Raw genomic sequence first — 59,257 nt, 5'->3', positions numbered from 1 at the left:
CTGTGCAGAGCTAAGGGCAAGAACACGGGCCCTGCAGACGGGACCCAGGGCCAGCCCGTGGGGGTCACAAGGAGCAAGACCAGTGCCCAGTAGAGCCCAGATCCTTGACAGAGCAGGGTAACTGTTGACCAGCTGGGCCTCTGCCTCAGGCCCCAGCTGGGGAGCCTTATCCAACACAGGTGGGTGAGGGGACAGGTGCCCCATGGCCAGTGGGGGGACAGGTACCCTGCGGGCCCCAGCAGCCAAAGCTGCTAGGGAAATGAGGACAGAGTGCAAGGAGCGGAGGGCAGGACATGCTGGGTGACAGGAACTCCAGAAACCAAAGCTCAGAGGCATGGAAAACACATCAGATGCCTGACCTGCTGGAGCAGAGGGATGGGGCTGGGGAGAAGAGGCAAGCAGAGGGCGTAGGGCAAGTCACGCGACTGAGCTCTTAGCAGCCTAGTGGAGAGACCAGACACCACAGCTGGTGGAACTGGATGGCTGGGGGTCAAGTCCTGTCTCTTCCTCTTCCCAGCTGTACCACTTCAGGCAAGTGATTTAACCTCTCTGAACTCTGGTCCCTCAACTAGGGATGACAACAGTACCTGCCTCACAGGCTTGTGGTAAGGACTGAGTTACACAGTACGCAGCACAGAGAGCAGCTCACTGACATGCAGCACAAGGTAAACCTCTACAAAGGTTACAGTTATGGAGAGCAATGCAGTCTGAACATCAGCCAGTGTTTCCCAGATTGCTTCCCATGGGATCCTCAACTAAAAGGTACTTCCATCAAAAGATTCTTACAGCCCCATTTGGAAAACGTCTCTTCTCATATCCACATCAAGCTCTGACAAGTCCACAGTGAGAAAAACAAACAAAACAAAACAAAACCCCTAACTTTATTTAGCTCAGTGTTTCCCAAACCTAGTGGATCATGGAAACCTCGGCATACCTTGGGGGACAGTGCTACACAGCCCCCCAATCTGGAAAGTGCTGTGTGGGAGGGCAGTAGGAGGGTCCATGAAAGTGGAGGAAAGCATCTCCAGGAGAAGCCATGTGGCAGGGGTTAAGCCACAGCTTAAGAGGGGAAGCTTAAGAGGAGAAGGGAAGGGGGCGGCTGAAATGCCAGGGCCGAGGGCCCCGGAACAGAAGGGGAGTGCAAACAGGGGAGACCCAGGGCAGGGGGGACAGAGAAGACAGAGGAGGCAGAGGCGACTCTGAGCATTCACATTTGAGGAGGGAGGAAATGTGAGAGCAGAAAGGGGGTGAAGGGTGGGGGGCACCCATCATTCCGCCCAGTCCCTGGTCACCCTTTCCGATTTGTGCCTGAGGTGGTCTAAGCCCTGTGACTTCCCCCAGGAGAGAGGGGCCTGGAGAGAGAAGGGTGGCAGCAGCTGCTTCCTGGGAGAGAATAACGCCCAGAAGACACAGAGATGTGCTGTCCCCGCTACGCACAGATCGTGTGATTATAGAACCGACAGCAGTTGTCCAGGGCCTCTAGGCTGAACTCCGGGCTGGCGCTGAAAAGAAGCAGAATCTGTAGTCTGCGCTCCAGGCCTGGGCTCTGCTGACCACTAAAGGCTGAGCAACTTCAGGGAAGTTGCTCCATGTCTCTGGTCCTAACTTCTTCTAAGTTTGGTCCTCAGGCCCCGCTTCCTCTTCCGCTGGTTACATCAGCCACAGCCGTGACATTTCTAGCCCCTTGCTCTGGTACCAAAGGCCTCCCCCACCCCAGGCACTCGGGCCTCTGCGCCCCATCACTGTCGGTACCCCACACCTCGCCCAGGCACTCACCTCTGGAAGGCCTGGTGGCAGCACTGGTACACCTCAAAGCTGCTGCTGTTGAGGGTCGTGTTCAGGAGGGACACACAGTCCACCGCAGGGCCCCTGGGCATGTAGAGGATCCCTGTGCAGAGAAAGCAGCTAGTGGGCAGGGTCCAGCCCCTCACTATCCCCCGCAACCCCACCCAAGGACTGCCGGAGAGGTTGGGGCCCCAGTGCCTGGCCCTGGACTGAGTCCCGAGCCCACCAGGCCTGCACTCACCGGCCACACAGGCATTCACCAGAGACACACAGGCCCCCGTGCAGAGCGCCCGGAGCACGATCTGGGAGAAGTCGCTTTTCCGCTGGGGAGCCATGGAGGCTGCAGGAGGACAGGGGGGCTCAGGGCCAGGACTCCACAGGCCCCTCTTCCTTCTCTCTGCGTCTCTGGCTGCATCTGCTGACCCCCCTTCCTCTTCTGGGGGGCCAGAGGAACAGACGCTGTCCTCCTGAGGCTTGTTGAGTCTGAGTCCTCCTTGGCTTGATTAGGTAGTATTCCACACCTCCCCACGTGCCATCAGTGGCAGGTGTAGGGAAAGAACATTGAGTTTGGAGTCAGGCAGACCCGGGATTAAACACAGGTTCAGCCACTTATTAGGCTTCCCTGGTGGCTCAGATGGTAAAGAAATCTCCTGCCTGCAATGCAGGAAACCCAGGTTGTATCCCTGGGTCGGGAAGATCCCCTGGAGAAGGGAATGGCAACCCACTCCAGTATTCTTGCCAGGAGAATTCCATGGCAAGAGAAGCCTGACGGGTTGCAGTCCATGGGGTCACAAAGAGTTGGACACGACTGCACGACTAACAGTGACAGTTAACAGCCACTTAATAGCTGAGTGACTTGGGTCACATTTCACCTTTGCACGACTCAGTTTCCTTGTCAATAAAACGGGATGGTTGCACCACCAGGCAGGGGACTGTGAAGGGTGGAAAGGTTTTTTGTAAAAAGCTGATAGTTCTATAGAGCCTTCATTCCCAGGCCCCACTGAACCTGTCTGTCCACTGTGGGTATGGGAACCGGTAGGTCAAAGCTTCAGCCGGGCAGCCAACACCGTACCTCCAGACCCTCCCTAGGGCCCTGAGTCAAGTTTGCCCTACGAGGCCAAGGTGCTGACCTCCTGGGCCAACTGAGCAGCAGAGAGGTCATGAAATTCCAGGGCTGGGAGGAAATTCCACGACCTCCTTGTTCATACTCTGCCTTAGACCAAGAGGAGAACTGAGGCATACAGATCCCCAGGAAGTTGTAAGTATCTGAGAGCCAGAACTGGAGACCAACCCCCCTCAACACCCGCCCTTTATAGGAGGCCAGGGGGGCCCCTCTAGGACTCACTCAGGCCTCCCAGCATGATCCCAATGGAGCTGAAGTTGGCGAATCCACAGAGGGCATACGTTGTGAGGATTTCTGCTCTGACCTGAGAAGGCAGAAGATGAGAGGTGATGGGCTTCCCCCAGGGATGTGCTCAAACCACCCCAGGCACGCTAAGTCGCTTCAGTCATGTCCAACTCTTTGTGACCCATGGACTGTGGCACCCCCAGGCTCCTCTGTTCATGGAATCTCCCAGGCAAGAATACTGGAGTGGGTTGCCATGCCCTCCTCCAGGGGATCTTCCTGACCCAGGGTGGAACCTAAATTTCAGCTTCTCCATCAGGAATGTGGGAATAACAGTATCTGACTGAGAGGACTGTCATAGAGATCATGTCATGTATAGGAAGAACTAGGCATAGAGTAGGTATTTATTTCTTTTTCTATATTAATTTTGGATTTTATTTAATTTTTAACTTTTTGACCAGGCCACACAGCTTGTGTGATCTTAGTTCCCCAACCAGGGATTGAACCCGTGTCCCTGCATTGGAAGTATGGAGTCTTAACTGCTGCAACATCAGGGAAGTCCCTAGAGTAGGTATTTAAGCAACGTAACTCTCTTTCCCTTTTGCTCTGAACAGTTTTGTAATTTCCTAGAAGTACTAAGAGCCAAAATGGAACAATTTGGGGGAAAAAAAAAAAAAAGATAGGCTTAGACCCATACCTCACACCATATAAAAAATTTAATTCTAGATCATTAAAGCAGATAAATATTAACATTTTAAACATTAAATATTAGAAAATATAGGATAATAATATTATTGTTACAGAATAGCCTTATTGCTCTCATCCTGGAGAGGAGCAAACTTCTAGGAGTAGAAGTGACTGAAGAAGTTCACATAGCAAAAAGGCAGCTGTGTCCCAATTTGAACTCAGTTTGGTCTGACTCCCAAGAGTGCCCCATTTTAACTACTTCGTCGTACTGTTTCAGGAACCTAACCCTTACCAGGTTTCTGGAATGGAGGTAAGTCTCTAAATTTAGAAATAATATAAGAAATGCAAAGATTTGGTATAAATTTGTATTTTAAAAAAATTCCTGAATATGGAATGAACGGAAAGGAAAATAAAAAAGACCAGGAAAAATATATGTAGAAAATGTGGGACTTCCTTGGTGGTCCAGTGGTTAAGATTCCATGCTTCCAATGCAAGCAGTCCAAGTTTGATTCCTGATTGGGGGGCTAAGATCCTACATGATGCGTGGTGTGGCCAAAAAATTTTTTAAATAGAAAATGGAAAAAAGGTAATATCTTTATAACATACAGAGTTTTTATAAATCGATTTAAAAATATTAAGGTACTTGCATTCTTCTTACTCACCTACAATCACCCTCCAAACAGCAGCCCAAGTAATGCTAAAATGTCTGAAGTCAAATCTTCAGTAACTTCCAACTGCTCTTTGGCCTGGGCCACTCTGTTACAATTTCCACTTGTTCTAAGTGGACTTTTCTCACTTCTCCAAACCAGTGCTTTGGGCAACCTCAGAGCCTTTGCATGTACCTCTTTCTTTGCCTGGAATGCTAATCCCCATTTCTTCCGGCCTCTGCTCCTCCCTCCAAGTCTTGGTCTAAGTACCCATCTTAGGGGGGGCTTTTTTTTGGCCGCAATGTGGAATCTTAGTTCCCTGTCCGTGGATAGAACCTGAGCCCCCTTCAGTGGAAGTGAAGTGTCTTAATCACTGAACCACCAGGGAAGTCCCTAGGGAGGCCTTCCCTGTCCAGTCAGTCCTGTCTAGTCAAGGATAGACCCCCTCCGTGATTCCTCTTATTGTTTCCATCATAGAACTTACTGCAGATTGTGGTTTAAAATTTTTTATTCCTTTGTTTTCTTGTGTCTTTCACTAGATGTAAGTTCCATGTCACCAGGGACCATGTCTGTCTAATTCCCCTTTATATCCCTGGTACCCGGCAGAGGGCCTGGCACCTCAGAGGTCTCAACAAATACTTGCTGAAGGAATGAAGCTCGTTGAAAAAGATCCTGAAGGCACATGTGTATGTGTGTGCTCAATCACTTTAGTCATGTCTGACTCTGAGACCCCATGGACTGTAGCCTGTCAGGCTTCTCTGTCCATGGGATTTCCCAGGCAAGAATACTGAAATGGGTTGCCATTTCCTCCTCCAGGGGATCTTTCCAATCCAGGGATCAAAGCTGTGTCTCCTGAATTGCAGATGAATTTTTTACCGCTGAACCACCAGGGAAGACTGAAGGTACATACCGCCACTGTCTCTAGAGAAGACAGTGAAACTGGAGCTAAAATTAGGAGTGAGGGGAAACCTGAGCTTTTTACTCCATATAAACCTTCTTTAAAAAAAAGCTAAAGAGGACATTTCTTTATCATTAAAAAAAATAATTTAAAAGACAAGAAAAAATATTTTATGTTAAAAGTTCCTAGTAACCCAGGAAACACACATTAAAACAATGAGCTATTATTTGCCCACTAAAGTAGCAAGACTTCTTTTTTTAAAAGAGGCTGCTCTGCCCTGTTCAGTGTGTGGTGAAATCAATGCTCGCAGGCACATCTGGGGTAGTTTCAGTTGCTATAACCCTTTGCAAAAGTTACTGGCAGCACCCACACACGGATTCATGCCATATGATTCAGTCATCCCACATCTGGCAAAGCTCCCGAGGAAACCATCAGAGAAGAGGGAAAAGTTCAGTGCAAAAGCTACTCATTTCAGCATTGGGTATAAGAGCCAAACAGTGGAATTAGATATTATATTGTTTTGTTTATATTTATTATCATATAATTAGATATAATTGATTATATATTATAATAACTGTCATTTGGGGATGACGATATGATGGGTATTTTTTTTATTCTTAATCATGCTACATTGGCTGTTATTCTTTTAGAGAGTTTCATTTTAGAAAGCTTTTATAGTTTTTGTTTTTTTTTAACCCTTAACTGAACAAACCAACCCCTGAGCTGAATCGCATATATTGGAGATTAACGTGGTGAGGTCTTTCTGTTTTACTCTCTTAGCTCCTTATTGGAATCTCACACCCATTCCTTTGGAGTAGGGGTGGCAGGTATGATACAACAGAAGAGGCAAGATGTAGCAGCTGACCCAAGGCCACAGGATGGCAGCCTGTCTACAGCTGGAGTTCAGATATCTTCAAGAGATAGAGAAGTGAAGTGAAATAAGAGTCACTCACTCATGTCCGAGTCTTTGTGACCTCATGGACTATACAGTCCATGGAATTCTCCAGGCCAGAATACTGGAGTGGGTAGCCTTTCCCTTCTCCACAGGCTCTTCCCAACCCAGGGATAGAACCCAGGTCTTCTGTACTCAGGCGGATTCTTTACCAACTGAGCTATCAGGGAAGCCAAGAGATAGAGAGACCTTGAGAAAGATGGCCGTGAAGCCTGAAGCTGTCTTGTTGCCGAGTGCAACGGGATGTGGGAGGTTGAGGACCACCTCCGTGTGTCTCAGCCAGGCCTGCAGGGGGACAGCTGCATCATGCCCTGACGCAGTGAGGGGACGGGGACACTCACAGAGATCCACTGCTTTTTGGAGCCGACCCACTCCTCAGTGCCCGCAAGGCGGCGCTGCTTGTACTCGGAGAGCCCCTGATAGGCCACGAACTCGTTCAGAAACAGCTTCATCCCCAGCAGCTCCGCCACCACCGAGCAGTCCTCCCAGGCCACGCCCATCAGGAAGGCCACCGGCCGCAGGATGTAGGAGCAGATGAGCTGAGGTGCAAGGCAAGAGGAGCCGCTGGGACTGGGGTTGACCTGGGCTCTGTGGGTGTCCACCCACAGTCACCACTGGCCAGGACCACCCCCTCCACAGGTCAAGGGGGACTATACCTGGAAGCTGAGCCCCTGGATGTTCACCATGTTTCCCAGCCAGGAAAGGGCAGCGTTGATGAAGTCCAGCACAGCCAGAAAGGCAACCAGGTTGGCTGCGATGTTGGTCACGACCTTCACGGACAAGGCAGCCCCACTGCTAGCTGCTTCTAAGAGGTTTTGAGCATCTCTGTCAATGGGACCAAGAGATGTCATTATTGGCCTGTCCCCACAAGTTCAGGGCTCCCTGTACTACAGGCTCAAACTTGGACAGAGCATGTCAGAGCCAGGGCTCCTTGATTACACTCGAGACCAGAAAGATGCTGGTCCAAGCACTAGGATAAGACCCAGACTCCTAGCACACACGTCATCTAAGACAAACCACGAGTTGCGTGTGACTTAACAAGTACTTAGAAGGAGGCAGATCGGAATAGAGATGTGTTACAAATATACACACCAGGTTTCAGAGATTTAGTACCAGAAAATATGAAATACCTCTAAAATTAAAAAAAAGAATTTTTTAAAAAATTTATTTGGCTATCCCGAGTCTCAGTTGTGACACACAGGATCTTTACTGCAGCATTTGGGATCTTTAGTTGCATCATGAGGGGCCTAGTTCCCTCCATGCACGCATGCTCAGTCACTCAGTCATGTCCAACTCTTTGTGACCCCACACACCATAGCCCATCAGGCTCCTCCATCCAGGGAATTCTCCAGTCAAGAATACTAGAGTGGGTTGCTATTTCCTTCTCCAGGGGGTCTTCCCAACCTAGGGATCAAACCCGTGTCTTCTGCGTTGGGAGGCAGATTCTTTACCACTGAGCCCCCTGGGAAGCCCTTAGTTCCCTGACCAGGGATCAAACCCACACCCCCTGCAGTGGGAGCATGAAGCCTTAACCACTGGACCACCAGGGAAGTCCCTGAAATATTAATAATTTTTACATCAAATACACAGTAAAATGACAGTATTTTGGATATATTGAGTCAAAACATCTCACTAAAATCATCTTATTAAAAAATCACCATTTTACTTTTTAAAGATGATCACTGCTGCTGCTAAGTCACTTCAGTCGTGTCCGACTCTGTGACCCCATAGACAGCAGCCCACCAGGCTACCCCATCCCTGGGATTCTCCAGGCAAGAACAATGGAGTAGGTTGCCATTGCCTTCTCCAATAAAGAAGATCACTAGGAAGTGTTAATTATACATGTGACTCATGTAATATTCCTCTAGGGAAATGCTGCCCCAGACCTTCAGGAAATTATGAGGTTGGGGCTGCCCATTGTATCCACAAGTGCACTTGTCCAAAGTGTTGTCTTTCAATATTTTTTTAGGATTAAATGTTACACAAAGGTTGCTAAGACTGTGATGAAGAGACATTAGGAGGTGAGTGATGTCAAGGACAGCGCTCACTATGTCAATGTGATTGATGCTGGGGTGGTTTTCATGCCCTCCTCAGCACATATATACACACATACACACACACACCAGGCACATCCAGCTGGTCAGAGACTGGAAAATAAGATTCAAGACCTGGATCCTGCATTTTCCCAAGGTAAGCCATAGGTAGGGCCGTGGCTGAGAGGGGAGATGGGCTGGGCTTGGTGAAAGACAGTGGAGGGCAGAGAACACAGGGCCTGCTGCGGCCCTGACTCTGCTCCTGTCCCTGCCCACCCCAAAACATCCTTCTGCACAGGCCCTCTTGCTGCGCTCACCCGTAGGTCAGTTTCACGCCTTCCTTACTTCTGAACTTGGACTCCTCCACCTCTGGGTAGACCAGCTTGGAGAGAGCTAAAGCGCAAGGAGCAGCCATCACGGAGGCCGCAATCAAGGAGGCAGCATCGATCTGCAAGAGGGAGCACAGACAGGGTTACAGAGAGATGTCAGAGCAAACAATGGAGTCCAGGAAGTGCAGCCCCAGGGAAGCAGGGGAACACGGGACTCCACCCCACTGGTGTGTCACCATCGTCCGGCCTGCTGTCATTGATACTGATAATATTAATGCATTTTATGTGTAGAGGGTCACAGTCTGCACTCACAGCCTTATGGGCAGGACTTCAGGAAGTTAGGCAGGGCGAGTATTGTTATCCCACTTGACAGACAGGGAAACTGAGGCCCCCAAAGGGTTAAATATGACTTTCCCAAAATAAAGAAAGAGAAGGAATTAGACCTATTGTGTCTTTTGGCTCCAAGTTCAAGGTTCTTCCTTCTCTTCTAGGCTGTCTCTCTTTGACCACTGATCTGAGGGCTGCTTCATCACTGGCTGAGGGGCTTGTGATGATTTCAGACACAGCTCACAGAGCCCAAGAGTTGGAATTTATCCAAGATGTGACCTAATGTGACCTCAGAGTAAAGGGATGTCTTCCCTCTATAGGACCCCTCCTGTCACTTACTGTGACAGGTAACTCACCACTTCAAAACAACTCATTATCTCCACTCCTGTGGTCAGAGAACTGTTTCTAAGGAAATCTCCTCCTACAACAGCCACCCTTTTGGCCCTGGTTCTTGTCTCCTGGAGTCAGGCTATAGAAGCGATTTGCAGCAAGATGATGGAGCAACCAGAGCTCCTGGGAGTCTTCCTTCCTGAATTGTATCCTTACTGTGGTCTCAAACCCTTTGCTTCCTTCTTCTCTTCACAGAGATGGGACACTTTTTCTCCACTGTGTTATTTACCAAGTGGGAAAGTTAGAACCAACCCAAACACATAATAAGGGATTCCCAGGTGGCTCGGTGGCAGAGAATTCACCTGCCAATTAAAGAGACACAGAGGCTCAATCCCTGGGTTGGGAAGATCCCCTGGATCTTCAACCCGGGAAATGACAACCCACGCCGGTATTCTTGCCTGAGAAATCTCATGGACAAAGGAGCCTGGAGGGCTACAGTCCGTGGGGTCACGGAAAGTAGGACAGAACTGAGCACTGAGCACACAAACATATAACAATGAGGGAATAGCTAAGCATTGTCAAGCTGCCATCAAAAACAATGGTTACCAAAGCTTCACAATAACATGGAGAAATGCCCACAAACTTGCATATAGAGCGTAACCACAATGATGAGGGCGAAAACAAACTCCACAACTCTGCATAAAAAGAAGATCGGAAAGAAATAAACCAAAATGCCAACCAATTATCTGTCCCTGGCTAGTAGGGCCAGAACAATTCTCTTGTTTTTCAGCTTTTTTGCATATTTCCTAAATGTCCACAATGATATATCTTGCTTTTATAGACAGAAAAATAAAATAGACTTCTCCTTAACATTGATAATAAATCAACTGCAGTTCTTAAATTTTAAATAAAGAGGAACAAAAAGACGGGAGGGAAGTTTAAGCTACATACTTAGGTTAACAAAAACAGAAGGCCAAAGAGGCCCATGGGCACTTCCCTGGTGGTCCAGTGGCTAAGGTCCAGTGGCTGCACAATGCAGGGGGCTCAGGTTCAATCCCTGGTCAGGGAACTGGATCCCACGTGCTGCAACTAAGAGTTCGAATGCCACAACTAAAGACTGAAGATCCTGCGTGCCACAATGAAGATCAAAGAGCCCGTGTGCTGCAACTAACAACTGGCACAGTCAAATAAATAAATAAAATAAACAAATAGTTTTAAAAAAGAAGCCCATGGAAGTACCAGGAACTGCTGACAGGGAACCAGCCCTGGGAGACCCTCTGAGGCTCTGAAACCCCTGTGATATCCTTCTTCTTCTTCTAAAGCCCCTTGTTTCCTTTCAGTGGTAAGATAGTGTACCGGCTCCAGCACCCACCCCCAAACACCCATCACGGGCACTGGATGTGCCAGCCCTGCTGATCCTGTGGGAATAGCCAGCCTCAGGCAGGTGTCCTCTCTGGACTTTACAGGCTGACCTTTGGGACTTGGCTGGCCTCCTCCTCCTGGGCTGCCCAGCTCTAGTGGGCACAATGCCACCACCAGAATCTTGGGATTTTACCTCCAGCCGCCGGGACCCTCCTCTTTCCTCCAGCTTGGAGGCTGCATCTGGTTTGCCAGTTCGCGTCTCAGCGGGGAGCACACCCTGCAGGTGTCACATTCCTGGACGCTGCCCTTTGAGTGGGTCGGTTGTGGTCACTGCCTCAAATGCCCTAGGCCGTCATTTCCTGCTCATCTTGGAAAGGGCTAAGTCCTGCACCAGCAGGGCTCTCTGGGGCACTGGGCCAGCCCACACACTCCTCCCTGCCAGCTACTCCTCAGGACCATGACACACCCCAGCCCTGCTTCCAGACCCTGGCTCAGGAATGCCTTCTGCCCCAGCATCCCACGGCCCACTCCTGTCCAAGGCCCTCCCTTCTCTATCCAAAGCTCTCCAACATGAAGAAGGAGAGAGGGTAGGAACCCTCCATTTGAACTTTCAAAAAGATCTTTACTGAGAAAGGAAGTAAATCCAGCCACTACAGAGCATAAGGGCTTCCCTCGTGGCTCAGCAGTAAAGAATCCATCTGCAACACAGGAGGTGGTGCAAGAGACACAGGTTCAATCCCTGGGTCGGGAAGATCCCCTGGAGGGGCATGGCAATCCATTCCAGTATTCTTGCCGGGAAAATCTCATGGATAGAGGAACCTGGCAGGCTACAGTCCATGGGGTCATAAAGAGTTGGACACAATTGATCAACAGAGCATGCCCAGAGCATAAAAGAGACCAGTTTCAGAAGGACTGACTTCTGACCCTAACATGTCAGAGAAAGGACAATCACTTCTTCAATACTGTGCAGGTGTTTTCTGGCTATTATTGCATTTGATTCTTAGACTGCCATGAGGTGGGCAGGAATTCTGCCCATTTTACACATGGGTAGACTCAGGATGTGGCTGACTCTTACTTGGCCCCATTCAGAAGCCCCAGACCATGTCCCAGGAGCTCTTACTCTTGTACAATTGATCGAGGAACATCAGTGGCCACCCCCTCAACCCATGATGTGTTCACAGCCTGAGGCACACATCTGGATCTCCTCTCACAGTGGTCCTGAACCAGAGGAGTAGGTAAGGAGACCAGTTTCTGGGGCTAGAGAGAGAGCTCGCAGCTACTTTATTTTTTTTGGGAAACATGCTAAAAAGGGACATGTGTGTAGAGGTCACAATTAAAGGATTCACTGAGGTCCCTTGGGACTTCAGACCAAGTCTAGACCAGTGTCATTTGATAGAAATATAATGGAAACCACACCTGTGATTTAAGTTTTCTAGCAAGTGGTCTAGTGGTTAAGAATCCACCTGTCAATGCTGGGGACACGGGTTTGATCCCCGGTCATGGAAGATCCCACATGATTCAGGGCAACTAAGTCAGAGCACCACAACTATTGAGCCTGTGCTCTAGAGCCCATGATCTGAAACAAGAGAAGCCCCAACACTGCAACAACAAGTAGCCCCGGCTCGCCACAACTAGAGAAAGCCCTTGCTCAGCAATAAAGATCCAGCACTGTCAAAAATAAATATATTTAAATAAATCTTTTCTTAAAGGTAAAAAGAAATAGATGAAATTAATTTTGATGATGTATTTAATTTAACCCAATATATCTAACATATTATCATTTACCCATGTAGTCAATGTAAAATTTATCAATGAAGTAAAAAAAAAGTATAAAAACAAAACAAAACTTATCAATGAAGTAAAGTGGAGTATTAGTCCTTCAGTTGTGTCCAACTCTGTGTGACCCCATGGACTATAGCCCACCAGGCTCCTCTGTCCATGGGATTCTCCAGGCAAGAATACTGGAGTGGGCTGCCATTCCCTTCTCCAGGGGATCTTCCCAACCCAGGGATCAAACCCAGGTCTCTTGCATTGCAGGCAGATTCTTTACCTTCTGAGCCACCAGGAAAGCCCTAGGACTTATCAATAGAACATATTAATTGATTTTTTCACACCAAGTCTCACAGCAGACCTCATTTCAGACCTGCCACAGTTCAAGGTTCCACAGCCTTGTGCAGTTAGTGGCTACTGACTATGTCTGACAGTGCAGGTCTAGAAATATCCAGCTTTTAGCAATAGGAAGGGGCAGGAAGAGGGAGCCAGAAGTTGAGCATCAAAGAGAAAGGAAGAGAGAGAGGCGAGATCTCTCTGGAATTCAGGGGCTAAGGGCAGAGCCAAAGACTCCATGAGGAACTGCCTGGAGGAGAGAGTAATAGGAGAGAGGGGAGAGGATGGGATGGCAGGGTTGTGGGAAGCCCCCCGGTTGCTGCAGTGGCAGCCAAGAGCCAGTTGGGGGCAGAAGAGAGCTTCTCTGTGGCCAGACTGGAGGCAGATCCAGAGGTCTGAGGGGAAGAGAAAGGGATGTGGACTAGGAGCCTTTCAGCAGGCCAGCTAGGGTGCTAGTCTGGGGCTTCCAAACCAGAGGCTGTGGATGGAGACCCGCAGCCACATGCCTGATCCAGGCGGCCTCTGCACCTTCTGTGGAGCTAAAAGGGAGTGGGGCCCCGGGCCTCTTCATTAGGGAGGCCTGCCTGCCTGGGGCTGGGCCTGGACTCTGGCCCAAGCAAGGGAAAGAAGAGGCTGAGTTGTAAGACAATTGTGGGAAAGCGATAAGAGTTTTTCCAGTACTTTAGTCTTAAGTAATAGCAGCAACGCTTATGCTCGTGTGGTAGAAAGAACACCATTCTTTCAACTGCCTGTGGGACCCAGGACAAAGTTAAGACATTTAAAGGCTCTAAGTCTCGAACTGCCCTGGGGGTTCAGTGGTTTAGTCTGCCTGCCAATGCAGAGGACACAAGTTTGATTCCTGGTTCAGGAAAATTCCACATGCCATGGGGGCAACTGAGCCCATCTACCACAACTACTGAAGCCCATGGACCTTAGAGCCCGTGCTCCACAGCAAGAGAAGTTGCTGCAATGAGAAGTCTCCACACTGAAATGAAGAGGAGCCCCCACTGCTAGCCGCAACTAGAGAAAGCTGGTGCCCAACAAAGACCTAGCATAGCCAAAAATAAATTATTTAAAAAATTAGAAAGTCTTTAAGTCCTGAAGATAGTAGGGCAGCCCCTCCCCCAATAGCCACCATGAAGACAGTTTTAGGACCAAAGTCTTTAGATTTCATTTTTGAAATATCAAATTCCTTCCAAAATCAATTCATGGTGAGTTTTAGGGGAGGAGGGGGCATGCACCACCTCTGAAGGCCCTTTCCTAGGCTCAGGTGAGACAAGCCGTAAACCAGATGCTCTCTAACGTTCTTGCCGAGAGGAGAAGACAAAGCCCCAGAGTGCAAGGGGCCTTCTTGAAAATCACGTGGCAGCAGCCATCCTGCCCAGACAGCTCTGTGAGTATGTGGAGCTGAGCCTCCCAGTGTGGCCCAGGTGTTCTGAGGGAAGGGAGCACAGAGGAGCGGGTTTCCCCATCCCCAAGGACAGAGGTGAGAAAGACATGTGGAATCTGGGACCAGAAAAAGGGACAGCGCAGGTCATTCTGTCACCCCGACCCACTCAGGCACAGCATCAGGAGAGCCTGGGTGCTGGGAAGGGTAAGCTGTTGTTCAGTCATTCAATCGTGTCCTAGTCTTTGCGACCCCATGAACTGCAGCACACTAAGCTTCCCTGTCCTTCACTATCTCCCAGAGTTTGTTCAAACTCACGTCCATCAAGTCAGTGATGCCATCCAACCATCTCATCCTCTGTCATCCCCTTCTCCTCCTGTCTTCAATCTTTCCCAGCATCAGGGTCTTTGCCAGTGAGTCAGTTCTTCGAATCAGGTGGCCAAAGTATTGGAGTTTCAGCTTCAGCATCAGTCCTTCCAATGAATATTCAAGACTGATCTTCTTTAGGATGGACTGGTTGGATCTCCTTGCTGTCCAAGGGATTCTCAAGAGTCTTCTCCAACACGGTTGGCAATATAAAATACACAGCCTCATTTCCTGATTTTGAACCAGTCCCTTTTCCATGTCCAGTTCTAACTGTTACTTCTTGTCCAACATAAGGCAGACTGCTCTTCTCCAAATCAGCAACATGGAGGCTCAACCTCACCCTAAGGGCTGAGCAACAATGCACTGCATGGATGAACTTAGCCAGCTCATTCCCTTACTGTAACACATTGATGGTTTTTGCTATTACAAATGATGCTGGAATTTCACATCTTTTGACCATTTGTGAAAATATTTTTGTATCATAATATTGCTAACTGATCAATGGGAAGGAATTTTTTTGGCGGGGGGAAGGAATATTTTTAAACTGACGGATAGGTGTTCTCCAAAAAGGTTAGAACAAATTACACTCCGATAAAGAGTATATGGGCTTCCCTCAGGAAGAGGCTCCAGAAGCCTCCTTGCTCAGCCCCCCCCGCCCACACCTCGGTCTCTACCAGACGCTGAGAAGGGAGCGATGCTAGCCTGGGGACCCCAGAGCACAGCCCTGGCTGCTTCCAACCCCTCACTCCCTTTTCTAGCCGCAGGAGCCGCTCGGTGCCGGACGACTCCGAGGGCTGCTGGTCTGGGTAGAGGAGCCCTGCCCTCAGCCTCGCCCGCCGCCGGGCCTGCAGGGGCCGCCGGAGCTCGGCGCCCACCCTTCCCCCGAGCCTCTCTGTCGGCGGGCGGGAGCAGCCTCGGCGCGAGAGGCCTCGGGGTTGAGGCGGTGGCAGCTCCGCCGGCAGAGAGCTCCGGACTCCGCTGAGGAGATTCCAACCCGCATTCTTGGGGGCCCAGAGCGGACTCTCGATTCTATTTGATTGGTCTACATGTCTATCCCCATATGGGCTTCCCTCATATGGGGCTTCCCTCATAGCTCAGTTGGTAAAGAATCCGCCTGCAGTACAGGAGACCCTGGTTCGTTTCCTGGGTCAGGAAGATCCCCTGGAGAAGGGATAGGCTACCCATTCCAATATTCTTGTGCTTCCCTTGTGGCTCAGCTGGTAAAGAAACAGCCCCCAATGCGGGAGACCTAGGTTTGATCCCTGGGTTGGGAAGATCTCCTGGAGAAGGGAGAGAAAGGTTACCCACTCCAGTATTCTGGCCTGGAGAATTCCATGGATTATACAGTCCATGGGGTTGCAAAGAATTCCTCGCGACTGAGCAACTTTCACTTTCGCATGTCTGTCCATATACCAGTACCACACTGTTTTGATTACTGTAGCTTTGTGCCCTCTGCAACAGCTGGTAGAAGCTATGATGAGCTTCGTGTGTTAGCCTTACCACAGAGTTCATTTAATGCGAGCAAAAGTGAAAACATCTGAGAGCTCCGTGGGTCAGCACAGCCCCATCTGAGGTCGCTGTAGAGTCCACTGCCTCAAATGGGGACCCCAGGAACAGCTGTTCTCTACACTACATCCAACCCTAGCAGCCCAGCGAGTACCTGAAGGGCTTGGTGGCTGAGGGGGAGATTTGCAGGACTCTGCCAGGGGATGTTTTATTTGAGGGGATGGCTGACTACTGCCACATTTGGACCAGAGCATAGAAGAGGGCCTGGCGCTCCCTGAGGTCAGCATGATGGCGGCAGCAGTGATAAACAAGAAACCGCCACAGGTTGTTCTGGAGGAAAACTAAGTTGGCTGTGGATTTCATCACGCCTAAGGTTTGGGCTTCCCGTGACTCAGATGGTAAAAGAATCTTCCTGCACTGCAAGAGACTCAGGTTTGATCCCTGGGTCAGGAAGATCCCTTGGAGAAGGGAACGGTTACCCACTCCAGGATTCCTGCCTGGAGAATTCCATGGACAGAGGAACCTGGCAGGCTACAGTCCACGGGCTCACAAAGAGTTGAACCCAACTGAGCAACTAACACTTTCATTTTCAAAGAGTATATGAGGCACTTCCTTGATGGTCCAGTGGTTAAAAGTCCACCTTCCAATGCAGGGGATTTGGGTTCCAACCCTGGTTGGGGAACTGAGATCCCACATGCAATGGAGCACCTAAGCTCACACTTCACAGCTAGAAAGTCTGTGAGCTGCGATGAAAGATCTGCTTGATTCAGTGAAGATCCGGAGTGCTGCAACTAAGACTCAACACAGCCAAATAAATAAATAAATAATGTTTTTTTTTTTAAAAAGAATATATGAATACCCCACAACCTTGCTGTTTAGAGGCATGTAAAATTCTGCATATCTTTAGAAGAAATGTAAGTTATTACTGTTTTAATTTATTCAACTCTCAGTAAGCTTGAATATCTGTTTATAATTTATGAACTTTTTTTCCTGATCAATCATTAACGTTTTAAAAAATTGTGACTTTCACCATTCAGAGGTTTCTCGTTTTTATTAGTTAGCTCTGTCAACTTTTTCCTTTACACTTCTGGATTTCATGTCATGCTCAGAATTTTATAAGAAAAAGGCAAGTTGCAAGAAAGCGTGAATGGAATTACCGCATCTTTAGTTTTTTTCTTTTAAGAAAGAAAGCATATGTGTATTCAGGTATATACTCTTAAATGACTATTTACACAGAAATATCTGGAATGACGGACTTCCCCGGTGGCTCAGCTGTAAAGAATTTGCCTGCCAATGCAGGAGATGTGGGTTTGATCCCTGTGTCAGGAAGAGCCCCTGGAGAATGAAATGGCAACCCATTCCAATATTCTTGCCTGGAAAATCCCATGGACAGAGGAACCTGGTGGGCTACAGTTCATGGAGTTGCAGAGTCAGACATGACTGAGCAACTAAACAGCACAAGCTGGAATGACATATTTTAAGTCAGTGGTTCTCAAACTGAGCGAGTATCAGAATCACCTGGAAGGCTTGTTCTAACACAGGATACTGGGCCCGATTCAGTGTTTTTGATTCAGCAGGTCTGGGGAGGGACCTAAGAATTTGTGTTTCTAACAAGTTCCCAAGTGAATCTGGTGCTGCTAGCCCATGGACAACACTTTGAGCACTGCTGTTCTAATCCAGTAAAGGGAATTATCCATGGGAAGTGGCAGTAAGGAAGTTTGTTTTTTTACTTTATTCACTTCTTTAAGAAGCAAGAATTTCTTTGATAGTTAAGGGAAAAAATGAGATTTTTAAAGACTTGCATGTAAAAGAACAGACAAGTATAGTGTTTTATCCAAATACAATCCTTGAGAAGGAAATGGCAACCCACTCCAGTATTCTTGCCTGGGAAATTCCATGGACAGAGGAGCCTGGCGGGCTGCAGTCACAAAAAACCAGACACAACTGAAGTGACTTAGCACACACACACACACACATGACACATTATTACCAGGCACTTTGTCGGGACACACAAGGTTCACCTCAGGTTGCCATGCAGTAGCGTTGGATGAGTTTAAAGGCCAGATTCATACCATTGGAATTTGACCTAGAAATGCATTGTGCTCAGAAAGCTGCAAAGTAATAATTTAGGAGTAGAGGAAGGACATGTGCCTAGAGAGAATGTGGTGGAGAGGAGGCAGGGGTGCAAGAAAAGTAGGACAAATCTCCGGGGATGACCTAGGTGGAGGACAGTATGTCTGTGTTTTGGAGTCAGACAGATATGGGCTCAAATCCTGGCTTTGGACATCTCACTTACTCTCCGAGTCTCAATTTCCTCATCTATAAAATCAGGATATTAAACACCTCGCACTTCGCCTAGTATGCAGTTGGTGCTCAGTAAACAGAACACTGGGATGCTTTGGCCATGTGAGGAGCCCAAATGGCCCAGCCCACCCGGCCTGCCTTACTCAGGTGAAGCCTCTACCCCCACCACCACAGCAGCCCTGGTTCAGGATGCAGCCCACGAGAGAAGACCCCAGATTGCTCTGGCTAGGAGCTGTGTCAGGCTTCCACAAAGGTGGGTTTCAGGTTCTTGGTTTTCAGCAAGCAGAAGGGGGCTGTACGTACCCCAAAGGAGATGTAGGCGCCCAGCAGGCTGCCGGCAATGGTAGCGTAGCCTCCAGTCATGACAACATGGATTTCAGAGAGTGTCATGTCTGCCAAGTAGGGTCGGATGAGTAGAGGAGCCTCGGTCTGCAAACAGGAAAGACGTCAGACAAGCAGAGCCGGCCAGGCCAGTACAGGGGGCATTAGAGATGTCCTCACCCCCTGGGAGTGAGTGGGACACAGTGAGGACTGGGGGACCCCAGGGGAAGAGACAGCAGGGAGGGGTGAGGACCAACATCTGAACTTGGCTAAACCTCTCGGAACCTTGGCAAAAGCCAGGCTCTGTCAAAGGATCCCCAGTCCTTCCTTCTGACCTGATAATGCTCCCCTGCATCCAGTGCCTCCCACGTGCAGGCACTCAGCTAAGCACCTCACACTCATCACTTCCAACCTTCTGGGAAGGAAATGATCATCCCCATGTTCCAGGAGAGCAGAAGATCAGAGAGGTTCAAAGAATTGCCTCTGTTCATGCAAAGGACCAGAAGCAGATATAACTCCAAGTCTGAACTACTAATAAAGATGAGGGGGTTGCCAGAAAGAAAGGAACCGGAGCACAAATGGCGCGTTTACCACAGAGCACATGGGGAACCCAGAGTCATTCAGTTACTCATTCAATAAATAATTCTAGCACACAGTGTTCCAGACTGTGCTATGGAAGAGGCAGAGGGATGGGGGAGGAAGAGGGCAGGTGGGCAAGCCGGGGTAAGCAGTGGGCCTCAGTAGGGAGCGGCATGATCTGACTTGTGTTTTTTTTCTTTTTGCTATGTCCCACGGCATGTGGGATCTTAGTTCCCCAACCAGGGATCAAACCTGCACCCCCTGCACTGGAAGTGCAGTCTTAACCACTGGACCACCAGGGAAGTCCTGACTTGTGTTTTTAAAGGGCCACTCCAATGTGTGCATGTGAAGGATGGACAGTAGGGGCAGCGGTGGTGGCAGGGAGAGCAGAGAGGAGGCAACTGCAGTGTCCCAGTGAGAGACAAGGGTGGTTCATAGCAAAGGAGAAGAAGGGCAGTGGGGCAGGTCTGGGATGTGGTGTGGGGCAGAGCTGGGAGGACTTGCTGATGGACTGGGAGCAGCTGGGAGCAAGAGAAGCAGAGGGAGGAAGGATGACGCCTCGATTTTTGTCTGAAAAACCTCATGGAAGACGCCGCCATTTACTGTGAAGGGAGAGATTCGAAGACAAAGGAAATGGCAATCCACTCCAGTATTCTTGCCAGGAGAATCCCATGCACATGGGGTCGCAAAGAGTCAGACACAACTGAGCGACTATCTCTCTCTCTCTCTCACACACACACACACACACACACACACGCACATACACATGTGTGTGTTGAGGGAGGAACTCAAGGGTTCCGCTTGTTTAGACTTAGCCTAGTGAATTATCTGGGCTTCCCAGGTGGCTCATCGGTAAAGAATCCACCTGTAATGCAGGAGACACAGGTTCAATCCCTGGGTTGGGAAGATCCCTTGGAGAAGGAAATGGCAACCCATTCCAGTACCCTTGCCTGGAGAATCCCATGGACAGAGGAGCTTGGTGGGCTACAGTCCATGGTGTTACAGAGTCAGACATGACTTAGCAACTAAGCTCTAATGAATTACCTAAGGATATCCAAGTGGAGGGTCAAGGGAGCAGTGGGATGTATGCCAGACTGGAGTTTCGGGAGAAGAAGTATTTAAGCCATGGGTGGGGGCAGGGGGGAATCCTCTAGGGACACGAGCAGACAGAGAAGAAGAGGGCCCAGGCCCACCAACGTTGAGTTTGAAATGATACTGCTAATTCTTGAAGGCTCCCTACCCCCACCCAAGTTAATTCACCTTCAGAACTCTTCACAATCTAAGATTTGTATTTCTCAACAAAAACCACTGATTATATTTGCAACATCTCATATAAAGTAAATGCTGATACTGAAGTATCTTTTCCTCTTTGCCTCATTTTGAACATCTAAGGGACCCTGGACAATTTATCTGAGGGCACATCTGTCTTTTAAAGAAAAAAACACAAAAAACCCTTGAAATCAATACACTTGGATCAAAGAAAAAAAAAAAATTGCAGATATTCTCCGAAGTTTCCTCAACTGCCCATAGTTGCCATACTTTGGCAAGTATGTCTTTCTGGTGACATACATGTTGGGCAGGTGGGCCAGGATTCTGCAATGGTCACCACGTCACACCCTTAGGAGGGCCAGGCCTTCTGAAAGGGACTCAGGACTGATAGTCCCTTCAGAGTCAAAGTTATATTGGAAAATATTCTTTCAGAAAGAGACAGGGGGAAAAAAGACAAACTAATGATGTGGAAGGAACCCCAACCAGGAAGAAGAAGACGTGGATTCTAAGTCCTGGCTTATATTGTGGGATCTTGGCAAGGTATCCCCAACCCTGGACCCCAGTTTTCACATGTATAAAAGGAGACCTCTGGGCTCCATCTGTAGAATTCATGAGCCTCTAAGCTGAAGACAGCTTTCACCTAGGATAGAAGGTGGTGGGAGGTGCCAGGTAGACATCATCCTCTTTGGCTTGACCCAGGCACAGAGTGTATTCCCCAAAGGAGCATCTCTAGGACCCTGGTGACCCTGATAGGAGGTTCGATCGGCTCTTCTGATGATGGAAGCAGGGCTCTGGGGATGCAGGGCCGCCACCCTCCTTGGGGCCAGGAGGCTGCAATACCCACCTGGCTCACAAAGATGTTCCCAGCCACACTCAGGGTCTCTGTGGCCGTGGTGCCCATGGTGATCTGCATCAGCCAGGAGATCTGGAAGGAAGCAGGTGCTCTTTATGAATTGGCATCAGCAAGCCCCAGAGGCAGAGATAGTCAAGGTGGAAGTACCATAAAAGCCTTGCTTCCAACCCCGTTAGGACCTCCTCATCTACATTTCCCCAAAGATCCATTCATCTCCTCCTTCCATACCTCCATTGATGAGGGCTTACCACCCGTGAAAAACGGATTCCCTGGTCAAGTATAGGGCTTCCCTGGTGGTTCATACAATAAAGAATCTACCCGCAATGCAGGGGACCCAGGTTCCATCCCCGGGTCAGGAAGATCCCCTGGAGAGGGAATGGCAGTCCACTCCAGTGTTCTTGCCTGGAGAATCCCATGGATAGAGGATCCTGGAGGGCTGCAGTCCATGGGGTCACAAAGAGTTGGACACGACTGAGTGGCTAAACACACACATTGGTCAAATATGTTTGAGAATTGCTGTATACACACATACCTTGGGGATGGCCAACACTTGTCAGCTTAGCAAAGGCTCTGAGAACTCCTGCATGAAACTTGTTTAAATTTGTTTAGTCCAGCATCTAGGTTAACTTTACAAAATTATTTGACCAAGGGACTTCCCTGGTGGTCCAGTGATTAAAGCTCTGCATTTCCACTGCAGGGGATGTGGGTTTGATTCCTGGTCAGGGAACTAAGACCCCACATGCCATGCAGCATGGCCAAAAATTTTTTTAAAAACAAATTATTTGACTATGGGATCCCTTTACCTAGTAGCATTTACTAATCTTCTGTGAGACTAGAGTTTTTGGAGAAAGGCTTTGGGAAACACTGTATTAAAAAGTTCTTTCTTAAAAAAACAAAAACAAAAAATAAAAATAAAAAATTTTAAAAATTAAAAAAAAAGTTCTTTCTTGGGAATTCCCTGGTCAAATATAGGGCCATAGAGTCCAGTGGTTAGGACTCTGTTCTCACTGCTGAGGCCCCAGGTTCAATCCTTGGTTGGGGAACTGAGATCCTGCGTGCTGTGTGGTATGGCAAAAGAAAAAAAAAGTCCTTTCTTTCAGTCAACATGAAATCTGCTTCCCTGGAATTTCTCTCCACTGCAAGTACCTCTCAGGCTGACTTTCCCCTAATTTTTCTTCTCTAAGTGTTTAGAATCCTACCCCTAACCTCCTTCACCCTGGCTTTCTCTTTCTGACCCTTCATCCCCACTTCCTTCAGCCATTCTATGGAAGGTGTGATCTCAGGCTCTCTCTCACACTGACAGTTTGTCAGAGCCCCTTGGTTGAACACGTTTTCCAGATTTGGGGATAACTGCCACACTCATGGGCTTCCCAGGTGGGCTAGTGGTAAAGAACCCGCCTGCCAATGTAGGAGATGTAAGAAACACAGGTTCGATCCCTGGGTCAGGAAGATTTTCTGGAGGAGGGCACGGCAACCCACTCCGGTATTCTTGCTTGGAGAATCCCATAAATAGAGGAGCCTGGTGGGCTATGATCCAAAGGGTCGCAAAAAGTTGGACACGACTGAAGCAGCTTAGCACACATGCCACCCTCATGCCTGCCATGCACTCATCATCACAGGCTCCATTTCTGGCAGCTGCCTGATGTACTGGTTTATTCTGAGCTCAATCAGCTAAAACCCTCAGCATCTCTTGCCAGGTCCAGTGCCATCCAATGCTGTCTCCTGCATCCTGGTTTCGTGCAGCAGATTTTATGAACATAAGCACAGGATTTGACATTTATATCAGCTGAGTCTGGCCCATGTGGCCCACTGCTCTCAAGATCTTTTTGGTATAAATTATTTTTTCCCCCGCATGCGGGCGTGCTGTCATTCCAGTCGTGTCTAACTCCTTACGACCCTATAGATTGTAGCCTTCCAGGCTCCCCTAACACTTCTAACACTTCTAATGCAGCCTCAATTCTATAAACTACCCCCTCCAAAGACCCCACTGGATTGTGGTGCCAAGTCTCCTTAGTAGCATGACAAGAGACTCTGTGATAAGGCGTTTGGTTAGTAGTAGACTCTGAGAGGGTGTTGACCCTGGGAGCAGGGGATGCTGGGAGGTCCAGTCTCTCAGAGCAGGGGGTCTGGGAGAGTGTGGGCCTGGACCAGGACCTTGGGAACTCACCTTCATAATCACCCACTGCATGAGGCCCACATAGTAGAGAACTGACATGGCACAGCTGAAGAAAACAATGATGGGCAAAACCTGCCAGGAAAGAGCACAGATCTCTGGGTTAAAGCAGATAGACAGCAGGATACCACGCAGGACCCCAGGTGGCCTACTTCCTCCAAGAGCCTGCGACTCAGAGAATCGACAGGGTCAGGCGAGCAGCTCTGAATCCAGTGTGTGGAATTCCATATGGGACCACTCTGGAGGCAGCTGTCCTCTCTGCTCCTCTCTGAACATTAGCCATCTAGGCAGCTGTCCCGGTGGGAGAGGGGGAGGACTTGAGTTCACCACTTTTTAAGATAAATATAGATTTATTTATTTGACTGTGCTGAGTCTCAGTTGTGGCATGCAGGGTCTTCAGTCGCGGCATGTGGGATCTAGTGCCCTGACCAGGGATGGAACCCAGGCCCCCTGCATTGAGAGCAGGGAGTCTTAGCCACTGGACCACCAGGGAAGTTCTGAGCCCACCACTTTTTATCACCTGCTGATGGGAAGGAAGTGACCACCTTGCAGGCTGTTGTAAAGGTTTAAGGAGCTGGCTCAGGGCCCAGCACTTTGCGCAGGGTCTGTCCTCCACCCCGGGTTCAATCCCTGGCCCATGACGCTGGCCTTAACCTCTTGCTGTGCTTCGGGCTTCAATCAGAGGCCCTCATCTCTCTAGTGTTCTACTTCTGCTTGCTGCCGGCGAGCTCCAAATGACTCTTATTGTGGACCAGTCACCCGCATTTCCTCCTGTCACCCCATTTCCTATTTCCAGGCTTGCCACTGCTCTTCACTGACTCAAAGTCTCTACAATTCTTCCTTCAAAGCTTCCTCACATCCACTCCTTCCTCCCCGGAGCCATGTGTTCCCCACCCCCAGTGCTTCCTCACTGCAGACTGACTTAGAATAGCAAGGACTGGCAACAATGTGAACATCCTTCAGTGAAGACAAGTGTGATGACCTATGGTGTGGCAGTGCACTCAAGTCAGGAATCGAGAGTGAGGAAGCCCGTTCTGAGCAGTGTGGGATGATTTTGAAGATAGGTTGTGAAAGGGAAAAAGGGAAGGTGTAGAACAGGAAGCATGGTGTGCTACTTTATGAGTAAGAAAGTGGGGGTGGCATTGTGGGTGCCCTTGTAGGCACAGATATCATTAGATGAATATGCAAATGATCAGGAATGGCAGCTACCTTGGGGATGGAAGTGGGTGACTTGGGGATTGGGGTGGGAGGGATACTTGCGTGCATGCTCAGTCAGTTCAGTCATGTCCAACTCTTTGTGACCCCATGGACTGTAGCCAGCCGGGCTCCTCTGTCCATGGGATTTCCCAGTCAAGAATAATGAAGTGAGTTGCCATTACCTCCTCCAGGGGATCTTCCTGACCCAGGGATCAAATCCGCGTCTCCTGATTCTCCTGCATTGACAGGTGGATTCTTTACTACTGGGTCACTGGGGATGCCTAGGAGGGAGACTTACTTTTTACCAAGTCCCCATTTGTACAGTTGGAACGTGCTATCTGTTCCAAACAGCTTTAAAATAATAAGTTATACAGAATTAGTAGCCCACCAGGCTCATCTGTCCATGGAATTCTCCGGGCAAGAACACTGGAGTGGGTTGCCATTTTCTTCTCCAAGGGATCTTCCCAGCCCAGGGATCGAACCTGTGTCTCCTGCATTGCATGCAGATTCTTTACCATCTGAGTCACCAGGGAAAGCCAATAATGTGGTAAGCTAAAATGTAAAGTGGGGAAAGTGGAAAATTAAAAGTACAGGTGATCCAGTGGTTAAGAAACCACCTTCCAGTGCAGAGGATGGGGGTTTGATCCCTGGCTGGGGAACTAAGATCCCACCTACCTTGGGGCAACTGAGCTAGCAAGTTGCAACTACTGAGCCCATGCACTCTGGAACCCAAGCTACAGCTAGAAAGAAGCCCTAGTGCTGCGATGACGAGCAGGGGTGCCAAGACGAAAGATCCCATGTGCTGCAACTAAGACCCAGCACAGCCAAAAATAATAAATAAACAAATATTTTAAAATAATTTTTAAAAATAAGAGCATAGAAAGAAGGCTGGGAGGCACACACCCAAATAGTCAAAGTAGTTGCTCCCATGTGCTAGGACTGTGGACATTTTGTTTTCTTCTTTCTCCATTTCCAGTTTCTCACCTGCTTTTCTGATAAGAGGCAGACCCTTCTCAAGGGAGGGCAGCACAGGCAGAGGGCTTTGGGGGAGGTCCATTTGCACTCACTGGGTTCAAGATACCTGGGGAGCATGCAAGTGGAAGGAGGGGTGCAAGGGCCAGGAGCTCAGAGGAGGGTCCAGGCCAGGCCTTGGCTGAATGCATGTTGAGGCTATGGGTCAGATGGAAACTTCCCTGGGTGACAAGAGTAGTGACTGAGGACAGGGCCCTGGGGTCAGCGTTCCTGGAGGGTGAGGGGAGAAGGAGGGGTGCGTGGTGGAGGCAGAGAAGAAACAGAGAGGTCCGAGAACTTCTAAGACAGGGTGCGATGGAAATCGAGGGCAGCTTTCCTAGAAGAGACCGTCCAGCAACAGTGCCAGACGCATGCATCTGAGAACTCTGGAAAAGGTAAGGACTGCGAGGGACGCTTGGCACCTGGCAATTCCAGGGTCCCTGGTGACCTAGGTGAGAGCAGTGTCAGGGGGATGGGCACAGAGGCCGGGTATCAGTGAGCCCCGGAGGGAGGAGGACACAAGGAGGTAGAGACCATGAGGAGGTAGAGACCACAGGACAAGCAACTCTTTTGAGAAGCTTAGCTATGAGGGCAGGAAGAGGGGCTGAGCAGACTTCCCTGGCGGTCCAGTGGCTAAGGCTCTGCGCCCCCAGCGCAGGAGGTATGGGGTGAATCCCTGGTCAGGGAACTAGACCCCACATGGTACAACCAAGGGTTCACATGCCACAACTGAAGATGGTGCATGCAGCATGCTGCAACGAAGAGGGAAGGTTCCATGCGCCTCAAATAAGACCCAGCACAGCCAAATAAATAAATAACTTTTTTTTTTTTTTTTAACAGAGGACTGTAGAGAGGGGTGAGGAGTGGAGGAAGAATCATTTTCATTTTTCAGAAGAGAGAGTGTTGAGCAATCAAGTTCAAGCTCCAGTTCAAAATGAACTGGGACCACAGCACAGTCCCTGATGAGAGCAGAAACTCTGCCCAAGCAGCTCTCCTGGAGAAGAGAAACAAGCCTGGCAAAGGCAGTTTTCCCTCTCCCTTCCCAAATGAATGCCACGGGTTTTATCTGGACCTGCTCCCCTCACGTCTCTGTCACCAGCTTCGCTGCCCAGGAGGTGTCACCTGACAGGAGACCCAGGCACTGAGTGGTGAAGCCCTCTTCCTGCCCCATGCCTCCCCTGGCCGCCTGCTGCTGGACACGCCCCCAACACCACATGTGGTGACGCATTCTCCTCTCCCCTGGAGTGAAACGCAGGGAAGATCACGTACTGTCTAGGACCGCCTCTCCAATCCATCATGTGAGGGACCACTAGCCAGCCTGGCGGGTTTGCCTGGATGGCCCAGGCCAGGGAGAAGAGGCCCCCGGGGGCAGTGGGACCTGACTGCAGAACCGGGATTGCTCCAGGCAGTGACCTAGAGACATTTTCTAGCTCTGAGATGGGGATCTTTGGTGGAAAGGCAGCTGTGACTGTCTGGGGAGGGATGATGTGTGAAGAAGAGAAGTGATTTCTAAGGTGGGACATTCAATACTAAGTAAGGTCCCTGGGGACTTCCCTGGTGGTCCAGTGGTTAAGAATCTGCCTTCCAATGCAGTGAAATACATGTTCTATCCCTGGCCAGAGAACTAAGATCCCACATGCCATGGGGCAGCTAAGCCCGTGAGTCACAACTACTGAGCCCATGCTCTAGAACACGTGCTCCCCAACAAGAGAAGCCACTGCAGTGAGAAGCCTGAGCACTGCATCTAGAGAGTAGCCCCTGCTTATTGCAACTAGAGAAAGACAGCACGCAGCAACAAACATCCAGTGCAGCCAAAAATAAGTTAATTAATTAAATAAGGTCCCTGAGTCCAATACGATCTCCCAGTCCAGGAAATAGCCCTGGGCCCTGTAGTATGTGAGATGGCTGAAGACAGGGCAGGCAGCTGGGCCGTGCTGCTGTGTGAAGGAGGAGGAACATGCCATTAAGCCCCGCTGCTTGTGAACTGTGCAGTCCTGCCATGAGCCATGTCCCCAAGGTGTGGTGACTCGAGGATCCTCAAAGCAACTGAAAAGTGAAAGCATTAGTCTCTCAGTCGTGTCTGAGTCTTTGTGACCCCCATGGACCATAGCCTGTCAGGCTCCTCTGTCCATGAGATTCTCCAGCCAAGAATACTGGAGTGGGTTGCCATTCCCTTCTCCAGGGATCTTCCCAACCAAGGGATCGAACCTAGGTCTCCTGCATAACAGGCGGATTCTGAACTATCTGAGCCACCAGGGAAGCCCCAAAGCAACTAAGTTCAACGTAAATTCACTTCACGGTGGAAACAGTGAGGCCATGAGGTATTGGTTATCTATCCAAGGTTACACAGCTGCAGAGACAGGTACCTCCTGGCCACTAAGCAGATTGCCAAGGACCTTCCATGATCCTAAGGAACTATTCCCTGGGGCCAGTCCTGGAGCCTCATTTCTCTGTCTTAAGGAGAGGCATTCTCTCTAAGGGAGAGCCAGAGTCTGCAGTAGCCTCGAGTCCATCCTGATCACTGCTTCATGGGCCCACTAGTACCAGTGCTCACCCTTACTGAAGGGAGAAGGAAGTTACAACACCTCTAAGCCAGTGGTTCCCAAGGTGTGGTCCCTGGACCAGCAGCATCTCCTGAAAATTTGTCAGAAATGCCGATTTTTGAGCCCCACCCCAAGAGTTTCAGAATCAGTCAGTCTGGGGTTGCCCCGAGAGTCTGGCCTTTCCAGATGCCGCTGGTCTGGAACCATACACCATACTCTAAGAACCACTGCTCTAGAGTCTAGACCAGACCCTCTGAGCAGACGCCACCTCCTTCCCCAGAAACAGGCTTTGAAGGCAGGACTAAACCCACTGGGGACCTGGCCCTGCTGCTTTCTCTCCCTGAAGGGAGCTGAGCCAAGGCTTCTGATGACTTCCCAAGGCTGTCCCCACAGCCCCCCTACACCTGGCTCCCAAAGCCTAAGCCTATGGACAGAGCCCAGTCACCAGCCCCAGGCCATGACAAACCACAAAAGCCCAAAGCTTGAAAATTCCTCAGGGGAGACTGCTGGTATGTCCACCTCAGCACCAGCATTACAGAAAGGCACAAGGGACCTGCTCCAAGGCCAGAAAACCAGGGCAGGCCTCCTGATTTCCTGCTCATGCAGACACCACCACCACCACACTTCCTTTCCATTCCATCCTCTGGAAATCATGCTCACTATGGTTACCAGTGGACCCTTAATGACTCAATCCAACGGCACCTTTCAGTTCGTGTGTGTGTGTGTCCGACTCTTTGAGACCCTATGGACTATAGCCTGTGAGGCTCCTCTCTCCATAGGATTCTCCAGGTAAGAATACTGGAGTGGGCTGCCATCTCTTTCTCCAGGAATCAAACCCAGAACTCTTGCATTGTAGGCAGATCCTTTACCGTTTGAGCCACCAGGTAGCCCAGGTCTTATCTTACTTGACTTTTTTGGTCAGATTTGGCATTGATGACTACTGGGCACTGCAGAGGCTGCATCAGGCAGACACCCCAAAACCCTGGGGAGATGAAAATGTTTTCTTTCTCCCCAGGGGTTCCTCAGGGAGAACATTTCAGCAGCACCACTGAGCTTAGTGAGTGTGTGCATGTTCCAGAGGCTGGAGCGACAATAAAGAAAAGAGTGAGGGAGTGCTCCTGACCGGCCAGGCCCAGGCAGGGTGCAGGAGCCTGGCGGGGAGAGGTGATCATGTGGGTGGAAAGTTACTAGAAGAGGGATGGAGCCAAGGAGGAATGACTAATCATGATGCTACTGCCAGGAGGTGGCTGCCACGTCAACTGGGCCGGGGGAGATGGAGGGTTGAAGGAGTCCCGGGCAGACCTGGCTTCCTGGAGAAGTGACAAGCTGAACCCTGGCCCAGCAGGAAGCAGCTTGAAGTCTGAAAATCTGAGTGAGCTTGGAGACTTCCCCAGGCTGACACGGGCCAGTAGCCCTGGACTAGGGCCACGTGATTCATGGGAAGGATGGAAAGAAAGCCCTGGAGTCTTCCGCTCAACTCAGCACAAACAAAGCCATCTCCCAGCCAGAGGACAAACCCCACACTCAGCAAGTGTGTGTGTGTGTGTGTGTGTGAGAGAGAGAGAGAGAGAGAGCAAGAAAGAGAGAGCAATGCAGGAGTACAGGGTGTGAGTGAGAGTCTGTGATTAGGAAATCTGGTTGAGAAAGGGAGTCCTATTGCCATGAAGCATCTATCTGAATTCATCCCTCCTTCTGGCCTGCCTTCACTAAGGAGGCCGCTGGCTAATACACTGGCCAGGAGTTTGGGTGGAGGACAGGGCATCCTGGGGGCCAGGGAACAGTTAGTGTTTGACTAGCAAGTGCTGAGCCTTGTTAATGATAAACCCACCTCTCTTTGTTTTTTCTCTCTTGACTGAACATCCAATCTCAAAGTCTTTAGCAACTGTGAATAAGTTTTAACTTTATCACTATTGTTGTTAAGGATGCTTTTTGTATTTAAAAGGGAGACCTGATGTCACTGACTTTTACTTAGTGTGAGGAAGAAAACAGCACTTAATTACAAATCCAACAACCCGGTTCTAGCCCTGCCTCCCTCTTAACCCACTAGGTAGTTGTGCCCAGGTCACTGCTCCTCTCTGTGGTGTGGTCTGACCATCTGTGATATAAAGGGGAGGCCTGAAATCCCCAGCACTCCCTCTTAGCCCAGTGGTCTAGGAACCCCTGGTTCTAAAGTGTAATTCAGGGAGAGATGCAAGTAGCAGGTATGTGCAAATTCTTCTAGAAAGGGAGGAAAGTAACAGTCAAAGTGTTAGTCACTCAGTCGTGTCTGGCTCTTTGCGATCCCATGAACTGTTAGGCTTCTCTGTCCATGGGATTCTCCAGACAAGAATACTGGAGTGGGTTGCCATTCCCTTCTCCAGGGGATCTTCCCAACCCAGGGATCAAACCCAAGTCTCCTGCATTGCAGGTGGATTCCTTACCATCTGAGCCCCCAGGGAGGAAAGATGCACAACTAGCCCTGGCGAGGGGGTGGGCCCAGCAGCAGGCTGGGAAGGTGACACCTTCAGGGCTGACATGGAGAGAACAAGGGGGCAGGGGCTCTGGTGGACAGCCCAAGGCCTCCTCCCTCACTTCTTTTGGTAACAAAGTTTTACTTTCCTTTGGGAAACCATCCTAACTCCACTCTTAGCCGAAGGCTCCAGGTTTGGTGCATCACACTGAGGTATCTTCCCTGGCTACAGTTCAAGGATGGCATACACCCGCAAGCCAGCCTAAAAAGAGCCCACTCTTAGATTTCCTGCTGGGCTAGTGGAAAACAGGCTCTCTCTCTTTCTGCTAAGGTTGCTAAGCTGGCTGGATATAAGCCTGGTATCTCTCTGCCACAATCTCAAGAGTGCTTCTCCAAGACTAAAACTAAAGCCAGTGCTAAGAGCATAGAACCTGGGGACGTCCCTGGCAGCCCAGTGGTTAAGAACCCACCTGCAAGTCAGGGGACACTGGTTCGATTTCTAGTACGGGACGATCCCACATGCCCAAAAGCAACTAAGCCCGTGCTGTGCTGTGCTTAGTCGCTCTGCTGTGTCTGACTTCTTGCGACCCCGTGGACTGTAGCCTACCAGGCTCCACAGTCCATGGAATTCTCCAGGCAAGAATACTGGAGTGGGTTGCCATTTCCTCCTCCAGGGGATCTTCCCGACCCAGGAATTGAACCCAGGTCTCCTGCATTGCAGGCAGACTCTTTACCCACTGAGCAATGAGGGAAGCCCCACAACTAGTGAGCCTGTGCTCTGGAGCAGGACTTGCAACTACTGAAGCCTGAGAGTCTACAGCCTGTGCTTCTTAATGCAGTGAGCCTCAACAGAGTAGCCCCTGCTCTCCGCAGCTAGACAAAGCCCATGCACAGCAACAAAGACCCAGCGCAGTCAAAAATAAATGAATAATTAAAGAAGAGAGAGAGAGACATTGTCTATTTAAAAAAAAGAAAAGAAAAGAAGAACACAGAACCAGGATATAGGTCCTTGGCTAAGAGGAGACTCTGCCCTGGGCCCGCCGGTGTAATAAACTGCACTCCACTAAAAAAAAAAAAAAAGAACCAGGATATAAGCAAGGCAAATCCCAGGTGATGTTGGATACTTGGATCCAACGGGACATGAAGTCTCTGGACTTCTCAATTATCAGAATTAATCTTGCTTTTTTGTTGTTTGTTTTTGCTTCATTTAATCAGTCTATTTGAGTGGTATTTCTGTTATTTACAACTGATCCAGTCAGGAGCTGAGCATCCCACTCAGGAAGTACAGCCTAGACCCCCAAATGTGGCCCCACCTACAGATCAAAGGGTCCATGTCTTTGCTGTTCCTCCCAGGCAGGTATGGTATCTGCCATCTGCACCCTTCTATCCTAGAGAAGAGACACTCATTTGGAATATAAGGGCACCCTGTAAATGGAACTGCTGCAGGTCCTACAGGAAGCTGTCTGCCTGGTTTCTATAAGGAGGAAGTTAATAGTACCTGCTTGTCCTCGGCAATAATCCTTCAAATGATGAGTTTTGGAGGGTGGCTTTCACTCAATCAGAGCACCTGAGTCCCCAGCTTTGGGTGGGATCAGGAGATTCCAGCCCTTCCAATTCCAGTATCCCATGCCCTGGCCTTAGTGACTGGGCCAAGAATGGTCACATGACCCAAGGCAGATCAATCTGAAGCCTACCCTGGAATTTTTTAACTGGAGCAGGCAGAGAAGAACTGGCCTAGTTCTGGGTGACATGCTGTAAGCATGAGTATCTGGTGTTGCTGGGAGCCAGGAGGAGACCTGGTATGAAAGAGTGAAGCTGACACTCTGGGATGAGCAGAGATTGGAGGCTGAGGGCCGTGAGCCTGGCCACTCCGGGGCCCTGGTTTCAGCTGGCACCAGCTCTATCTTGCTTCAGTTAGTGAGCCAAGAAACAGTCTTCCCTTTCTCCTCCCTATAAAGCAAATTTCAAGTGAGTTTCTGTCACTTGCAACAAAATAGGCCTGAGAAATACTGGTTTCTTCTAAACCAAGGGAAAAACAAAGACCCAAGGTGTGGGGCCCTTTCATTTCCACTGTCTACCAAGGAAAGGGCCCTGATATCAAGGCACAGGAGCTAATAAGCAAGAGCATCACACCTGTTCCAATCTTGATTCTAATACTCACTAGCTTTATGAAATTCCACAAGCAAAAATCCCTCTGAACCTCAGTATCATCATCTGTAAAAAAGGGATAATGATATTATTTCCCCCATTGTTGCTTTGCAGTCACTAAGCCAGGTCTGACTCTTTTCAACCCCATGGACTGCAGCATGCTGGGCTTCCCTGTCCGTCACTATCTCTTGGAGTTTGCTCAGACTCATGTCCATTGAGTTGATGATGCCATCCAACCATCTCATCCACTGTTGCCCCCTTCTCCTCCTGCCCTCAATCTTTCCCAGCATCAGGGTCTTTTCCAATGAGTCGGCTCTTCACATCAGGTAGCCAAAGTATTACTTCCAAAGAATATTCAGGGTTGATTTCCTTTAGGGTTGACTGTTTTGATCTCCTTGCAATCCAAGGGATTCTCAAGAATCTTCTCCAGCTATTTTGAAGTGAGTGCCTGACATGCAGTCCTCACTCCATAACTAGTAGCTGTTCCTATGACTTCCTTTCCCTAAGCTTTTCTGCTCTGTTCCACCAGAATCTCAGGTCAGAGTGGTACAGTCTCAGATTTCTAGGGGCCCTGGAGCTTGCTGCAAAGCCTGTGCGTAGTTATTGGCTCCAGGGATTTGGGAAGCTCTGGCCTCTGCTGGGGAGGTTTGAGGAAAGAAGAGCTCAGCCCTGGTCTTGGGCCAAAGCACATGCTGCTCAGGAACACACAATCACGGGAATGGTGGCCCAGCCAGAGGGAGACTGGCTGTGTGGGAGTCCAACTCTCTGCCAAGGGCTCACAGAGCCAGTCGTTCCCAGCAGGCAGAGAGACTTCCCATGTGCACAGAAGAATCATCATTTATTCATCTCATCATTCAGCAAAAAGCAGTGTCCCAGGCACTGGGCAGAGTTTTTTCAGGGCTTGAGGTCAGTTAACTGACATTAGCGTAAAAACCAGGCTGAGAGTCAAAGAATTGATGCTTTTGAATTGTGGTGCTGGAGAAAGACTCTTGAGAGTCCCTTGAACAGCAAGGAGATCAAACCAGTCAATTCTAAAGGAAATCAACCCTGAATATTCATTGGAAGGACTGATGCTGATACTTTGGCCAGCTGAAGGCAAAGAACTGACTCACTGGTGAAGACCCTGATGCTGGGAAAGATGGAGGGCAGGAGGAGAAGGGGGCAACAGAGGATGAGATGGTTGGAATGCATCCCCAAACTCAACAGACTTGAGTCTGAGCAAACTCCAGGAGATAGTGAAGGACAGGGAAGCCTAGTGTGCTGCACTCCATGGGGTTGCAAAGAGTCAGACAAGACTTAGTGAGAAAGGCTTTGTCCTCAAATAGCTAAACTTAAAACACAGGTGGCACTAATGGTAAAGAATCCGAGTGCCAATGCAGGAGATGCAAGAGACATGGGTTCGATCCCTGGGTCAGGAAGATCCCCGGAAAAGGAAAGGGCAACCCACTCCAGTATTTTTGCCTGAAAAATCCCATGGACAGAGAAGCCTGTTGGGCTACAATCCATGGAGTTACAAAGAGTTGGATATGACTGAGTGACTAAGCATGCAAGAGCAAACACAGCTGCAGCATGTGGAGCTTAAGCGATGAGCTTCATACAGCTGGTCTCTCAGCCGCATCCCCCTCCCCCGCCTTTGTTCCCCAGGGTGACCTCTCTTCTGGACAGTGGCGGTCTGGTGGTCCCTGAGTCCTCAGTTGGTTGTGAGGTGGCCTCCTCGCTGGCCCCCTATTCCAAGCATCCCAGCTACAACCCTCCCTCCCTACTATTGAAATCACAACCACCCCAAAGCTCCAGTCAAGTCCTTCCCTGCTAAAAAATCTTCAATAACTCCTCATCTCCTGGGGGACAAAATCCAGGTGCCTCAGCCTGGCATTTAAGACTCTTTTTTTTTTTTTTTTTGCATTTAAGACTCTTAAAGGCCTTCCCTGGTGGCAAAATGGATGAGAATCTGCCTGCCAATGCATGGGACACAGGTTCGATCCCTGGCCTGGGAATGTTCCACATGTGGCAGAGAGACTAATCCTGTGCATCGCATCTACTGAGCCTGTGTGCTGCAACTACTGGGCCCGCATGCTGCAACTGCTGAAACCCATGTGCCTAGAGCCCATGCTCTGCAACAGAGAAGCCACCTCAATGAGAAGCTTGTGCACTGCAACAAGAGAGAAGCTCCCACTCTCCGACAGAGAAAGCCTGCTTGTAGCGATGAAGACCCAGCACAACCAATAGACAAATAAATAAAAATTTTAAAAGATATGGCCCCACCACACTTGCAGTTTATCCCCTAATCCATTCTTTCCTTCAAATAGCTTACACACCCACTGAACTGAATTATGCCCTATTACGTTTCACGGCCCAGCACTTTCTCACCTCCACGCTGTTGCCCAGGCATTGCTTCTTCCCACTTATCTCTGTGTGTCCAATTTTTTTCTTGCCCTGAGGCTCCAATTCAAACACCACCTCCTTCAGGAGGCATTCTCACTGTCCTTATTTTTAAACCTCTCTCCCTAGATGGGCTCCAGGCACTTTCCTTTGAGCCAGTTACACTTGAACCTGGCTGCCTGGGGAGGTCCAATTGCAGGGTGTTGTATGTTTGCCTTGAAAAGTGTGAGAAGCCACCAACTGCCATTTCTCTGTCTGGTGGATGTGACAAGTCACCGTGGAGCAGGACTTCACTGCTCCTCCCTGAAACCCTGAGTGGCCCCTACTAGGAGATGCAGATGTGAAGGGAGCCGTCCCTCCCAGCCTCAGCCCTAGGAGGATGGTGTTAGGGGACCTTTGGAGGGGCTGCCAGAGGCTGCCCCTCTGATCATCTCCCTGCACAGAAGTGATCTCAGAAAAACATGATGGACAAGTTTGTCCTGAGAGGACGGGAACCTGGTCCCTGTCACTTTCCTCCCAAGGCTGACGTTACTAGAACCCTTGGATGGAGTGGACATTTCCCAGAGAGCTGCTGGGGCCAACAGATACTGAAGCTCCCAGAGGACCTCACCCTGAGTCAGGGCTGGGGGCGGGCTGGAGGTGTCTGGACTCACGAACTGGCTTGACACCAGCTCAGAAGGCGATGCCAAATCGATGACTTGTGCTAGAAGCTTCTGAGACCCAACACCCCCAGCAGGATGGGGAGGCTCTGGGAACAACGGCTGAGTGATGGCAAAAAGCAAAAATCTCTGGAACTGATCCTTCACGGTAGCCCCACGGTGACAGTGGTCCAGGACATGCTAGAGTGGGCGGCACCAATTCCCATCTGTGCTGCTATGGCAACAGGGCAGAAACTGGGGCCAGCTAGTGGGGAAGCGGGGCCCAGGGCTCGCTCTCTCTCTCCACCTGGCATTCGGAAGCGAAACGCAAGCCTGAAGCAGCCTCAGGGTCCTGAGACAATTTGGGTGTGAGGCAGGTGGAGAAGCTACACTTGAGTTCTTACTAGAGACACGTGGGTGCCTGGGCAGTCAATTGGACAAAGAAGAAATATAACCACAGTTCCACCCGGAAACAGTGACGCAGTCCCACCATCAAATGCTCAGCACAGGCTTCCCTGTTTTATTTTTTTGGCTTCCATGTTTTAAATTAGGGCTGGGAACATCCTGGTGGTCCAGTAGATAAGAACCCGCCTGCCAATGCAGGGAACATGGGTTCGATCCCTGGTTTGGGAAGATCCCACATGCCATGGAGCATCTAAGTTGGTGTGACATAGCTACTGAGCCTGAGAACCACAGCTACCAAGCCTGAGCTCTAGAGCCTGGGAACCACAACTACCGAGCCTACATGCTGCAGCCACTGAAGCCCTCAGACAGCAGACAAGACCCAGCGTGACCAAAAACAAACAAATAAAAATTAGGGTTGGGGCTCTACAATTACACAATAGTCTTTGAGTCTTTATCTCAGTTTCCTCTATAATATTTTGCACTGCAGTAAGTAAAAAAAAAACAAATATCACATATTAAGGCATATATGTGGAATCTAGAAAAATGGTACAGATGAAACTATTTACAAGGTAGAAAGAGAGATGGAGACGTAGAGAACAAACAAATGCATGGATGCCAAGGAGGCAAAGGAGGGGTGAGATGACTGGGGAGACTGGGATTGCCACGTATACACTACTATGGATGAAATACATAACTAATGAGAACATACTGCATAGCACAGGGAACTCTACTTAGCACTCTGTTGTGACCTAAATGGGAAGGAAATACACAAAAGAGGGGGTATATGTATACATATAGCTGATTCACTTTGCTATACAGTGGAAACTAACATAGTACTATAAAGCAACTAGACTCTAGTAAAAATTTTTTAAAAATATATTTTGCACTGTGGAAGACACATTATACACATTTGCTGAAAGGAGGGAGGCAAGGACTGTAGTTCTAGGATAATCCAGAGGAAAGACTTGGAGCTTACAACTTATCAGGGCAGGCTTCCTGGCAGAGGTGGCTTGGGAGGGGCCTGGAAGGAGGAGCATGCGAGAGGATCATATGTCCCTGTCAGGGGCTAAGGTCACAGCAGATTCCATCCACATGTCCCCACCTACTTTTCTCATCCTCAACCTCCCAGCAATTCTACTACTGGGGGATTCATTTTTTAGGAAAATAATACAGATATATCTTACTTTTGCAAGTTTTCCAAAATATACTGAAAACATACCCCCAGGTAAGCACATTGCCAGGCCCCTCCCAGGACCCCAAGGTTTAAGCCTCATTAGCTTCCAGTAGCTGGGCTCCACCAGCAGGAGCCCTCCCCCTCCACTGGGCCAGGCTTGGATGCCCCACTAGCTGGAGGCACCCGGCAGAGGCTGCTACATGCTTTGTGAGCCAAGAGTCAAGCTGACCTGAAAGGCAAAGACATTCTTGATCAGAGCCTCCCCAAACACGAAGCTGGAGCCGGACTCAGTGTAGCTCAGGAAGACCTGAAAGGAGAAAACAAACAAATCCAAATCCAGGAGTGAGGCCAAGAAGGGCAGAAGGAGGAAGCAGCAGCAAGGGAACCAGGTTGGGGTGACCTGGAGGAGACTTGCCTGCTCCCCATGCCTTCCCAGCAGCCCAGGAGAGGAGAAGGTCTTGGAGGCTGCAAGATGAGCCCCCAGGCCGTGGCCTTAGAGCGGGGGCACCATGTGTGTCGTTAAAGCCACACTTGCTCCTTCTGAGTACATCTTCCAGAAGAGACAATTGTAAAGAGATACCCTGAGATGAGAGTTGTTGGGACAAGAACAATGAAGAAGAGACAGAGGAGGAAGCAAACAGTGAACTGCCTGAAGAAGGCGGTCAAAGGTGGTGCCCCTGTGCCTCCCTGCCGAGGGCACAGCCCCAGCTTGTCCCACCCCGGGCTCCTGGCCTTGGTGTTGCAATCTGGCCACCCTTCTATAAGAGCCCTGTATTTATTTAGGACCAGAACATGCACTGTGACCGCAGGCCAAGTCACTTCTGTTGCCTGGGCCTCAATGCTCCCATTTATAAAATGAGGGGTGTGCCCAAAGCAGCAATCTTCCCAGGTGGCGCTGGTGGTAAAGAACCCACCTGCCAATGCAGGAGACAGAGAGATGTCAGTTCTATCCCAGGTAGGGAAGATCCCCTGGAGGAGGGCATGGAAACCCACTCCAGTATTCTTGCCTGGAGAATCCCCATGGACAGAGGAGCCTGGAGGGCTACAGTCCGCTGGTTGCAAAGAGTTGAACATGACTGAGTAACTGAGCACGCACGCCCAGAGCAGCGTCTTTTTGCATCACAACACCCATGCAGGTATCCTTGGTGTGGCCAGAGGGCGGGCCTGGGCAGAGCCTGGACATGTGGGTTCTCCCTGCCCCCTCCCCAAAGCCCTCCCTGTAGAGAGTGCATGGAAATTCGAGATAATGAGAGAGGGATGAGTATAGTATCAACCTTGCATCCTCCATAACTTATATTTTAAGAAGTAAATCAAGACTGTCCAATGATGTGAAAGAACTTAATGATACTCAAAAATGATTTAATGAAAAAAACAAGGTTAAAATGATAAATTTTATGTTATGTGGTTTCATCACAATAAATGAAAATTTAAAAGTGTAACTTCAACAAACTGAATATTATTTTTAAACACACATACACACCAATACTTTGGCCACCTGATGCAAAGAGCTGACTTGTTGGAAAAGACCCTGATGCTGGGAAAGATTGAGGGAAGGAAGAGAAGGGGGCGACAGAGGATGAGATGGTTGGAAGGCATCACGGACTCGGTGGATGAGTTTGAGCAAACTCTGGGAGATAGTGAAGGACAGGGAAGTTGGCGTTCTGCAGTCCATGGGGTTGCAAAGAGTCGAACATAACTGAGTGACTGAACAACAACAACACATATATAAACTAAATCACTTTCAATTTTTAAAGCACTTTTAACTATTATAAGTTCCTTTCCTGATGAGGACCGAGGGCAACAAGCCTTGGGCCTGGGTATCCTAGGAACCTTCCTGTTTTGAGATTCTCTTCCACATCAGGCCACCCTCTGAAAGGACTACTTGTTTGGGCAGGTTGGACCAGGCCTGAGGGAAGCAGTGGCTGTGCTGCCCAGCCTCCCACTGCCCAGGGGTCAGGGGCCCCACACACACCCACCATCCTGGTCACAGTCCCTCTGTATGGCCACCTCCCTCCAGTGCAGAGGCTTCTCCTCCATCCCCTGGCAACCCAAGATGCCCGGGCAGCTACACCCCATGTACACACCTGGATCTGGTCGCCCAGCCACTGAAATGCAATAAACCCTGGTTCTGTTCTGATGACGATGAGTCCGAGTACAAATTGCAGTCCAAGACCCCAGAACACAGCCCGCCAGGACACCTGCCACCCGAGAGAAAGGTCCAGGTGAGCTCGGCACCTGGGGAGGTCCACAGGGAGGAGGTGGGTGAGGGCAGAGGGCACAGCACTGCTGAGGGGCTCTGGGAGCTTCGGTCAGCCTGTAGGATGAGGGCTGGACCCAGCCGGAGCTGTGGGCCTGTTGCCGATGGTTACATCCCCCATGGAGTGCAGAACAGGCCACAAGGCAGCAATGGGCCTGGGCAGTGGGCAGGGGCAGGGCCAGATCTAACCAAGGACCAGCCGGGAGCCACGGCACTTGGTCCTGGGGCATCGCTGGGTGGGTGGAACCATGGCCTCAGAGCCTGGCCTCAGCGTAACCTTTGTCTGTCTGGACCTTCCCCATCTCTCCCACATAGTCAGGGCTCTGACCCCACTCTGACCCCACTCCCTCCAAGCACTTCCTCCTCCCCAGCAGAAGGGAGCTGGACACCTAACGGCTGGATAACCTCTCGGCATTGAGTGACTTCTTAGCAGTGACCCCTTTGCCTATGTGTGGCTCTGGAGTCTGGGGGGAGGTGTTAACCACTCTGTGAAACAGGGAGGGGACCTGACGCTGGAGAGAGAAGGGGCTGAAGCCCCCTCTTGACCTGACAGCTAAGCACTCACTGCGCGGTGATGCTTTGAGAAGGCAAAGAGGAGGCCAACGAACACGCAGATTCCGCCAAAGGACACCAGCTGCTCAGGCCGCCGAGAGGTGTCCAGGGCCAGCCACAAGACCAGGCCCAGGAAAGCAGCAAGGGCTAGACCCCTGCAGGGGAGGGGCAGAGAGTCATTACTGTCAGTATCTCCCCACCCCCACACAACAGCACCCAGGGCCCCAGGGAAGGGTACTCAGGGCTGGTGGGAGGAGAAGCGGGAGAGTGCTGTGTGGCCTCGGACAGACCACCTCGCCTCTCTGAGTCTAGTTTCCTCATCGGGTAAATGAAGCCAAAGACCCTTCCCACCCTCAATTCTCAAGACTGCTGAGAGAACTAAATCAGAGGATGTGGGTACTCAGCTTAGCATGGTGCCAAGCTCACGGCAGGAATTCTCATAGCTGCAGTGATGCTCAGCTCAGCCAGCCTCTGGCCTTGCCAGGGTAAGGTGGGCTCTGTGTGGGCTGGAACTCAGCGCCACGGGCCATGGGCTCAGCTCCCCTGAAGCCCAGAAGTGGTGGTGTCAATCAGGGACACAGAGCTGAGCACCTGAGACCAACGACCGAAAGTGACTTTTACAGGCATGTCTCCTTCCCTGGGGCTGGGATCTGCTTGTCCAGGAGTGTGTCTGTCTTCCTGTATTAGTAGCTCAGTCATGTCCAACTCTTTGCAATCCTATGAACTATAGCCCGCCAGGCTCCTCTATCCATGGGATTCTCCAGGCAAGAATATTGGACTGGGTACCTATTCCCTTCTCCAGGGAATCTTCCCGACTCAGTGATAGAACCTGGGTCTCCCACATTACAAGTGGATTCCTTACCATCTGAGCTAGCAGGGAAGCCCTGAATGTCCAGGAGGCAGCCTAACAATTTAAGAGCCCAGGTTCAGGGTCTAACCCTGACCCCCTCTTCAACTCCCTGGCTACTACTAGCCACAGCTGAAGTTCACTGAGCTCCTACTATGTGCCAGGAACCATGCTGAGTGCTGAGGGACCTATAGTAATTGTTCTCGTCCTAGAGATGTAAAAATTAATTTGCCCGTGGCCACCTGTCTAGAAAGCAGCAAAGCTGAGATTCAGCCCAGGCACTCTAGCAGCAAGTCTGTTCTCTTAACTAGTTCTGTGTATAGTCACCAGCTGGTAAGAGAAGGACCCAGGAGCTAAACTCAGGCAAGCTAACCCCAGAGTTCACTGTTTATTTCTGGTGTGTTTTCCAAACTCCTATTATGCCAGTTCCATTGGCGTAATTTCTGCCTTGTCTCTGAGACACCTGTATGCCTCTTTACTTACTGTTATCCTTGAGGTTAACTGGTGTTATAAAAACTTAATGCATGTTTGGAGGTTTATTTTGGGGGGGAGAAGGTTTTTTTCTTTTATTCTTACAACTGTAGGTTTTAATTGTATTTTTCTAATTTTTTAATTGTATTTTTCTAATTTTTAAACATTTTTTTAAATAAACTTTTTATTTTATATAGGAATATAGCTGTGTTAACAATGTTATGATAGTTTCAGGTGCATAGCAGAGTGACTCAGCAATATATATATATATATATATATATATATATATATGTATACATGCATCCATTCTCCCCCAACTCTCCTCTCACCCAGGCTGACACATAACATTCAGCAGAATTCTCTATGCTATACAGTTGTTCTTTGTTGGTTACCCATTTTAAATATAGCAATGTGTATATGTCCATCCCAAACTCCCTAACTATCTTTCCCCCTGGCAATCGTAAGTTCATTCTCTAAGTCTGAAAGTCACAAAGATTTTTCTGCTGTTTTCTTATAGTAGTTATATAGTTTCAGGCCTTACATTTAGGTTTATCATCTATTTTCAGTTAATTTTTTAATATAATGTGAGGCATGGATCAAGTTCACTTGTTTCTCTCCTCCTTCCTCTTCCTCCTCCTTCTCTGCTTTCTTCTACCTATGGATATCCCATTGTTCTGGCAGAATTTGTTAAGCTGATTATTATTTCTTCACTGAATTGCCTTAGCACTCTTGTCAAAAAAATCAACTGGTTTTATATATGTAGGTCTATTTCTGTACTCTGTTCTGTTCATTGATCTATTTGTCTGTCTTGATGGCAACAACACATTGTCTTAATTACCGTATCTTTATAATAAGTGGAAAATTCTGAAAGAGATGGGAATACCAGACCACCTGATCTGCCTCTTGAGAAACCTGTATGCAGGTCAGGAAGCAACAGTTAGAACTGGACAGGGAACAACAGACTGGTTACAAGTAGGGAAAGGAGTACATCAAGGCTGTATATTGTCACCCTGCTTATTTAACTTATATGCAGAGTATATCATGAGAAATGCTGGGCTGGAAGAAGCACAAGCTGGAATCAAGATTACCGGGAGAAATGTCAATAACCTCAGATATGCAGATGCCACCACCCTTATGGCAGAAAGTGAAGAGGAACTAAAAAGCCTCTTGATGAAAGTGAAAGAGGAGAGTGAAAAAGTTGGCTTAAAGCTTAACATTCAGAAAACTAAGATCATGGCATCTGGTCCCATCACTTAATGGCAAATAGATGGGGAGACAGTGGAAACAGTGTCAGACTTTATTTTGGGGGGCTCCAAAATCACTGCAAATGGTGACTGCAGCAACGAAATTAAAAGACACTTACTCCTTGGAAGGAAAGTTATGACCAACCTAGATAGCATATTAAAAAGCAGAGACATTACTTTGCCAACAAAGGTCCATCTGGTCAAGGCTATGATTTTTCCAGTGGTCATGTATGGATGTGAGAGTTGGACTGTGAAGAAAGCTGAGCGCCAAAAAATTGATGCTTTTGAACTGTGGTGTTGGAGAAGACTCTTGAGAGTCTCTTGGACTGCAAGGAGATCCAACCAGTCCATCCTAAAGGAGATCAATCTTGGGTATTCATTGGAAGGACTGATGCTGAAGCTGAAACCCCAGTACTTTGGCCACCTCATGCGAAGAGTTGACTCATTGGGAAAGACCCTGATGCTGGGAGGGATTGAGGGCAGGAGGAGAAGCGGACGACAGAGGATGAGATGGTTGGATGGCATCACCAGCATGGGTTTGAGTAAACTCCGGGAGTTGGTGATGGACAGGGAGGCCTGGCGTGCTGCGATTCATGGGGTCGCAAAGAGTTGGACACAACTGAGTGACTGAACTGAACTGATAATAAGTCTTAAGGACAGTTAGTGAAATGCATCAGCGTTGTTCATCTTTTTCAAAATTTCTAGGCTATTCTAGGCTCTTGGGATTTGCATATGAATTTTAAAATCATCTTATTATTTCTACCCCAAAAGTCTGCTAGAATTTTGATTGAGATACTATTAGAATCTATAGATTAACTTGAGGAGAATTGATATATTAATAATATTGATTCACTCAATCCATGAACTTGATATGTTGCTTCATTAATTTAAGTCTTTTTATTATATATTTCTCTCAGCAATGTTTCCTAGTTCTCCATGTACAGGTTTGGAGGTCTTTTGGCAGATTTATCCTTAAGTATTTCATATGTTTTATGCTATTCTAAATGACATGATTTTAATTTATGATTGTTTGTAGTTAGTATATGGAAATACTATTGTATTTTGCATGTTAAGCTTGTACCCTTCAACCTTGCTAAACTCACTTAGTAGTTATACTATCTTTTTGTAGATACCATAGAATTTTCAAGCTTCCCAGGTGGTGCCTAGTGGTAAAGAACCTGCCTGCCAATACCAGAAAAGAGATGAGGGTTCGATCCCTGGATCTCAAAGATCCCCTGGAGGGGGGCATGGCAACCCACTCCAGTATTCTTGTCTAGAAAATCTCATGGACAGAGGAGCCTGGTGGGCTACAGTCCATGGGCTCGCAAAGAGTGAGACAGGACTGAAGTGACAGCACGCAAGCACATGGGATTTTCTTTGTAGACAATCCTGTCTGTGGAAAAGGACTGCTTTACTTCCTTTCTAATCTCCATGCCTTTTATTTCTTTTTCTTACCCAATTGCACAAGCTAGAACCTCCAGTACAATGCTGAAAAAAATTAGTGAGAATAGGGGTTTCCCTGGTGGTCCAGTGGCTAAGACTTCATGCTCCCACTGCAGGGGCCCAGGGTTCAATCCCTGGTTGGGGAACTAAATCTCACAAGCTGCAACTAAAGATTCAGTGTGCCGGAACTAAGACCCAGCACAGCCAAATTAAGAAAAAAAAAGGTGGTGAGAGCAAACATTCCTGTATTGTTCTTGATCTCAGTGGATCAGCGCTGTCTTTCACAATTAAGTATGAGGTTAACCATAGATTTTTGGAAGGTGGTCTTTATTAGATTGAGGAAGTTCCCTCATATTCCTAGTTTGCTCAGAATTTTTTTTCAGAAATGGATATTGAATTTTGTCAAATGCTTTCTCTTATCTATAGGCATCATCATATTGTTTTTCTTCTTATAGTCTGTTAATACGATGACATTGATTGATTTTTTTTAATGTAAACCCAACTTTGGAGTCCTGGGATAAACCCTTCTTGTTAATGACATATTATCCCTTTGTGTATTATTGTATTTGGTTTTCTAAAATTTTTAAAATAATTTTTACATCTTTGTTCATGAGGGTTATTGGTCTGTACCTTTAATGTGAGTATTGGTATGAGAAAGGGTTAGATCTACCATCTTGCTATTTGTTTTCTATTTATCCCATCTTTGTTCTTTGTTTCTCTTTTCCTATTGCTCTACCTTCTTTCAGATTGTTTAAAAATTATTCTTTATCTTTTTTTTTTTTACTTGTTAGTTATAATTCTTTGTTGTTATTTTAGTGATAGCTTTAGCATTTATAGTATACATCTTTACCACAATCTACTTTGAAGTGATATTATATCACTTAAAATGCAGTATAAAAATCTTATAGCAGTCTAATTTCATTTCTTTTCTCCTAGCCTTTGTGCCACAGTTGTTTACTTCTACATATAATATAAACTCCACCATACATTGTTCTATGCTTGCTTTATAAGTTGATTTTAGAGAGATTTAAATAATAAGAAAAATAAGTCATTATATCCACCCACATAGCTACCCTTCCAACACTCTTGATTCCCTCATCTAGATCTAACTTCTCATCTGGCATCATTTTCCTTCAGTTTGAAGACTGTCCTTTAATATTTCTTATAGTGCATCTCTGGTTTTTAATGTCTGATTCTTTCAGCTTTTGTATATCTGCAAAAGTCCTATTTCTCCCTTCTTGAAGGATATTTCACTGGTGAAGAATTCTAGATTGACACACTTCTGTTTTCATTTCTGTTTTTTACAGTTTCACTGTTTTCTCATTTGTATTGTTTTTGAGAAGAAATCTGACATCATCCATATCTTGTTCCTCTGAATATAATGTTTTTTTTTCTCTAGTTGTTTTTAAGATTTTTCTCTTTATTGATGTTTTTAAGCAATTTGATTATGATGTGCTTTGGTGTGGTTTTCTTCGTGTTTCTTGTGCTATAGGTTTGTAGAATTCCTTGATGCTTGGGTTTATAATTTTCATCAAATTTGGAATTTCTTATCCATTGTACCACCAGGGAAGTCCAGGTATATGTTTCAATTTCTCTCAGATATAACCTAGAAGTAGAATTGCTGGTTATGGCAACTCTATAGATAACATTTTGAGGAACTGACTAATTGTTTTCTGTTGCAGTTATATCATATCATATTTCTATCAGGAGTATATGAGGGTTTCCAATTTTTCCACATCTTTGCCATCACTTGCTATAATCTGTCTTATTTCATTATAGCCATCCTAATAGATGGGAAATGGTATCTTGTGATTGGTGGGGGTTTTTTGGCTATGCTGTATGGCTTGTAGGATCTTAGTTCCCTGACCAGAGATTGAGCCTATGGCCATTACAAGAAAAGCATCAAATTCTAACCACCAGGGAACTCCCTTATCTGCATGTATTTTTTTTTTTAAAGGAAACTTGATAACAATACCTCAAGTGGAAAACCAGTATCAGTGATTTGTCATAAACAGAAGATGACTATAAAAATAAATCCTCTTCTAAATCTATTTAATAAACAGAAGGCAAATATAAAAACAAATCTATTTATAAAGAAAATGAATTGTTTATAGGCTGACTTAAAGCATTTTGCTGTGGTATGTAGATCTTACTTTGGGAAACACCCTTGTGCCTTGCACCTGCCTGGCTTAGTCACTGGGTATCTTTGGGCACCAGTTTCTTCATCAACAAAAAGAGTACCATTTTAAGCCATAGATCTTTTAAGCCATAGAAACATTTTTTTTCCCCAGCTAAAATATTTTCTGCAAGCTTGTTTATAAAACAGAGTTGCCTGGTGGAAATGGAAATTGGGAGGCAGGGTGTCTGATGTTCCCCTCTCCAATTTCCCTCACCTGCCCTCTAGCCTCCACAGTTTCCAGAGCTCTAAGGAACCCAGTTTAAAAACCAGGGGATCCTGGTGAGACAGAGTGGGACCCTATGGTCTTCTCCTCGACCCCCAGGTCCTTTGCCTGCCTTTTGTCTGTGTAAAACTTTAGTCAAAGAATAAATTTAATCAGAGAAATGAGAAATGCAGAAACAAAGGAAAGCAGTCAAAGGAGACCAAATAACAATAATGTAGAAAAAAAAAAACCCAACAATGTAGTCATTAAGCAGAGTCAAGGACCTTTAGTTCCTTCTCAAGGGCCATAGATAATATTCTGAGCCATCACCTGTGAACTGTGAATGTCTTACAGATACTGAAACTACCCCCCACCAGGTGGAAGAAGTAACTACATGATGACAGATTACCCATGACACAAGCTGCCACAGTTCCGAGAACTGGCCTCAAAGAAATGGAAGCAAACCGACCCTGGAACTGATTAACTATACCTAAAACAATGAAGGTGATGTTGGTCAGACCACCAGTGACCAATTTGAAGATGACTGTCTGAGATGACTGTGCTGTTTCTGCATGCAGCCCCCTCCCTTGGCCTATAAAAGTTCTCACTCACTGCTTGTCATGGGGGGGAAGCCGGCCTTTGGACCGATGTCCCTGAACAACTTGTCTTGCCCTCAAGTTGCTGGCATCTGAAATAAAGCAAACTTTCCTTTCCACCAACCTGGCCTGTTTACTGGCTTTGGGGCAGCAAGCAGCCAGACCCCACAGCTTTCGGTAACCCAAGGGCTTCCCCTGGTGGTCCAGTGACTAAAGCTCCTTTCTCCCAATGCAGGGGGCCCAGGTTCAATTCCTGATGAAGGAACTAGATACCACATGTCATAACTAAGACCCGGCACGGCCTAAATAAATAAATAAATATTTAAAACAAAACAAAGAACAAAAGGATCTCAAACTGTTGCTCAGAAAAGTGGCTGGCTACATGAAAATCCCTTGTAGCTAACTAAAAATATTAACTAATGGGAAAAGAATTTGAAAAAGAATAGATACATGTTGAAATGGTAAAGAATTTGCCTGCAATATAGGAAACCTGGGTTCGATCCCTAGGTTGGGAAGATCCCCTGGAGAAGGAAATGGCAACCCACTCCAGTATTCTTGCCTGGAGAATTCCATGGACAGAGGAGCCTGGTGGGCTACACTCCATGGAGTTGCCAAGAGTCAGACACCACTGAGTGACTACCACTTTCACTTTCACTTATGTAAAACTGAATCACTTTGCTGTACACTGGAAACTATCACAACATTGTTAATCAACTATACTCCAGTATAATATAAAAAGTTGAAAAAAATATATTGACTCCTGGACCCCAATTCAGATTGCTGAATCAGACTACAGGGGTGGTCCCCAGCAGCTGGACGTCTCACTCAGGCTCTGGGTGTTCTGATCATTGCACTGATATGGCCCTCCCAGCTTGAATGGGCTGGGATCTCTGAATTTAGGAAACTGTTTATTCCTGTCCTCAGGTGTGAAAGCCACCTACTGTAACTGGAGCAGAGAATCAGATGGGAAGTGGCAAAATACCACAAAGATGCCACAAAGCTGCCTCTGAAGCTACCAGCAAGACCTGCCCGGGGCTCCCAAGAGGCAAGCAAGGGAGTGGGCTCCCCACGACCCAGGAGCTTCAGGTGGGACAAGGACCAAAGTCCTCCTCACCCAGCCCTGGCCGTGGCACAGGAGCTGACTCTGAGGCCCTCTGCTCATGTGCCTGCCCACTCCCATACCCCCTGGGGACTCACTTACCTCTTAAACCAGAGTTTCAGGCAGGGATGCCCTAGAGGTTTGACACACCTCAGCAGTTTTGGCCCCAGCAGCCGCTTGAGCAGGCTGTGGGCCAGGAAGACGAGGACCACACAGGTGAGGACGAACAGTGCCAGGGCCCTCTGGAAATTCAGGATGCAGGCGGCCAGCAGGAAGGCAGTATATGCTGGGAGTAGGTGGAGGATGAAACAGAGAAGGGATTATGGATAACGACAGTGGCCTCTTTGGGACCCTACTGCCCTACCCGCAGCTCCACCTACTCCAGCCAGAGCTCTCAGAACCTTAGTTTCTTCATCTGATAAGGAGCACAGTTGTCTCGGCTTAGAATGTGTGTGAAAGGGCTTTGCAGACTCTAAAATGCTGACCAAATGTGAGGGAGGTGTTTAAGGAGGACAGCATGAGGCTTCCCAGGTGGCTCTGTGGTAAAGAATTCACCTGCCAGTGCAGGAGACACAGGAGACTTGGGTTTGATCCCTGGGTCAGGAAGATCCCCTGGAATAGGAAATGGCAACCCACTCCAGTATTCTTGCTGGGATAATCACATGGACAGAGGAGCCTGGCGGGTTAGAGTCTGTAGGGTCATAAAGAGTTGGACATGAGTGAGTGATAGCGCGAGCACGTGAATACACACACACACACAAGACAGCATGAATCTCTGAGCATCAATGGAATGCCTGCCATGTTCTAGAGCCTTGGTAGGTTCTGAGGAGGACAGAGACAGATAAGTCAGCTACTCCAGAAAAGCATTGACTTCTGTGTGCCAGGATCCCGTTCTGAATATTAATCAATGATCATTTTTCTTCCTGGAATTTCCTTCTCCCCCTTTGCTCTTCTCCCCATTTGAGCAGCTAGGCCCATCTGTGCTCTGCTTCAAGAAAGGAATATGATAGTGGAGAGCTGAGGAGAAATATCTCCCCCTGGCTTACGAATTTCAAGAGCCAGGACCCTTGAGGGGAAAGAGGTGGGATGGAATTGGGAGATTGGGGTTGACACATATGCAGTGCTGATAACGTGTATATAATAGACCACGGGAGGGAACACATTGTACAGCACAGGGAACTCTACTCAACGCACTGGTGACCTGGACGGAGGGAAATCCAGAAGGGAGGGAATGTGGGTACCTGAATGGGTGACTCATTTTGCAGTAGAAGCACAACAGGGCTTCCCCAGTGGCTCGGCAGTAAGTAATCTGCTTGCAATGCGGGAGCTGTAGGAGATGTGGGTTTGATCCCTGGGTCAAAGGGCATGGCAACGCACTCCAGTATTCTTGCCTGGAGAATCCCATGGACAGAGGAGCCTGGCAGGCTACAGTCCGTAGCGTCACAAAGAGTCGGACACAACTGAAGCGACATAGCGCTCATGCACAAGAAGCATAGCGACACTGTGAAGCAGCTACATTGTAATCAAAATTAATTAATAAAAATAAAATAAAGACCTAGTGATTAAAAAAAAAAAAAAAGAATCAGGGCCCTTGAAGAACGGAAAGGACTTATAGCCTTTCCAGCAGATAAAAAGCTTTGAGGGTCATCCCTACATACTCTGCTGCCAGCCTAGTTAGAGGATGCCGCTGGGTCCCAGAGAAAAGGGCTCTGAGCCTGGGGAGGTGGCAATGGCCTGGGTGTGTTTGTGGCGCTTCAAGTAAAAGAGCCCTGCCCCAGGGAGGCAGCAACATTTCACAGAGAGGAATACCACGGGGGTGTGGATGAGAAGAGCCAGAGGAGGTTTCTGAGGTTGTGCACACCTCAGCAGGCACGAAGCAGGCACAGAAGTGATCTCTATGAGAGGCTCAGAGAGGAAGGCCCACTTCCTGGGAGGGTCTCCATGGCTACCTGCAGCGGCAGAGAACGGAGGACCAGTTGGGGAAATGGACAGGCTAGCAGATACTTGAAAATTGATAGTGTATAAGCACCCCCAGATGGCCCAGTGGTAAAAAATCTGCCTGCCAGTGCAGGAGATGCAGGAGACATGGGTTCAATCCCTGGGTCAGGAAGATCCCCTGGAGGAGGAAATGGCAACCCACTCCAGTATTCTTGCCTGGGAAATCCCATGGACAGAGGAGCTCAGCAGGCTGCAGTCCATGGAGTTGCAAAGAGTTAGACACGACTGAGCAACTCAGCACACACTCAAGTACCCACTGGGGACTCCTGTGGAAAGGGATAAAGGAGGTTTCAACTCATAGATAATTCAGTTCCTCCCCTCACTTGGAACAAGGAAATTGAAATAGAAAATAAGTTGAGTTATGGAAAATGAAGTTACCTTTCTCTCACACAGAAAGATGGGGACACCTGTATGGGTGTCAGTCAGAAACACATAGGTGAGGCTCTGCAGGGCAGGGCAGGGATGCAGGCGCAGGGCTGTGGGAGGTCAGAGGAGGGGGAGCTGGCGGGAGAGAGGCGCCAATCTCGGCACTCTATAGCACTGCCAGGATTACTCCTCACAACCAAACCCTGGGTCAGTACTGTGTGATCCCCCTCCAGAGATGAGAAGCAAACTGATTCACGCAGGGAGGAAATCGGGCTGGGATATCAATCCAGGTCTGTCTGCGGCCAGCAGGGACTGGCACAGCATGTAGGAGATGGGGCTGTATAGACAGGTCCTCCAGGCAGGACAGGGCAGAAAAGCATCTTAAGAAGTATTTTCATCCTTCTAAGATCCCTGTAATCTCCGGTGACAGGACTTTGTTCCTTTGGGGTGCCCCTACACACTCTTAGCCCATGTGGTCCAGCAGAGCCTGACCCTCTTCATGGGAGGAGGACCCAGGGAGGAGCACATGGCCCGAGGTATGCCCATCACAGACCTCCAGAAATACAGGCAAGAGGCGCACTCTTCTGAGACCAGGGACACTGAGGCCCTCCATGTCAGTCAGCCGCCAATATTATCTTGGCATCTATGGAGAAAGCCTGCCTAAGGTGAGGAGGCCACTGCTCGGAATCAAAGCAAGTGCTGAGAACATGAGCTTGTACCATGCCTGCTTCAGAAAGTCCATGATGAGCCTTATCATAGAAGACATGATACAATAAAGACAGCAGAGACCTGGAGGAAATAAAAATCACCCAAACATGGAGAAAGGAAGGGAGCTCCTGACAGCCAAGACGGAAGGGGAAGTAGGAAGGGGAGGGTCATTTCCACAACCTGCTGGATGGAATTCAACCATTTCTTCGAAAGAAACAAATCTGGGTCTGAGTGAAGGAGGACACAAGGGGAACCAGAAGGCCCTGCTCAGCTTCTGCCACAGGAAGCCTTCACCGCATCCGACATCCATCAGAGGAAGCTGCCAGGGCCACGAACCAGCCCCATCTCAGCAGGGGACCCCACTTTGACTTAATCACAAAGACTGGGGCCACCGCTGACATGTCTCCCCGTCCTCTCCCCTGTGTAGCCCCCACGAAGGTCTGGGCAACCACACCACCTCCCCCTTTTATTTTCCGCCTTCCACGCCAAGGCAAGCCTGCAGCTGTGAAGACATGCCCGTGCCTGGGCCCCGGAACTCTACTTCCCTGTGCCCAGGGAATCTTGCTCCACTGGTCACCTCTGCCACCCGGCTTCTGCCCTTCTTTCCCCAAACTCCCTGCCTCAATTCAGAAAGCCGGTCAGAGTGTCTCCCTTCACAAACACACCTTCTTCCTGGAAACCACCACTCCCTTCTATTAATATTTCTGTCCAGGACTTCCCTGGTGGCACAGTGGATAAGAATCCACCTGCCAATGATCTGGGAATATTCCACATGCCGCGGAGCAACGAATCCCGTGCACCAAAACTACAGAACCTTCGCTCTAGGGCCGTTGAGCCACAACTAACAAGCCCCTGGGCCACAACTACTGAAGCCCACACGCCTCAAGCCTGTGCTTCACAAGAGAAGCCACCGCAGTGAGAAGCTCCCGCACAGCAATGAAGAGTAGCCCCCACTCACCGCAACTAGAGAGAGCCTGTGCGCAGTAACGAAAACCTATCACAGCCAAAAATGAATACATAAATAAATGCGTATTCGCACCCAATTCTCCTAGAAAAGTTTCTCAGAAGAGCAGTGTAGACACAGCTTACTGTCTACACTGCCTCTCCTCCTGTTCTCCAATCCAGCTGTTGCACCTCTGCCCTGTCACCATGATCTCCTTGTCCCTAAAGTCCACAGGCACCGCTCCATCCTTGTCCTGCTGGTCTCCTCACTGCAGAGATGCTGGCCATCTTTCCCTCCCTCTTGCAACCCTTTGCTCCTGGTCTCATGCTTGCTGCCCCACCTACACCCCTTCTCAGGCTGTCTCAGGGCCCCTCGTCTTCTCTACCTCCTTCTGTGTGACCGGTCTCCACGTTTCCAAACATGAGCCACCTCTCAATTCATTCTCCAAGCACCCGTGGGAAGCTTCTTCTCCTCCTGGAGGGTCTGGCAGCAGTTCCTTCCACATTGTCCAAAACAACTTGCCATCCCCCTCCCGGCCGAGACCCCCTCCTCCAACTGTGGTCCCTGGCTCTGGTGAGCAGCATCTCCCACCCTGCAGAACCCACCCACCAAGCAGAACTCCTCCAGGGCCCCCTTCGGTTATCAACACAGTGATCAGCTCCCAGGTCTGACTGGTGTGGCTTCCTGAGGATTTCTCAGATCCACCCCCTCCATCCTCTCCACCCCGTCATCTTCTCCCACGTGTATAGTGGCTCTCAATTGTCTCCTTTTCCCGTCTTTCCTGCCTGCCTCCTCTGGGTTTCCACAATGTGAATCCAAGCTTGCCACTTCCCTGTTTAAATCCTTTGATGGCTCTCTCTGGCCTTGGGAATAAAATCCAAGTCTCTCCAACCCCCCTTCCCAATACCTGGCCTCCTCCTCTGGCACTCCTGGTCTAGAGCTTTACCCTCCAGCCACTCGACTCTTTATCGGCTGCCTGCCCACATACTGCAGGTTTTACCTCTACCTCCTCACTCCTCTTCCTTCCCCTTTTACCTGGCTAATTGCTGTTCACCCTGAGAGACCAGAATGTTACCTCCGCCTGGAAGACCCCCAACCACCCCCACAATCCTTCCCTGGTGCTCCCAGATGGCCCTGTGAATTATGTGGAAATATATGTTCCCCTCTCCCTTACTGAATCAGAGAATTACCTTGAGAATAAGATCTGGTCTGGCCTAATTCATATATCCCAGCTTCTGGAACAAGAGCTGGCCCTGAGTCAGTGCTCAAAACCCTTGTTGAGTTGTTGGGTAAGTGAATGACCCTGCCCTGAGACATGGATAGCTGGGTTGGAGGTGGCTGAAACCTGGGTGGTGGGGGCAGGGGACTAGGCAGGAGTGACTGTCTCCCTGGAAGGGGCTGGGCCCAGAGCTCACCGGTACAGAGCAGGCCTATGCAGATCCAGCGGAACAGCTGTGCGTGCTCCCTGCAGAAGTGTCTCACTCTCAGGGCTGGTTGCAGCCTCCTTCTCCTGGGGAGAAGACCAGCAGGGTCTAAGAGAGGCTCCCCCCACCAGACTCCCACACCTGCGGGGATCCTCAACACTTCCAGGCAGAAGCCACTCAGCTTCATCCCCAGTAAAATGGCAACCCTGGCCTTGACTTCCCACGGGGCCAAACGTCAACCCTATACCAGAGGAAACTGAAGAATGCCTTGACTGCAGCCATGAAATTGAAAGACGCTTGCTCCTTGGAAGAAAAGCTGTGACAAACCTAGATAGTGTATTAAAAAGCAGAGACATCACTTTGCTGACAAAGGTCCATATAGCCAAAGCTATGATTTTTCCAGTAGTCATGTATGGATGTGACAGTTGGACCATAATGGAGGTTGAGCACTGAAGAATTGATGCTTTCAAATTGTGGTGCTAGAAAAGACTCTTAAAAGTCACTTAGACTGCAAGGAGATCAAACCACTCAATCCTAAAGGAAATCAATCCTGAGTGTTCATTGGAAGGACTGATGCTGAAGCTGAAGCCCATTACTTTGGCCACCTGAGGCGAAGAGTGACTCATTGGAAAAGACCCTGATGCTGGGGAAGATTGAAGGCAGGAGGAGAAGGGGACAACAGAGGATGAGATGGTTGGATGGCATCATCGACTCAATGGACTTGAGTTTGAGCAAGCTCCGGGAGATGGTGAAGGACAGGGAAGCCTGGTGTGTTGCGGTCCATGGGGTCACAAAGAGTCGGACGTGACTCAGCCCTTCACTGTTTCCGGCCTCTGTCTGTCCGAACCAGCTGTTCCAAAGCCTGGAGCAGCACCACTAATTACCACAGTGATGCTCCAGGGCTTGGGAAAGAATGAACTGAGACAATAAGGAAGAACATCACCCACATAAAGAAATGCACCAACCACGATGGCTGCCTCCCCTTGCCTGTCCCATTTCCATCTGTCTGAGGAGCAAGGAGGAGCCTTCGGAGGCACTCAGCTCGGTACTTATTATACCTGTGGAACCTTATCCTCTGAGTAACAGCTCCTCCCAGAAAGAGGGAGGTATCAACAGCCCACCAGCAGCCATTTGGCACCCCCACTGCCTTCTGAATCTGGAGGAAATGCCAGTTCTTGTCTGGTCACTTGGTCACTTGACTGTCCCCAGAGGAAAGACTGAATAGGTCCCTGGGGACCTGAATAGCCTCTGAGGTCCCCCAGCCTGAGCATATAGGAGATGGTCACTCACACTCATTCAGTCACCGCTTTTTAAAGGAAACTCTCCTCTCTCTGTCCCCACCTCCCACTGCTGTTCAGTTGCCCAGTCGTGTTCGGCTTTTTGCAGCCCCGTGGACTGCAGCACACCAGGCTTCCCTGTCCTTCACTATCTCCCCACCTCCTAAGTGAGACATTTTTCTTCAGTCTCACCCCAAGGCAGGCAGACAGACTTTGCCCCGTTCCATGCTTGAAAACTGCAGGACTCTATGGGGCTCCTGGGCTCAGAAACCTTCCAGCATCCATGATCTTCCTTGAGTCCCAAAGGGCAGGTTCAAGCCGTTGCTAATCAGGGAAGGGAGTGGAGGCAGAGACAAGGGAGGAGCAGCCAAGAAACAATAATGCAGCCTTGGGTTAGGTCCTGGTTCAGCCTCAAGGAACACAGGTAACAGTATTTTTGAGCTTTTTACCGAACTAAAACCCAACAAATGGAAAATGTCAGCATTCTTCATTCCAGAAAAGACCACCTGAGGCCAGATTAAAGAAACCAGATAAACTCATCAAGAGATCACCTGAGACTGGATTAAAGGCGTGCAGGCCCCGCACACACCCTAATCTTGTCAGCGCCCCACCCTGGAGCCGTTGCTATAAAACTCCTCACCAAATCCACCTGGGTGGGGACACACAGGTTTGAGGGCATGAACCCGCTGTATCCCCCTTTGGCTGGCAAAGCAACCAAGCTACTCTTTTCTGCTTCACTCAGAACTCTGTCTCTGAGATTCGATTTGGGACCAGTGCACAGAGGCCATGTTTGTGGCTTCACATTCTCATCAGCTCAGGGTCTGGCCAGTGAGGACCTCGCAGTAGGCCTGGGTGTCAGCAGGCCGAGCCCTAGGCTCCATTTGCTGCCTGTGTGACCTGGGCCCATTTCTCTCCCTCCCTGGGCTTCAGCCTCCCCATGTGAAACAAGGGGCCTGGGCCAGTCTAGGGGGCTTCAAACTAAGCCTCAGGATTCCCTGAGGAGCCCTAGAAACCGGATGGGGTAGAAGGCAGCTGGTGAGTTGAGAGGGGGCCAGGTTGGCTCAGGGCCCCCATCCAGCTTCAACCAGAGCAGCCCCCCAGTATAAATTGAGGTTCCCAATGGGAACCTGGTTCAAAGGAGGTTGGGAAACTCTGGCCTGGCTCACCACTGAGGCAGAGGCCAACAGAACTCACTTGTTTCTAAAACAAATTTACTCCTTCCTTCAACAAAGGTTCAGGGAGCCCCCTCCCCATCAGGGGGCCAGATTCCCCACCTCTGCTCCCCACGGGGGCCTCCCTCCCAAGCCAACCAGCCCATGTCCCTCCCGGAGACCACCTACCATCCCGAGGAGGGCTCTGGGCCAGCCTTGCTCCAGCTGTCCCCAACTTCTGAAGGGCTTGCGTTGCTGCCAGGGTCTCGGCCTTCCTCCTAAAGCCACCAGAGAAGGAGCAGATTGTGCCTCCCACCTCAAGGGAGAACTGTGGCTGGGGGCCTGGAGTGCGGAGAGACCCAGGCTGCCACCAGTGTGCCCAAGGGCACCTCAGGAGTGTGCTGGGGTGGGGCAGGGAACAACCAGAGGGAACTTAATTCCAGAGTGTGCCCTGAGTACCTACTGTGTACTGTGTTCCGTGCTAGACTCATTCTGCCCTCCGGGAGCTCGTGGTCTGCGTTGGAGGGCGGGGAATGGGGGGCGGGGGGGTTGGTGTTGTGAGAAGAAGCCAATTCTGACCCTACGACGGAACTGTTTCTTTGACTTGCTTTTTGTTGTTTTTTTTATTATAACCGTACATACGATGGCCCGCCTCAGGGGACTCTGCCCCTATGCTTGACTGTTAAACTAAAGTGCCTTTGTTCAGGACCCTGTTCACCTGTAGACGGCTGGAAGGAAGAAATTAACACATCCCCTGCCTAAGGCTTGCCATTCTAGGAAATGTTTGCAAGATTAAAGGCTTTTTTCTTGGCTCCCTTACCTCCCCACATCTCTGATCTATAAAAGAACCTGGCATCCAGACCCTGATAAGATGGTTATTTTGAGGCGCTAGCCCACCATCTTCTCAGCTCCCTGAATAAAGTCTTTCCCTTGCCTCAACCCTTTGTCTGTCGGATTCATTGGCCTGTGTGCAGCAAGCAGAGTGAACTTGGACTTGGTAACAGAAGGTAGGCTCAGACGATAAAGAATTTCCCTACAATGCAAGAGACCAGGGTTCGATCCCTGGGTTCGGAAGATCCCCTGGAGAATGGAATGGCTACCTGCTCCACTATTCTTGCCTGGCGAATTCTATGGACAGAAGAACCTAGCTGGCTATAGCCCATGGGGTCACAGAGTCAGACAAAACTGAGTGATTATCACTTTCACTTTCAACAGGAGGTTGGGAAGGAAGAGGGTGTCACGCTAGGCTCCAAAGTACTAGGTGGTGGGCCTCAACCTGGCCATTCCAGAGCCAGGACAAGATTGCTGGCTCCTCAGAGGTGGGGGCTTCCCCAGAGATTCCCCCACGCCCTCTTTGTGAGGCTTCTCCTTACGTTTTAGATCACAGCTCAAATGTCACTTCCTGGTGGAGCCATTCCCTGACCTTTCCAACAAGGACAGGCGGTACTGGCTCGCAGTGGGTGTACACAGATGTTTCCAAGGGATGGAGACTGCTCTGTGCAGGGGGTGGGGAGGGGAGGTCAAAACCCTGGGGGGGTTCAGGAGGGGCGGTTCCCAAGTGTTCACCAAAGAGGTGAGGAGGAGATAGGGGTGGGAGGAAGATGGTGAACTAAGGACCCTCCCACCAGGTGGGGGTGGGGGGCAAACCAGCATGGGGGAGGGGACAGACCAGACTTTCCAACAGCTCAGCCCCCTTGTTGTCCAAACCGTTGGCCACTGAGGCGAGAGAGATGGACTCTCTTCCTCTTGGTGTGTCGTCCTCCATGAGCCAGACCTTGCAGCTGAAAGACAAAGTCAGGGCCCAGAGCTGAAAGGAGGCCAGGCAAGACCTGGCACAGTCTCTCCCATCCTAGAGCTCAACCCTCGTTATGTCAGGGTCCCCAGGGACAGAGGAAGGGCCGCTTCCTGCTCTCCTGAACCTGTGAGGGGCAACTCCTTGTAAGTGTGGGAAGTCAGGCAGAAACTGGGCAAGTTCCACCCACTTCACAGAGAAGGAAAGGGAGGAATTCTGTATAGCATGTGTATGTGTCTGATATAGACGCATTTTTCTGAAAACATGCCCTAGCTTTCATCACTCCCTACAACAGTTCAAAACCATTGCTATCAGGTGATATTTTCATTGTTATTATGTGATATTTTCATTGTATCATGTGCTCCCATCTCTGAAAGACAGAAATATCCTGAAGACATCATTCTAGTCCCTGAATCCAACTGTATCTGAAATCAGTACTCCCTCCTAGACTTTTCAATTACAAGAGCCAATATAATTGGTATTTTTTTTTTTTCTTTCTTTCTTTCTTTTTTCTTAGGGGGTGCTGAAGTTCAGTTTGTAGGCCTAAACTCATCTATAAATAAGAGCCCTAACTAACACCCTATGTCTCTCCACTCCTGCCCCCTCTCTTTTTCTCCCTTTTGGGTAGTACCCTACCCTGTCCAAATGCTAGCCTGACTAATCTCACATACCCGGGGGCAAGCACAGAGGGCCACACACAGGTGCACACAGGACCCCCAGGGACATGCAGGGAAGTAAACACACAGGCAGAGCCTGGGAAAGCCCAGCCACCCACGCACACACGCAAACGCAGACACACAGCTGCACGGAGAGGGGACAAGCTCCGCTCCCTACTCACATATTTGTGGTCAACACGTCCCTCTGGGGGACAGACGCAAGTGTGTGTTTCCACGGGGATGGGCTGGATCCAACCTGCTTGGGCTTTGGCCAGCCTTCTCATTTCACTGGAAATCCCTGGGCAGAGTCCAGAGTTGAAGGAGGCTGGGCCTCCCACCTGGCTCTGTCCAGCACCAACTCCAGAGCCCTGGGCCACGGCCGGGGCAGGGACTCTAGCCTCTGTCAGGGAAAAGAGGAAACGGGGCAAGTGGGCCCCATTCTGGACCTGGCCCTTAGAACTCCTGCCTAATGACTAAATCTGCCTTCCTCATCTATGATGCCCTCCTCTCCACTCTTCTCCCAAACAGGCCCACCTCTTCCAAGAAGCC

At 49.1% G+C, this 59,257-nt stretch overlaps 1 protein-coding gene across 4 annotated transcripts; it reads right to left on the bottom strand.

Moving 5' to 3' along the window:
- Nucleotides 1–862: 862 nt before the first annotated feature.
- On the bottom strand, nucleotides 863–59,049 carry SLC28A1 (solute carrier family 28 member 1). 4 transcript variants are annotated; one of them, XM_061158784.1, is made up of 18 exons: nucleotides 58,891–59,047; nucleotides 57,930–58,041; nucleotides 56,450–56,538; nucleotides 53,824–53,918; nucleotides 48,496–48,679; nucleotides 40,326–40,467; nucleotides 39,588–39,701; nucleotides 37,733–37,810; nucleotides 23,554–23,634; nucleotides 21,378–21,458; nucleotides 18,668–18,793; nucleotides 8,665–8,795; nucleotides 6,971–7,139; nucleotides 6,656–6,853; nucleotides 3,131–3,212; nucleotides 2,027–2,221; nucleotides 1,777–1,888; nucleotides 863–1,502 (listed from the first exon to the last, which is right to left on the bottom strand). In XM_061158784.1, the coding sequence occupies exons 2-18, from the start codon at nucleotides 58,023–58,025 to the stop codon at nucleotides 1,430–1,432; spliced, it is 2,046 nt and encodes a 681-aa protein (XP_061014767.1). In that variant the 5' UTR covers nucleotides 58,026–58,041; nucleotides 58,891–59,047; the 3' UTR covers nucleotides 863–1,429. The 4 variants fall into 4 exon arrangements, with proteins under 4 accessions (XP_061014767.1, XP_061014770.1, XP_061014769.1 ...); XM_061158787.1 differs by having other exon boundaries at nucleotides 2,027–2,125; XM_061158786.1 differs by lacking the exon at nucleotides 23,554–23,634 and having other exon boundaries at nucleotides 58,891–59,049.
- Between the last annotated feature and the right edge of the window lie 208 nt (nucleotides 59,050–59,257).

The sequence above is a fragment of the Dama dama genome, chromosome 13 (genome assembly GCF_033118175.1).
Source record: "Dama dama isolate Ldn47 chromosome 13, ASM3311817v1, whole genome shotgun sequence".
NCBI lineage: Eukaryota > Metazoa > Chordata > Mammalia > Artiodactyla > Cervidae > Dama > Dama dama.
This window is presented reverse-complemented; position numbering and strand designations above follow the sequence as displayed.

Bases quoted from the DNA above. Each gene is read 5' to 3' on its own strand.
- SLC28A1 (XM_061158784.1), bottom strand. From the start codon at position 58,025: ATGGAGGACGACACACCAAGAGGAAGAGAGTCCATCTCTCTCGCCTCA. The intron at 53,919-56,449 runs GTAGGTGGTCTC...TCTTCTCCCCAG, and splicing joins CCAGAGCCCTCCTCGGGATG to GAGAAGGAGGCTGCAACCAG. The intron at 40,468-48,495 runs GTAAGTGAGTCC...CCTCCCCTGCAG, and splicing joins CTGAAACTCTGGTTTAAGAG to GGGTCTAGCCCTTGCTGCTT.